At 32.2% G+C, this 72,089-nt stretch overlaps 2 protein-coding genes across 3 annotated transcripts; both read right to left on the minus strand.

The window, feature by feature from the left end:
- Window positions 1–2,923: 2,923 nt before the first annotated feature.
- LOC145312251 (uncharacterized) lies at window positions 2,924–34,940 on the minus strand. 2 transcript variants are annotated; one of them, XM_080151480.1, is made up of 8 exons: window positions 34,834–34,940; window positions 33,657–33,736; window positions 31,990–32,111; window positions 31,455–31,558; window positions 29,494–29,636; window positions 28,965–29,054; window positions 6,334–6,385; window positions 2,924–3,467 (listed from the first exon to the last, which is right to left on the minus strand). In XM_080151480.1, exons 1-8 carry the CDS (start codon window positions 34,917–34,919, stop codon window positions 3,425–3,427), a joined length of 720 nt encoding a protein of 239 aa, XP_080007606.1. In that variant the 5' UTR covers window positions 34,920–34,940; the 3' UTR covers window positions 2,924–3,424. The 2 variants fall into 2 exon arrangements, with proteins under 2 accessions (XP_080007606.1, XP_080007607.1); XM_080151481.1 differs by lacking the exons at window positions 28,965–29,054; window positions 29,494–29,636; window positions 31,455–31,558; ... (1 more) ...; window positions 33,657–33,736; window positions 34,834–34,940 and adding exons at window positions 12,546–12,635; window positions 12,929–13,071; window positions 14,889–14,992; ... (1 more) ...; window positions 17,091–17,170; window positions 18,268–18,374.
- A 7,292-nt stretch (window positions 34,941–42,232) lies between these two features.
- Window positions 42,233–51,506, minus strand: LOC145312640 (uncharacterized). Its single transcript, XM_080151900.1, has 7 exons — window positions 51,400–51,506; window positions 50,223–50,302; window positions 48,556–48,677; window positions 48,021–48,124; window positions 46,060–46,202; window positions 45,531–45,620; window positions 42,233–42,297 (listed from the first exon to the last, which is right to left on the minus strand). The coding sequence occupies exons 1-7, from the start codon at window positions 51,483–51,485 to the stop codon at window positions 42,233–42,235; spliced, it is 690 nt and encodes a 229-aa protein (XP_080008026.1). The 5' UTR covers window positions 51,486–51,506.
- Between the last annotated feature and the right edge of the window lie 20,583 nt (window positions 51,507–72,089).

Here is a 72,089-nt window from a genome sequence, read left to right on the forward strand (position 1 = left end):
CAATGATCATACCCCCCATAACCCTATCCTCTAAGCTCCTACTGGATGGAAGAGCTGACCAATAAATAACAGGAGAAATAGCAACCGAAATTGACGACAATTTTTTCCCTGTCATTTATGGAAACCTATGTATATAGTAGCTGTGCTTGTAATAAAATGAGTACTTTTGTTTGACCCAGGTATAATAAAAGGCAACCTGGAAATAAAAGAAATAATAAACAATTTATCGTGCTCAGTAAAATAACCTTCGTCACAAAATATAAAACATTAATGGTATCAATGTAATTCAGCCAAAAAGCTAAAAAATAGCCAACTTCTGGTACTTTTATTGAATTTTGATTGGTAGGTTCATTAGTATCTTTTCGTTTAAAACAGTAATTGTAATCTATATAAGGGGTAATTTGTGTAGCATCATTTATCGGCCATTGTCTTAAGATATACGTGGATATATTTCAAGGGGATAATTTTTACGTCAAATTAGGTTGCTTATACGGACCTCATTCATTAGTCAGTATGTTGTTCCAGAAGGAGGGTAGGGATTGAGTTAAGGCGGTGGGCGGAGTGTATTGTTATTATAGCCAGCTGCGAGTATCACATTATCAGAGTACATGAAAAGCTGGTGCAATATCAAAGTAATAATATATCGATGAATTGGATGAAAAAATAAAAAAATATTGTCATATTGTAAAAACATAAACCATTATGAATGGTAAGCTGAATTTGAGTTTCCGATTGTGTACATAGTTTTCTCATTCTATCTCAATATTTACTACTTGCTAAAAAAGCTTCAAACTAAAAAAAAAATTTAAATTAAAATTTTGAATGTATAAAGTATAAATCGTTTATACATTATATCGCTTTTCCCTTTGACCGGAGTAACTGAAAATAGGTTTTGCAATATTTGGATTATCTGTTGTACAACTTAGGGAAATTAGGGAAAAAAATAGGCAATAAATTTTCAGTTGATCTCATGAATGGCTTATTTTCAAATGTGAATGTGTTATCGGGGCCAAAAATATTATATCTAATGTCAACATACAAAAGTTACACATTGACAAAACATAATTTATGATAAGAACGATTTTGTCTGGTAGTAAGAAGCTGGCTGAAATTATAAATAGAAAGACAGGCAGATCACAATTTTGCAGCAAAGATAAGTTATACAATTTTAGTCACATAATTAACATTTTTGTAGTTATCATTGCATCGTTATTTTTTTTTTACAATTTCATTTTAGGTAATTTTTTTGCACTAAACAAGGGCAGTATGGTCATTTTGCTCAACTGTATCTGGCAGACTGGCAGACATACGGACATTAACTACATAGGTATCTAAAGTAGCTGCTCTACTAGAAAAGTAGGCCAATATAATGTATCGAATGTCCAGTATAAAGTTAAGTAAACCCAGAAATATAGAGATCTTTAAATGTAATAAAAAACCTGAAAACAAATAGACTAAATTTTGTAGTTAGACATAAAAAGTTACTGTTTATAACATTTAAAAAAAAAGATCATTCAAAAGGATTACATTTTTAATCCAATTGACTTTGACACACAAAAATATTCTGCTCTGAATGACGTAATCTTTAGTGGAAATGCCTTGGCTAAATACAGCATTCATTACACTCAGACTTGCAAATATTGAAAATTTAATCAATGTACATTCCATCTTTATAACTTACCATGCAGTGGAAACGCCCATAGAGACCTATAGGTAGTCGACCCACACCATAATTTTCAATTTTAGGTTTTTTTGGGAGGGGGGAGGTAGTGTGAAAGTATTTTTTTAGTAGAGATTCATTTTAGGACACACTGACAAATAAGCTTCCTATTACTTTCATATAATGTTAATTAAACTGTATCTTTATTCGTGGATTGTTAACTGGGTTAATATCACCCTTATCATAATATTCTTGGCTCTGTCATATCAAAATTTTGCGAAGAAAAAGAAAGTATCATGCATCATAATCATAAATATCGATACAAATTTTTATCACATTTTTATGGTGTATTTGTATTTGTTTGCCTTTTCTGTTTCTTAAGATAACAAGAATGACAACATCCATAAGAAGCGACGCTAAAAAATATGGAAGGCTATTTAGAAAAAAATAACTATAGAGCAGTTTCATAAAAAATATTAAACCAAAAAATCATTAACCTTCTAAGATTTACAACGTGAAAATCTGGGAATCGATCTAGCACCTCAACCAATAAGCAAATCTCAATGAAACTTTGTGGGGATATGTAATTTGTGAACTTATTTAATCAATAAAAATATCAGCTGTCCATTTCGAATAGGAGTAAAGAAAATCTAAAAAAATAAAATTTCTATTTGATAATTCCGAGCCTTCTTCCAGCGAGGGGAGAAAGTCACTAACTAAAAAAAATTATAATGTAATAAAAATGAGGGATGAGGAGAGAAGAAAACCCCTAAAAAAAGAGATGGATAATCCCTGATTTTTATGACGTCATATGCAGACTTTTTGAGCGAATTTCTCCCCTCGCCTTCTTCCATTTATAGGACAGTAAAAGTAGAAAATTGGGGAGGTAATTGTAAAATGACTCTCAAAATGTCACACTTTTTGTCTTACATATAAGGTAAACCCTTTTTTAAAAAACATTTTGGCACACAAAAAATAACAGCTCTGAACAACTTCATTAAAGTAAAAAAAAAAGAGGGGGCACGAGATATAATTAATCAACGCACGAGGGGACCCTGTCCCAACTTTGTGTTGAGCCTTTAGAATCAGCTAATAGCTTTGTAAATATTAACACAGCCGAGTCCCTACAAAAGAACAGAAAGCAATTTGCTAGCAGACGAAAAGGGTCTCTGCGACTTGGTTTGTCTTGACTATACATCCATACTTATACATCTATTAAAGCTTCGACAATGGCTACCAAGCTACCCATCAGATTAAAGAAAATATAGTTTTAAAATTTATTTGTGAATATGAAATAGTTATTTTAATATTAAATATTTTTTCTCTTGTGACTAGATAATTTTTATAAAAATATTTAAAAATAATAAATAAATAAAGTCCAAGTCAGTAATTAAATTTGAATTAAAAGATTGGTTTATGAGATTTAGCATTTAGTTGTTTTGATTAGTGACTTCGACTAATGATTATATTAGGCTTGTTTTAAAGATAAATAATAAATATTTTTCGCATCGTATTATAGACATATTTCCGTGGATATTGAAATTGAGAAAATTTAAACCAGTTTTAGTAGCCCCCGAGAGGCCGAAGGCCGGGCTAGCAAAACTGGTTTTAGTTGTATGATTTTTATTTTATTATTCGTGGGAAATTGTTTGTAATACGATGTTAAACATGAATTTTTCAGTATGACTGAGAACCGGTTCTATTCCAGCGGAAATTAATCGGTTTCGTGGCCTTACTGGAAACATTGTTTCAAAATTTTCTTGTTTATTTCTGTGCATAGAGTCTGTAGGGGGAAAAGCAACCACGCCTGAAAAAAATATAACAATTAGTAGTTATCCTACTCTACAACGCATCAGTGGCGTGCAGACACTTCCTTGCGATTTTTGACACCATTTAAACCAAAATTGAGGGAGTGTATTAGTGTATTAAAGACAACAAGAGTGGTGTATTTTTAGTATAAGGGGGGTGATACACCCTTGAGGTGTCCGTCAGCTCACTAAAAAGTCAAAATGTGTCCTTGAATTGGTAAATTGACGCCCGAAGTCTGCTAACTTTTTTTCAATCTGTATCTAGAACATAATCGTTTTTTTCCCCTGAAAATTGATTTCTCAAAATTGCCAGCAGACTTATCCCCAGTCCCTGTGTGCACACTAAGAAATGCACCAATAAACAATATAGTATAACTTTATAATAGCCTGGCCCAGTAAAAATTACAATCCTTATATAAAAGCAGCAGGATCTTTGCCTGTCTGTACCGAAAGATTCGCTAACCGATGAACCGATATGGTTCTTCTTTGCAGTGTAGCTCCTAATAGGTCATGGATAATTGATACTTTTGAGGGGCCAAAAAAAGTTGAGAGAAAGGATTTAAAAAAAAAAATTCTAACGCCAAAAAAATGAGGGACTAGGAGAGGAGGAGTTGGAAAGAAAATCCCCAAAAAATATGACGTCACATGCTGATTTTTTGAGAGACTTTCTTCGTCTTCAATTTTTTTTTCATATTTCGAGCCTGGTTAAAAATCAAATATAGTTGAAGCCCAACAAAAACAAAACAATTTCATATAAAGTTTTGATTCTTCATAACTTAAAACAAACAAATATTTACGCCTTTAACATTTTACTAGCAAAAAATGCATAAAAGTTTAAGAAAATATTTTTAGATGATCTTGCTTCTCATAGTTTTGTGTACTGTTCTATATAATTTGTATTTTATTCTGCTTGAATAGAAAAGGGAGGGAGGAGTGTCTTGACAAGGGTAAAGCTTTTTCAAAAGCCGTCATATGTAATTATAAAAATTTAGAATAGTATTTAGTACATATCTATGTATATATTATTTTGTTGTCTTGGCAAAACTTTGTATGTGTGAATTTCCCGCCTTTAAAAATTGTCCTGTCACCTGTGTCACCTGTGCTTGTCGGTCAGTATGACCAATAAGAGGGAGGCATTATTGAAGGACGTGCGTTTGCAAAGCATGCGTTTTTTCAAATTTCCCCTTTTAATTGATTTCAACGTAGCCTTCTCTGTAAGAAATATGCCTAGCACCAGAATTTGGCTTGCCTTTGATTTATCTACTGTCATCCTGAGAAATGTGTTAATTTACATGAGGTACTTTTTGTTATTTTGAATGTTTAAAGATTCTTTTGTTCAAGCACAAAAATAGTCAATTCTATCCTGTAATGATAAGCCTAAAATCAGAAAAATTTGTTCCTTTTGCATTCGTTTGATTGACTTTATTAAGCTAGAGTGATTTAATTTATACAAGATTAATTTGTTGATTATTATTATTCCTGTGAAATGTAATGAACTGATTGCTTGTTGAGACACATCGCTTCTTTTTAGATATATTCATAGCCGGGCGCCTTTATAATGTACAAATTTCTTTTGTTAATGTTACTTTATTTTGTTGATATAGTATAAATATTTAATATGTTTATTAATTCATATTTTTCTATTGCAGTTCCACTATTTTACAGTATAAACTTTTCTTAATAAAGTATCTAGAATTCAAAGAGGACTTTTAGCAGTATTGTTATAGCTTTTTTTGTTTCATGAAATAAAAAAAAATCTCAATCGGCTCTTGCTTGCATATTATCAAATGTTTTGTTGAGTTCAAAGTGAAACAAACATTGAAATCTAGCTTAACTAGTAGCTTCGCCCTAAATTGTGCGGCAGAAAAATTTCTAAAAACCATTCCAAGACCCAAATCTAAAAATTGAAAAAGACTGAAACCAACCTAGGACATAAATGAAGCTTTCTTTAAATAAAGAACTCAATCGTATCATTTTATAAAATTATCCTTCTGGCTTTTCATTTAAGGGTTTGGTATTCATACATATAAAAGTTTTGTTCATGCATTAACCCCTCTGACGAAGATGCGAATATTTGATAGGAATAACAGGCCTCTTAACAGTAACAAGCCCTTTTTACTCCACAGGGGGAGCATAGGCCGCTGACAATTTGTCAGTGTTTCTGTAACAATGTGGCTTTTTGATGGATATGGGATAGGGTTGTCAGCCCTATGGTCTATGATTGCGTTGTAAAGCATCCATTTGTCCATCAGACAACCAACCCTTTGATTGCACGACCTTTGTCTGAGAAGTCCTAACTGTGCATGGTAGATGCGCTACATGTTGAGCCACGGTCGTGGGTCAACAGGCCTCTTAGGGTACCTAAATTTGTTGTGGTCGAATTCAACCATCCCCCACAATCACATTTTGTTTTAGTTTTAAACAAAAGAAGTAAAAAAAATTACCCTCCAATACAAAAAAAATGGGTATAGTCATTTCCACGACATCCCTCCATATGGAGCGATTCTTCGTATTTTTAAAATGGCTTTTTATAGGTTATTTTGGGTTAGGTTAGGTTATATTGTGTTAGGTGATTGCCCCACAGGGTTAGGTAATTGGTCCCGCAGGGTTAGAGCCCCCCGCAGGGGCTAGAAATAGGAGAAAAGCTACTGTGAAAAATACGAAGAATCGCTCCTTATGGAGGGATGTCGTGGAAAGGACTATACCCAAAAAAATTCTTGGGGGTACATTCCCTTGAATAGAAATAATCCTTCCCAGAACCTATGAGAAGCTATCATGTAAAGGAGAACCATATCGGTTCAGTGGTTCATCCTTCAATGCGCACACAGACACACCTGATCCTGTTACTTTATTTTAAGGATTTACCTGACACTTCCAACACGTTGAATACCAAGACTTTTCAGGTTTCTGTACATTCCTAAAATAAATAAATGTATTAGTATAGATGTAAAACAAAGCCAACTACCTGGTTTCAGTGATGTGGGCCTTTTTCGTCTGCTAGAAATTGATATTTCTGACGCTATTGGCTGATATTCAGAACCCAATTGAAAGTTGGCACAGGGTCCCAAAACCGTGAACATACAGTTATTTAATCCATGCCCCCTCTATTCTTTTGCTTTAGTCCTAAAATAAAAAAATACATACTCAGCAGAAAAAAAGTATTATATAGGGGCTGCATTCTAAAGAAAATTTAAAAACTGATATAGCAGGGGCGTCCAAGCTTTTTTTTTGGGGGGGGTAATTCGTGTTTGGGGGGGGTAAAATGGCGCGCGAAGCGCGCCGAAATTTTTTTTTACCCCCCCCAAAATTTTTACCCCGGGGGTAAAATTTGATTGGGGGGGGTAATTACCCCCCCTAAAGTCTGTTGAGGGGGGTAAATACTCCCCCCAAATCTGTTGGGTGGGGTAATTACCCCCCCCAAACTAATTTACCCCGGGGGTAAAATTTTTGGGGGGGGGTAATTTAATTATGTAAAAAAAGCACCTACCTAATCTATTAAGTTAATAAGTACTATCCTATAACATAAAGTAGTAAGTAAGGTTTATTTGACTATAGCTTCAGATTTCATTACTTTTAATACTGAGTTCTCCTTTTTAGGAAAGCTTCACATAGATCCCATGATGGTTCCACACTATTATAGGTCAATCCTTTGAGTGGTTTTAGGCTATTTTTCTCCTCCCTTTTTACCCTTTGGAAAACACGAGTTCTTAGATGCTAAGGGCGCCACTACTATTCAAATATATAGTAGTATCTCATTCTTTAGAACATAAAAATACAATAATTAACTCACTAACCAATGAACCAATATGATTTTACTTTAAAGTGAAGCCTCTTATAGGTCCTGGTAAGTTTTATAACTAGTTTTTAGACACCCTGACATCCTCCCAAAAGAAATCGCCTATAGAAATTCTTTTTCATTTTTTAATGAAATATTTAATTTAGTTAGGTATCTATTTTATGGAATCTTCAGTGCTTTACAATTACATCATAGATCCCCGGGATGGTTTTAGCCCTTATAAAGGCCCAAGCAAATAAAACATGATCAAACTATTAAATTTTTTGTTATCATGGTTAAGAACGGTTTTAACTGGTTGGACAGTAAAATTTTTTTTTTAAGAACATTCAATTTGGGGGGGGTAAATACCCCCCCCAAAATTTTTTTTTATAGGAACATTTATTTTTTTGGGGGGTAATTACCCCCCCCAAAATCGTTGGGGGTGCCTACGGCACCCCCAAGGAGGGGGTAATTTTTTTTTGGGGGGGGTATTGTTCACAAAATTTTGGGGGTGCCCACGGCACCCCCAAAATCGTTTGGGGGTGCCAAATGGCCCATTACCCCCCCCCCTTGGACGCCTATGTGATATAGTATTTAATATATATAGAACAAAACTTAATTTTGATATCCTAAAAAGCATTTCAGCTAAGCAATAATTAAGCCTTTATCTTAAATATCAACAAAGAACATCATATGAAAAAAATACCTATTTATTTTCGATTTATTTCCAAAATATGGATGGGAGACGCGCACTATGTAGAAAAGCACCATAAACGAGAAGAATAAATCTGAAGCCTAATGCTATAGTAATTAGATACAGTAATCTTATTATATAAAGTAGTAAGTTCTGTAGTTAGGGATCTCACTAACCACTAAACTGATATGGTTCTCCTTTACAGTGAAGCTTCTTATAGGACAGGGGTATGTTTGAAACTATATCTCCACCCTCCAAAGAATATTCGTTTGAAATAAGAAAAAACAAATAGAATCCGTGTCTGTCCCGTTACTCATATCACAAATGCAATTTTAAATCCCTAAATTTTTGCATTCACGGGACGAGAGTATGAAAGTTAAACGGGCATTATAACTGGGTCAAAGTGTAAACTACAAATGTGTAGACGATTACACGGATCTAAAGGGATAAGACAATGACCGATAAATTGATGTACATCCCCATTGATGACACACAAAATTACCACAGCTGTACATTGAAACTATTAGTTGAAACGTTTGGACACTCAACTTAAAACATCAACCAATCAAAATTCAGTCCCCAAAGTTGTTAAGCCAACGAATCAGAAAACGTTATTGTAAAACTTTGGGGACTCGTGTAATGAACAGCCCATTGTCCCCACTCTCTCTGAGACGGTTAATATCATAGGAGAGTATGGAACTAAAATGCACAAAAAAGAGAAAATAGTTTAGAGTAATTAAATAGAGATAAAATGAAAATAGTATTAATCTTATTATATAAAGTAGTAAGATTTTTAAGTTTTCAGCGAAGGATCTTGCTATCCGCTTAACATGCATTGTTCTCCTTTACAGTTAAGCTTACTTTTGGTCTAGGAAAGGTTTTCAACTATTTTGGGTGAGGGTGTCTCCTACTTCCCTAGAAAAAATGTTGACCCCCGAATTTTTTTTACTTTTTCTTTTTAAGAATTAACTTAATTGACCTTAGATGCTTTTAGGGGCTTAGCCACTAGTATATAATAAGATAAATTAAAAATAAAATATACAAAAAAAAGGTTTTTAGATAGTAACATTAGAAAAAAATAATATTGTGTATATAAAATAAATTTAGTAGGCGTTGATCTTAATTTAAATCATGTAAAAAATCTCTAAGAGTGTAGCTGTATTGTAACAGAAACTCTATTAATTATATTTACCATGACATAACCTCTTATTTTTTTCTCAAATGTAACATAATTATAATATTATATCTATATTGTAATAAAAACTTCTATTGAAACTAGAACTCTAATATTGTACCTCTATTGTAACAGAAACTCTATAATTTTAGCTCTATAGTAATATAATCTATAACTTTGTAGTAGCTCAAGTGAAACAAAACTTATAATATTGTAATTGAAATTCTAATATTGTACCTCTATTGTAACAAGAACTCTAATATAGTAACTCTATTGTAACAGAAACTCCATTGATTAGCTCTATAGTAACATAATCTTTATAGTTTCATTAAAACTAAACTTATAATATTATTTCTATATTGTAACAATAACTCTAATATTGTAACTCTATTGTAACAAGAACTCTAATATTGTAGCTCCAATGAACCAACACTTTTAATATCGTTCCTATATTGTAACAAAAACTCTAATTTTGTACCTCTATTGTAACAGTAACCCTAATATTTTAGCTCCAATGAAGCAAAACTTATATTATTATTCCTCTATTGTAATAAAACTCAAATATTGTACCTCTATTGTAACCAGAACTCTAATATTGTAACTCTATTGTAACAGTAACTCTAATATTGTAGCTGAATTGTAACAGAAACTCTATAATTTTAGCTCTATAGTAAAGAAACTCTATTAATTTAGCTCTATAGTAAAGGAGACTCTAGTTTTTTACCTCTATTGGAACACACAGATGCTCAACTGAGCTCTCAGATACAATTTTAAATTTGGTTTTACTAACTTTATTTTCACACCTACCCAACTAATACACACACACACACACACACACACTCACAACTTATACACAAACTTTCACACACACTCACACACAACTAACACACACACACACTCACAAACAACTAACACAGACACACACACTCACACACAACTAATACAAAAACGGACAAACGAATCCATTCTATTTTATTATCATAAACTATTACAACTAGATCATACGAAGCAACTTATAGTGTCTAATGAAAAATGACGTCATACAATACAAATGACCAATAATAGGGGAAATGTGATTTACTCGATTTTTATAAAACTACAGTGTCATATTTAGAAATTTAATGACAATACCTGTCTGAAATATACCTGGATGTATTGACAGGGGAAATTTTTCGCCAATTTAGCTTGCTAATATTAAATTCATTTATTGGTCAGTTTGCTCATCCAGCAGCGGGGGAGGGGATGGGGTAAAGGGGCTGGATTGGGGGGGGGGGCGGGGGGATGGTATCGTTATTTTTATTTTTGGTGCAACGTCTAAATAATAATATATCGATTTATAATAGTGTCAAAGTAATTAGAATAGGATATCGTTAATTTTTTGTTTCTTTTAAACTTTTGAAAACAAGAGTGGGATGTTATAATTCCTTGGCTTTTTAGTGCAAGAGAGTTTTTCTTTCATTTGTTTTGTACCTTGTTAGTGCAAACTTCAGCATTTCCCTTTTGGATTAAATTGGATTAGGTAACCCACCCCACAAAACACATAAGCGTAGAGAAAGACGTTCAAGCCTTTTTTATTTTGAGAAGTGTAATATAGGGGCGCTCAAAGTTTTGAGGGGGGCTCTAAACACTCCTTCACCCCAACCCTTGAACGTATATTAAATAACCCAATAAAGCGATCACATTATAGATCACTATTTTACATTTAAGCCTGATATCAGCCTAAGTTTTTTTTATATTGGATAAAAATTGACATTCCTCATGACATATTAACGACTTGCCATTTACCAAACAAAATTGGATAGCATTTTAATGGGCTAACAAAACTGGTTTTGATCTCATAATTATTTATTTTGATATCCACGAAAAGCTGTCTATAATACGATGCGATAAATAACTATAGCAAAATCTAAAAATAAAAAATGGGACAACAATGTGATAAAGGATTATTCCCAAGTTTGCTAAAGAAAACTTATACGTCAGTTTTTCATTATTTAGTTGTGTCCTAGATATGACACCTAGCTGCACACCACAAACAGACAGATATACGTGTCAGGGAAGGAGGGAGGGAGGGGACATTGGGGCTGTTTATTACACCAGTCCTCACAGTTTTATGTTCACGTTTTCTTATTCGTTGGCTTATCAACTCTGGAGACTATTCTTGAATTTTGATTGGTTGTCTCATTAAGTTGTGTGACCAAACGTTATAACCACTAATTGTAATTTTATGTATCATTATTGTAGATATAAATTTATCGTCCATTGTCTTATCCCTTTGATCCCTGACAGACAGATGTGTGTGCAATACAGAGAGCTCAGGGATCTTAAGGGTTGACCCAATGAGCGATACATTAATGTACATTTCCAATAATGATAAACAAGAGTATCATTTCTTTAGATAAAATATATTGAAACGTCAGGACAATTCTAGTTTATAACTAACCAACGTACTATCGTACTAACTAAGTACCCTATGTTTTATTAGCCAACGTATAAATAAGATATAGTTGAATTTACAATTCAATGTCAAAAAGCCTTTTCATGAATACAACCTAATTGTTATTTTCTATTCCGATCCCTTTGTCTGAATTTATTCTTATTGCATTATTGTATACATATGCAATTTAATAAAATGTTATTGTATTTTAGTATGACGTAAAAACTATATGTAGGTTAAATAAACAAAAAAATAACATATGGTATAAGAATTTCTTTTTAAAATAAAAAATTCTAAAAAAGTGGTTAATTTGTAGATAGCTAGAATAAATGTTCTTATAACCATTGCTACAGTTCTGCTGATAGCAAGATAGAAAGTAGATTATACCTGGATAGCAATTGGTTTGATCCGCAGGATATACACATCAGATTCTGTTGATAGCAAGATAGAAAGTAGATAATAACTGGATAAGAATTAGTTTGATCAGCAGGATATACAAATCCAGTTCCGTTGATAGCAAGATAGTAAGTAGATAATACCTGGATAGCAATTTGTTTGATCCGTAGGATATACACATCAGATTCTGTTGATAGCAAGATAGAAAGTATTTCATACCTGGATAGCAATTGGTTTGATCCGTAGGATATACACATCCAATTCTGTTGATAGCAAGATAGAAAGTATTTCATACCTGGATAACAATTAGTTTGATCAGCAGGATATACAGTACATATCCGATTCTGTTGATAGCAAGATAGAAAGTAGGTCATACCTGGATAGCAATTAGTTGGATCACCAGGATATACACATCAGATTCTGTTGATAGCAAGATAGAAAGTAGATAATACCTGGAAAGCAATTAGTTTGATCCGCAGGATATACACATCAGATTCTGTTGATAGCAAGATAGAAAATAGATAATACCTGGATAGCAATTTGTTTGATCCGTAGGATATACACATCAGATTATGTTGATAGCAAGATAGAAAGTATTTTATACCTGGATAACAATTGGTTTGATCCGTAGGATATACACATCCAATAGGATTTCTGTAACCGCTGCTCCCATACAATGTCCACGCTGTACATCCTAAAATATTTAAAAATCGCATCGTTTCATAGACATATTTCCGCGGATATTAAAATGGAAAATTATAGCAGTTTGTTAGACCCGAGGAGCCGAAGCTTTTTGTTGGCTACTGAACTAAATAAACCAACCAATCAAGATTTAGTAAAAGTACCCAAAGTTTGTTAGCCAACGAATAAGAAAACAAAACTTTGGGTACTAGTGTAATTTACAGTTCAATTAAGAAGAAAAACTAGATTAATTTTAAAAATAACACGATTTTCCATGTAAAAAAAAACATTGGTCTGTATTTTTACCTGTTAAAACCATACTGTTGATATTATCTGGAAATACCATATTGTCTTTGTCATTGTAGGTATACTCCTCCCTACCACTAAAGTTTATCTGGTGGTAGAAATTGAGAGTGTCGAACTTGTATCCATCTGGGGCACCAGTATATCTAATTAAGAAAAAATTGCAAACATGGCGGTCATCAGGGATTTAAAGGAATAAGACAATGGCCAATAAGTTGGTGTACATTCCAAATGATGATACACAAAATTACCACTTCATAGCACATCCACTCGTCCTCGGGAAGGTGATAGATTCGAATCATAGCATATCACTGTGTCATAACTAAGACTTTAAAAATGATTCCTACTGATGTTATGTCATGTGTGCAACATATATTGTTAGAGTAGGGTGAATGCCTTGGCCTGACACGGGTGCAACTTTTTACCATGCACATGACTTCTAAGACTAGGGTCGTGCTATCAAAGGGTTGGTTGTCTGAAGGATGTTTGACCATAAATAACATTAAGTAAGGTTTGGTTCAAAGATATACACTAAAATAAGATCTAGAGGTTTATCCTGTCCTTAAGCGTATCTGAAAGCACTGTTATGTGTGACGTCATAAAAATACGTCTATTTTCCATCTTTTTTCCTTTTTCACTTCTCCTTTCATCCCTCCTTTTTGACGTATTTTAATGACGTCACACTAGACACTTTCCAACGCTTTGGGTATCTGAGGCTAAGGTAAAGAATACCTCAAACTGCTGGCTGTCCTGAGGAACTGTCCAGGTACAATTGTACAGTAGTTGTCTCCAAACATGTAGAAACTGTTTCAAGTAGCTGTGCCAGAACTATAATAAATAATACCTCAAACTGCTGGCTGTTCTTAGGAACTGTCCAGGAACACTTGTACAGTAGTTGTCACCAAACATGTAGAAACTGTTTCCAGTAGCTGTGCCAGAATTATAATAAATAATACCTCAAACTGCTGGCTGTCCTGAGGAACTGTGCAGGTACACTTGTACAGTAGTTGTCTCCAAACATGTAGAAACTGTTGCCAGCAGTTGTTCCAGAATTATAATAAATAATACCTCAAACTGCTGGCTGTTCTTAGGAACTGTCCAGGTACACTTGTACAATAGTTGTCACCAAACATGTAGAAACTGTGTCCAGCACTTGTGACAGAATTATAATAAATAATACCTCAAACTGATGGCTGTTCTAAGGAACTGTCCAGGTACACTTGTACAGTAGTTGTCACCAAACATGTAGAAACTGTTTCCAGTAGCTGTGCCAGAATTATAATAAAGAATACCACAAACTGCTAGATGTTCTAAGGAACTGTCAAGGTAACTTGTACCGTAGTTATCACCAAACATGTAGAAACTGTTGCCAGCACTTGTTCCAGAATTATAATAAATAATACCTCAAACTGCTGACTGTTCTTATGAACTGTCCAGGTACACTTGTACAATAGTTGTCACCAAACATGTAGAAACTATGTCCAGCACTTGTGCCAGAATTATAATAAATAATACCTCAAACTGCTGGCTGTTCTAAGAAACTGTCCAGGTACACTTGTTCAATAGTTGTCTCCAAACATGTTCAAACTATTTCCAGTAGCTGTGCCAGAATTATAATAAAGAATATCTAAAACTGCTGACTGTTCTTAGGAACTTTCCAGGTACAATTGTACAGTAGTTGTCACCAAACATGTAGAAACTGTTGCTAGCAGTTGTTCCAGAGTTATAATAAATAGTACCTCAAACTGCTGGCTGTTCTTAGGAACTGTGCAGGTACACTTGTACAGTAATTGTCACCAAACATGTAGAAACTATTTCCATCACTTGTTCCAGAATTATAATAAAGAATACCTCAAACTGCTGGCTGTTCTTAGGAACTGTCCAGGTACAATTGTACAGTAGTTGTCACCAAACATGTAGAAACTGTTTCCAGCACTTGTTCCAGAATTATAATTAATAATACCTCAAACTGCTGGCTGTTCTTAGGAACTGTCCAGGTACACTTGTACAGTAGTTGTCTCCAAACATGTAGAAACTGTTGCCAGCATTTGTGCCAGAATTATAATCCTGGTACAACAAATCTTTCAAACTTTAATTTTTTGTTATCTTTTTGTTATTGGCGGTGATCTGGGATCAGAAAAGTTAGTAGTTAGCTTAAAACTGGACCAAAGCTATATTCTCTAAAGAGCAAAGCCCAATTGGTTTAGAAATGACTTTTTGCTTACCAAAAAAGTAATATATATTTTTTTTATAGGGGGTTAGGAGTGTCCCACCCCCAAGAAAATAGCTTAATGCCACTACTATATTACAAAAAGGGTACAGCCTAATTGGTTCAGTGGTTACCAATACCTAGATCTTATATCTTTAGACAGACAGACAGACGAACATACAGACATAGTTAAACACTATGTCTGTATGTTTGTCTATTATAACTATTAGTTATACTATTTTTTTTTTAGATAATTATAATAAAAGTTTTAAAAAGATTTGTATCCTGCCTTATCAGAGTAAAGAATCCATATACCACTCTGGACACAACAACTTTGGATCCGATTATTGAAATTATAATTTCTTAGATCTGAGATGTAATCAACAGCTTTCACTGAGCTTCCAGACAGGTCTAAACATAAATGGATATAGGATATATTATACATACATACGTGGATAAATTGACAGAGAAAAATTTGTCGCCATTTTAGCTTATGTAGGAGAGGAGGGAGATGAGTAAGGGGTCTATCGTTATTTTAGCCGGAGCGAGTACTTCTTTATCAGAGTACTTGCAAATCTGGTGCAACATCTCAGTAATATTAAAATAGCTTTGCTAATGACGTATTCATATATCATGGATTTGAAAGGAGCAAACCCAGCTCCACAATATATAGTCCAAGGCAGGATGTTTAACTAAAATATTGGATAACCCCGACCCCCCTTTTGAAGGGGTCGAAGGATGGAAAGGAAAATATTCTAACGAGAAAACTCCTGGCTACTATGTTAATTGTCTAAAATAATGAAATATTCAAAATATGTTACTTTATATATCTAAACTAGCGTGTTCGGATCTAAAAACGAATTAGCCTAAAACCATAACTGGAACTGTGTGAAGCTTTCCCAAAAAGGGAACTCAATCGGTGAAGGGATATTAAGCATCAGTCAAAAAAAACATTACTACTTTATCTAATAGGATAAACGGCAGTAAATGAAATTATATTTAGATTATAAATATGAGTAACAATAGTTATTAGATGTTTTATACTCTTTTTTGTTTATACAATAAAAATAAACAAGTGTTTTAATAAAACAATTTGAGATTATCTCATTCTGATAAGTTGAAAATTATATATATTGTTTTTTTCCACAGGGATCTAAAGGGATAAGACAATGAGGGATAAAATGATATACAATGTACATCCCCAATGATGATGCACAAATTACCCCTTCCCTAGAATAAAATGAATGTTAATTTAAATGTTTAGACGCCTAACTTAATGAAGCAAACAATCAAAATTCAAAAAAATTTCCCCAAGTCGTTAAGTCAGCGAATAAAAAAACGTTTTAATTAAACTTTGAGGACTAGTGTAATAAACAGCCTAATGTCCCCTCCCTCCCAGGTTTTATTATCAATTATTTTTTATGATTAGAATCTCTGAAAGTGTCCCTCTCCCTCATTGTTTCAATATTGAATCTTATGCTTTTATTATGTACATTTTTAAATCTTTGTAATCTTGTAATTACATTAAAAAATAGATAAGAAAATAGCCCAAAAAAATCTCAAGACATTTATTTACCTGCCCTAAAAAGAATAATAAATTCGGACAAGCATTTTCCGAGATCTTTAGCTTCAAAGGAGAAAGATTGAACAAGATCTTAGCGGATATACGATAAATATACAAGCAGACATCCTATGGTATAAACATTTAATTTGCAATTAAAGAGAAGCTTTGCTCGTTATTATTATCGTTTGCCTGCGTCTCTAGCATCTAAGGGCTCTGTATTTAAAGATTTAAAATAGCTTAAAACCATCCCATAACCTAAATTAAAACTCAAAATAGCCTACAACTATCTATTTGAGGTTTCCCTAAACTGAAAGCTTAAGCTTCAGACAAAAAAAAAACTTACTACTTTATATAAAAGGACAAACCTAATTATTAAGTATTTATTAGCATACCTGCATTTTCGTAGCATGTAATAGTTTGTTTGGTAGCTACATGTCCTTTAGGCCCTCCCATCTCAGGTTTAGTTATAGCTCTAAATAATGTAATAGTTTGTTTAGTAGCTACATGTCCTTTAGGTCCTCCAATCTCAGGTTTAGTTATGGCTCTAAATAATGTAATAGTTTGTTTAGTAGCTACATGTCCTTTAGGCCCTCCCATCTCAGGTTTAGTTATGGCTCTAAATAATAGTTTGTTTGGTAGCTACATGTCCTTTAGCTCCTCCAATCTCAGGTTTAGTTATTGCTCTAAATAATGTAATAGTTTGTTTAGTAGCTACATGTCCTTTATCTCCTTCCATCTCAGGTTTAGTTATGGCTCTAAATAATAGTTTGTTTGGTAGCTACATGTCCTTTAGCTCCTCCAATCCCAGGTTTAGTTATTGCTCTAAATAATGTAATAGTTTGTTTAGTAGCTACATGTCCTTTAGCTCCTCCCATCTCAGGTTTAGTTATGGCTCTAAATAATGTAATAGTTTGTTTGGTAGCTACATGTCCTTTAGCTCCTCCCATCTCAGGTTTAGTTATGGCTCTAAATAATGTAATAGTTTTGTTAGGTAGCTACATGTCCTTTAGGTCCTCCCATCTCAGGTTTAGTTATGGCTCTAAATAATGTAATAGTTTGTTTGGTAGCTACATGTCCTTTAGGTCCTCCCATCTCAGATTTAATCATTTGTCAATTATAAACTATCAGCACTGCGCCACTAGCATTTAGGGACTTTGTATTCATAGAGGTAAATAGGTCTGATAGGAACATAGTCAAAAACTATTCCAAAACCTAAATCTGAAATTGAAATAGTCTAAAACCATCACGGGACTTATGTAAAGCTTACATAAAACAGAGAACTTAATCAGTTCACTAGTTATTGTGATCTTAAGATTCAGACAAAAAAAAACTTTACTACTTCATATCATAGATATAAATAGATAAGACAATGGCCGATAAACTGATTTACATCCCCAATGATGATAAACAAAATTAATTCTTTGTTGTTTGAACCTTTAAACACTCGCATTAATGAACAGACCAATCAAAATTCAAAGTCCCAAAAGTTGTTAATCCAAAGAACAAGAATAGTTTACATAGAACTTTGGGGACTAGTGTAATAAACACATTCTTTCCCTTCCTTTTTACCTGGAACTTAAAATCTTTTCAGTTGTTACATCTATACAAACAACACATAAAAATATAACATTCAACAAACAATTTTTAGAAATCATTTTATCTTTTGACCAAGTTAATAATCTGAAATTGAAAACATAGTATTTTTTCTACTTACTTTTAAAAGCGAAGCTTTTCTACAATTAGAGTCGATCCGTCCGTACGTCCGTCCGTAACGGATAGATTTTTACGTTAATTTAGGCATGTTAGAATTGTCCTATCGATTTCAAACTTTGCACGATGATTCATGTTGTAGTTAGGTACGATTTTGAAAGCGTCGTAGTTCTATAATCGTTACCAGAATGCCCGTACGTCCATTTTGAACATTTTGATATTTCAGTTTTTCAAAACAATTTTTTATGTGATATAATCAAACAATTTATCTGATTTTTGGAGTACTGGTTCCTATTACAATAAGGTACAATATTATAAGCGAAGCATCTCTATAATTAAGCCCTAAAAATGTCAGTATGTCCTTTAACAGTATTCTGTATTTAAGAAGTTTTGCAACAAATGTATGTATAATTTTGATATTAATTAAAGTTTGAAATCGCTATGACAATTCTAACGTCTAAATTAATGAAAAGAGCTAACCGTTCCGGACGGATAAATGTAGGGACTAACAAACCATAATTATAGAAAAGCTTCTTTTGTAAAAACACTAAACCAATAAAAATATTGAATGATTATACAGCAGCCATCGACATCTTTTGTTCCAAATAAGAAAGGTAAAACCTATGTCACTGTTAGGATCCAAAAGCGAACTAAATAAAAAAAAATTAAACGCATTTTTGACAGTGAATATGTATAATATGTATTTATTCAGTATATGTAGGTATTGAAATTACACTTGTATATGTTAAATATAGACGTATGAAAAGTAGAATAATCAAATGTATTAAATTTTCAATACTTTTACCCTTAAAAAGATTACTAAATAAGTGAAAATGTTCAATAAATCCCAGTTTCAATATAGCTTCAAAACCGGATAGTATCCACTGGATTAGACCCAGTTTTCAACCATACTGAAAAATCATTTATTGTATCACATTTTTCACGAATTTTTTTACGAACTTTAGAATGGGAAATAATTTATCGTTTGAATATCCGCGGAAAACTGTCTATAATAATGTCTATATAAATCACAGAGACAGACATACCTTTACCTATTATCTTTCAAAATAGTTAAAAACCATCCCTCAACTTAAATGAAGACACCATGTTGGAAGAAGCAATTCAGTGTAAATAGAATCTAACGACATAGACGTCCAAGGGTGGGGGTAAAGGGGTGTTAAATCCACATTTTGCCCCCTATTTAAAAAAATACATTACTTTAAAACTCTCCTTAAGAAAACGCTTGGACGTCCCTGGCTAACGAGATTTTAGTGTACAGAGAGAGACAGAAACATCCAAGCCTTTCCGTGTTTTATAAAGCTCTAAACAAACTCTAATATCTATAGGCTATAGCACAGTTTTCCCAAGTGAGTCACATTTTTATGGAAAAATGTAAAATAATATGAAAATTCTAAAAGGACACGTACGTCAAATAAAAATAGAATGATGTAACAGAACATTGTATTTTTATTTATTAAATTGTATATGTCCCTAATATTAGTAGAACTTCCACAGGTCTTTTTTCCAGAACCGTTTTTCTTGTAGAGTTTAAATGTATTGAGAATTTAGGTAACGAGATACTAGGTTTAAAATGGATATAGAATATTTTTACAGGGGAAAATTTTGTTGTCCGTTTTGGTAGTTAATATGGACCTCATTTATTGGTCAGTTCGTTCATCTAATATGAGGGGAGGGGATTGGGGTATTGTTATTTCAGCCAGCTGAGAGTGTACAATAAAATCTGGTGCAACATAAATAAGTAAGTCAGGAGTGAAATCTGTAAGTCTGTACAAAAACGATTTAAAGTGTTTTTATTGTGCTTGTGTTGGTACATCATTGTCCTTGTTGCAACTCTATGTATTTAAAAATATAAATTGTTTAATCTAACTTATCATGAAATTAACTATTTTAAGTGAATTCATTGTTATACAGAATTTATTATTAGTAACAGAAAACAAAATAATAGTACATCATAATATTTTTTATGCTTTAACCATAAAGATATACCACTGGCCTAAACTAGTATTTTTTTCTAATATTTTTTCCTGCTTGATTGACACCTCTAGGGATTTAAATACAGAAATACATTACATAGACTGAAGAGTCAAAACAAAATGCACAAAAAGTATTTTTTCTTGAAACAATGTTTGTTAGTACGTTCATGGCTAATCAGACTATCTTAGTTTTGGTTCGACTTCAAGACTTTGATCCCTGAAAATCATCAAAAATATTTTTTAGTTATAAAGGGCTTTGGATCCAAAATCGAAAATTCTAGTTTTGAAATGACTAGAGGAATACAAATTAATGTATAAGGATAATTGTATAATCTAGAAAACTACCTGGCTCAAGTTGTGGAGACCTTTTTCGTCCTCTAGTAAATTGTTTTCTGTTCTTTTGTTGGGACTCGGCTGTGCTTATATTTCCGACGCTATTAGCTGTAAAATACCCAATACAGAATTGGTACAGGCCCCCCCCCCCCTCCTGTGGACAGAGTTACATATATCTCATTCTCCCTCTATTCTTATATAGAATAAACCCTAAGCTAAACCTTTAGATACTTTTATTCCAGATATTAGGAATGTTGAACCATAAATATTTGGTTTATCTGACGGTGCATATACAAAACTAATAATATTTTTCAGAATAGTAAAATATTTTCCACAATGAATCAGAAGGAATGACAAACGAGTGTCAAAACTAAAAAAAGCAGAACATTAATTTGTTAGTCTAAACAAAATTGTAAACAAATTTGTTGCAAAATGGCGTAAATGCAGGATACCTAAAAGGACATACTCTCCTTTAAGGATTTGGTTATAGAGATGTCTTGCTTATATTATTGTACCTCGATGTCCTAGAAATATTTATTTCAAAAATCAGATGAATAGGATAATTATGTCAAAAAAAATATAAAGGGGGATAGGCCTTTAGTTAGGGACAAACATACATGAAAACGATTTTACAAAACAATTAGAAACAAAAATTTAGCTATAGTACAAATATTATGCAAATGCAAAATTGTAAAAACACCTGCCTGACTTGTTAGCTGTCTGATTGTAAGGTGCCATTGTCCTTTTTATTATCAATCCATATGGAAACCCCACTCTATATAGAAGATATTGTTTTTAGATTATCTAACTTTTAGTTTAGCTGCAGGTTATCCTTAAATAAAGGTAGCATGCCCTCTGTTGATCTATCTATGTAAATCTTACTAACCGCTGGACCGATATGGTTCTCCTTTACTGCGAATTCTTTTATAGGTCCAGGGAATATTTAAATGTATTCCGAAGAGGGTATCCCAAATCTCAAAAGAATATTGTCCCCTAACTAGAGGCCTAACTAGAGGCGGCGTAACTTCTAGTAACAAATAAGTATAGCAAGGCTTTTGAGTATTCTAGGCCAAATATAGAAGCAAGTAAAAGTGGCTCCACAGATTATGACATTATACGATAGAATAGCCAATGAGAGGCCAGTATACACCAATGGTATACTTTATGCCACTTTATGGTGGAGCCACTTTTTCTTGCTTCCAAACATAAAGAAGTTAATCCTAGGATTTTACTTTTGTTTTCTTAACTTGTCTTTTTAGTTTACATAGTTCAGAAGCGATTTATCTTGAAAGGTTGGTGGTACCCTCCCCCAAAATATAGTTATAAACCTTTCCAGGACAAATGAGATGCTACATAATAAAGGAAAACCATAGCAGTGCAGCGATTAGCGAGATCCTTGGGTGCCGACACACAGAGATCCAGTTACTTTATTATTAGGATAATTCAAAAGCAATGATGCTTTGGATTCAAAGCCGTGCTGAAAAATATAGTATTAGAAATATAAGAATTAGAGGGAGTGGAAGGGGGCTCATAGTACAATCAATGTAATCTAAATGGGATATTGTTGGTGTATGGCTGGTGCCCTCCTCCGAGAAAGAATCACCCTCTTGGGACACTGGGGATTAATTAACAAAAACCAATGCAAGATTGAGAAGGTTTTGTGAGTATTTCTACTAAAACGTAGAACAAGAAAAAATAGCAAAATATAAATGAAATGTTATGTAATTTTTATAGACAGCATTTCGTGGATATTAAAATAACAAAATATAAGATTAAATCCAGTTTTGTTAGACCCGAGGAGCAGAAGGCCAAGGACACCAAAACTGGAATTAATTTATGATTTCTACTTTAATATTCGTGGAAAATTGCCTAGTTCGATTTTGTATATGATGGCTGATTTTTAACTTGGTACACAACAATATTTTGTATTATTAAATTTTGCTTTTAGTATGAATTTGGAACATTGATTCCTAAGACAACAAAGTATAATATAATAAACGAAGCATCTCTTTAATCAAGTCCTAAAAATATAAGTGTGTCCAAAAATAGTATCCTGCATTTTATAGTTTAGCCACAAATTAACTTACAATTTTGTTTAGACTTAAACATCTATATTCTATTCATTCAGTTCTGAAAGTCTACAAGAGTTTACAGATTCGCATATATGCATAGTGTCAACCTTGTTCTTTTAAAAACCATTGCTTGACCTATATATTGCTTTAATTTGCAGTAAACTTATTAGCAAAAGTGCAAAAAGAAAATTAGCTGACTAAACAAGGTCTACACTTTTTGATCAGGCTGCAATGTAATGTTTTAACTTGTTAGATGCTCTATCAGTCTATAATTGTGCTGATTGTTATTCGAATGCATCTTTTTCCTATTTTTTCCGGTTTATATATTTGCTATGGAGATAATCTAGCAACAGATTCTCTAAACCAGGAAATGGTATAATACTGGAGGAACAATGCGGTCATATTATTGGTTGAAAAATTGTACAGATTAATAGACGTAAGAGCATATTTTTTAATATTTCGTTCGCAATCGCATTAAGTTGTTGCATATCTTAGGAAGAAGATTGTCTTAGGTAAATTATTTCGTGTACAAATTTCTTCCCTGTTTTAATATTTTCAGCTTTAATTAATTGTAAGATAATTAAATTATATTTTGCTTCATGGTTAGAACCAATCTTTTTTTTGGGAGAAATATTTTCCTAATTTTTAGCTGTTTTGTTTGTATTCAAGGGTTTTGTCAAAGAAACTTTTTTCTATACTTTTTGTATTTCTGGATATTCTTCAAGTAAGACAAATATTTTCTATATTTCTACTATTTAAAATACTCAATATAAGCATATACGTTTTTTCAATAAAGCTTTTAAATCGATAATATCCGCTGGATTAGAAACGGTTTCGAGCCAAACTTATGTATGAATTATGTCCATATATTCATTGTTTCTCTTTACATTGTTAACTAATGCTGATTTGCTATTGTTAGATGTGGATATTTCTAAAAGCAAAGCTTTTCTACAATTAGGGTAGGTCCTTCCATACTTCGCTCTGTCTGGAACAGTTAGCTCTTTTCGTTAATTTAGACATGTTAGAATTGCCCTATCGATATCAAGCTTTGCAAAATGAACACGTATTATTGAGGCAGCGTAGCAACTCTATAATAGTATTATAAAGTTCATATGTCCATTTATAACATGCCGATTTTAACTTTTTTGGCAACAACTTTTTGTATGATATATTATTATACTATAAATATCAATTTTGTGAAATGGTTTCCTGGGACAACAAAGTACAATATCATAAGCGCAGCATCTCTATAATCAAGTCCTAAAAATGAAAGTATGCCCTTAAACAGCATCCTGTATTTAATCAATTTTGCATCACATATATTTGTTTATGTATATTTTAATCTCAGCCGTGCCTTAAATCCCTGGTTAAAGAAGAGCCTTCTTGAATTTGCACAAACTACAAAATTTTTCAAAGTTGCTAAACTTGTGAAAATATTTCAAATTTTGAGGGCACAATATAAGAAATTGTTGGTCAGGACTTGACTTTGAACTCTGGAATAGTTATTTCTCGCATCGTATTATAAACGGCTTTCCGCGGATAAAGAATGTACAATTATGAGATTAAAACTAGTTTTTTTAGCCCCGAGGTGACGAAGTCACCGGCTAAAAAAACTAGTTTTAATCTTATGATTGTACATTTCTATATTCGTAGAAAGCTGGATATAATACGATGCTAGACATAGTTTTTTCGTATGGATGAGAACCGGTTCCTATTCACCGGATTCGAATAAATACGAGAAAATAATTTATCATCTATTGGCATATACTTGTATAACTAGGCTGCTGACATAAAATTCAGACCTAAAAAAAGTGCCTCGATGCCTGTTGGCAAAACACATTATTTTACTTATAATTAGGATCGATCCGTACGTACGTCCGTCTGTCCAAAACGATTAGCTCTTTAAGGTAATTTAATCAACTTATAATTGTCCTACTGATTTCAAACTTTGTATGATGATTTTTATAACAGTTAGGTACGACTTCGAAAAGCACCAACTCTATAATAGTTACCAGAAAGTCCGTACGGTACATCCATTAAAAAAAATGTTTGACAACAATTTTGTGTATGTTATTGTTATAATTATCCTATTCACCTTATTTTTAAAATACTTATTCCTTTTATAACAAGGTACATTTTTACAAGCGAAGCATCTCTATTATCAAGTCCTAAAAATGTAAATTACTTACAATTTTGTTTAGACTTATGCATGAATATTCTGCTTATTCAGTTCTGACACTCAATACGTGTTAATGTTCGTTTGCCCTTCCATTTCAGAGCTTACTTTATGGATGTTGTCATCCTTGTTTATAATGAAAGTTTAATCAATGTGCGTTGCTATTATAAATATTGGATAAATATTGAATAGTCTTATAGTTGGCTTACAAATATATCTCAATATCTCATATTTTAATATTTAGATTTATTTTGAATTCTCAACGGCTATCTAAATAATAAACAGTAGTCATTTATTTATATTCTTAAATCTTTTTTTTCATTTATTGAAATCCTTACTTAACTGTTTTTTTTTTCAAATGAACCCTTTCCAAAACGTGATCTCAAATATCCGAAATTTGGGTATAACATACCCTATTAATTCCAATTGGTCGATAGGCTAGCTGGTGTTTGAATTGTTATCGCATATTAAAATGAATTCTAAAATAATAACATATATAATTAGAATGAATAAGATTTAAGAAAAATGAATAAATTTAATAGGTAGAATACAGTAATAAATATTATCCCATGATATAAAGTAGTAATGTTTTTTTTATTCTTTCTTAACTTAATTACTCGGAAAATATTGGTCAGAATTAGTAGTGATTTTCAGAGAAGTCTCATACATCTCCTGGGGTGGTTTTAGGCTATTTTTCTGACCTCTCCACCATTCTCTAGATAGTAAGGGGCAATTCCACCAGTGTAAACTTTAATTAAACTTTATTAAATACATACATAGGTTCCTAAGGTAAATCGCTATTAAGATAATATAAATTTAGGTCATTATGATAATTTGAGCTTTTATTTTAACAGGGAATGAATGTACATAGAATAAATTTCAACACTTTAAAATAATTTGCATGGCCTTAGCTAAACAAGGATGAAAACATGCATAAAGGCAAAGTAAAAAAGTTTAGTGAAATAACCTTGAATGTGAATTTGTCGCAAAATTGCTTAGATAAAGAGTTTATCTTTTGAAAGACCTAATTTTAAATATCGAAAGAATCATTGTTCTAAAAATAAAGCCAATGTTTTAAACTGAAGGGTTAAACTGAATGTTAAAAATAGCGTTCAGACTTTTGGGTAATGCTAGAGGCCTCTAGAGGCACTTGATGGAGTGGGAGAGTTGAATTCGACTACTCCGATCTTTGATTTTAGTTTTAAAAAGAAAAGAATAAAAATGGGGGGATTTTTCTGTGGACGATTTCTCTCGGGAGTGTGGTGGTGCCTCATTTCTCTCCCAAAATAGTTATACATCTTTCCAGGACCTATAAGAAGTCACATTTTAAAGGAGAACAATATCAGTTCAGCAGTTAGTGAGATACATACAGTCACAGATTCTGTTAATTTTATAAAAGAAATATAAACAGATGGAAAGCATAATGCAATTTTTAGTAGCGAAGCTACTCTATAATTCACTATGTCCGTCCGTCCGTCTGTCCGTCCGCCCGTCTGTCCGTCCGTCCGTCCGTCCGTAATTAATGAATTGGGGGAAACGTGATTTTCTCGGCTCCTATAAAAGATAGAGAGCTGAAATTTTTTGACAACATTCCCATCATTTGGTGTTTATGGTCCGATTTTCAAAATTTTTTAAGTTAAAGATATCAAAATTAAATTTCCCATCATTTGAAGGAAACAAAAATGACGGTCAGACTGCCTTTTTGCAGGTTTTTGGCTATTTTTATATATTCCACAATTTTCCCCATATCTTTGGTGTTTATGGTCCGATTTTCGAAATTTTTTCAGTTAAAGATATGAAAATTAAATTTCCTGTTGTTTGAAGAAAACAACAATGACAGTCAGACTGCCTTTTTGCAGGTTTTTGGCTATTTTTATATTTTTCACATTTTTACCCATATCTTTGGTGTTTATGGTCCAATTTTAAAGTTTTTTTCAGTTAAAGATATTAAAATTTAATTTCTGGCGTTTTAAGAAAAGAAACAATGGCAGCCAAAGTACCTTTTAGCAAGTTTTTGGCTATTTTTATATGTTTGACATATTTCCCCATATCTTTTTTGGTCCAATTGGTATTTTTGGTCCAATTTTAAAACTATTTGCATTAACAGTTTCAAAATATTTTTTCCCATTGTTATGTGCATCTAGTATGTAATTTATCATTTACTAAGTATATTTGCGATTACTTTTATTTAATGAAATCTTCCAATTTAAGCACCGGAACCTTCCCCTTCCACCACCAAGTTATCAGCACCACCTCAACCCTGAGGATAAAGGATCTAAACCTGCCCTCACCTGATAGAATCACCCCCACACAGACTGTTGTTGTCACAAGTAATCATCAAACCTTCCCTCTTTAGTACCCAGACCTACCACTCAACCCCTCTATGCTTATCTACCTATTGTGCTGCTCCATGGGCTATCCTGCCTGCCCCAGACAGGGATAGCCATCTACCTAACCATTGCAATTATCTATGTTTTACTGTATGATTTATCCTTAACTATCTTTATTCCTAATCCATATGTATTTATATTATGGTTAACTGTATTCTTAATCCCCCCCACCCTTTCCAGGGATGGGGAATCATGATTGCCCAAACTGACTATTGTATATGTATTATAATGCTTTTATGTTATGATCATTTATTCCTATCCATGTAGTTATTGTTTGTTGTATATATCTTCAGTATCCTTCAACCCTTCAATAAAGTGACAACTGAAATAGATGTTGATTCTTGTCTAGTGAATGCTAGAGAAGCATAGCTTCTCTATAGTAAGGTGTCCACGTCTGTTCACACTGCCGTAGTCTTTATTCGAACTCTGGTGTCTGCCATTTACCCTAGGCGGATACCACATAAGCATAATATCAGCCTCAAGTTTTTTTTATATTGGATAAAAATTGACATTTATTATGACATATTAACGACATGCCATTTACATAGCAAAAATGGATTGCATTTTAATGGGCTACTAAAACTGATTTTAATCACATAATTTTCATTTTGATTTCCGCGAAAAGCTGTCTATAATACGATGCGATCAATAACTAAGACAAAATCTAAAAATAAAAATGGGACAATAATGTGATAAAGGATTATTCTCAAGTTTGATAAAGAAAACTTATACGTCAGTTTTTCATTATTTAGTTGTGTCCTAGATATGACACCTAGCTGCACACCACAGACAGACAGATATACGTGTCAGGGAGGGAGGGAGGGAGGAGACATTAGGGCCGTTTATTACACCAATCCTCACAGTTTTATGTTAACGTTTTCTTATTCGTTGGCTTATCAACTCTGGAGACTATTCTTGAATTTTGATTGGTTGTCTCATTAAGTTGTGTGTCCAAACGTTTTAACCACTAATTGTAATTTTATGTATCAATATTGTAGATATCAATTTATCGTCCATTGTCTTATCCCTTTTGATCCCTGACAGACAGATGTGTGTGCAATACAGAGAGCTCAGGTATCTTAAGGGTTGACCCAATGAGCGATACATTAATATACATTTCTAATAATGATAAACAAGACTATCATTACTTTAGATAGGATATATTGAAACGTCAGGACACTTTTAGTTTATAACTAACCAACGTACTATCGTACTAACTAAGTACCCTATGTTTTAATAGCCAACGTATAAATAAGATATACAAAACTTGGGTTGTTAGTTAAATTTACAATTCAATGTCAAAAAGCTTTTTCATGAATACAACCTAATTGTTATTTTCTATTCCGATCCCTTATCTGAATTTATTCTTATTGCATTATTGCATACATATGCAATTTAATAAAATGTTATTGTATTTTAGTATGACGTAAAAACTAAATGTAGGTTAAATAAACAAAAAAATAACATATGGTAAAAGAATTTTTTTAAATAAAAAATTCTAAAAAGTGGTTAATTTGTGGATAGCTAGAATGAATGTTTTTATAACCATTGCTACAATTCTGTTGATAGCAAGATAGAAAGTAGATTATACCTGGATAGCAATTGGTTTGATCAGCAGGATATACACATCCAATAGGATTTCTGTAACCGCTGCTACCATACAATGTCCAGGCTGTACATCCTAAAAAACACCTTACTAATTGATATACGTGTAGTTATTGACAGGGGAAAATTGTTGTCAATTTAGCTTGCTAATTTGTACCTTATTTAGTTAGTTCGTTTTCCCACAGGAGAGGAGGGAATGGGGTGGATGGGGGTATCGTTATTTTAGTCAGCCGAGAACGTCACTTTATCAGAGTGCACTAAAATCTGGTATATATGGATTGCTATAACATTACATGTTAGTATGTTCATCTTTTTACATATGGCATAAGTTTAATCAAATTAATTTCAATTAAATTTGAGAATATAGCTTCTTGATATTTAAAAGCCTTGAAAGTGTAAGAAATCATACAATTATTGTAGATTTAATTATTGGTACGTAGAATTTAAAAAAAATATATTTTTATCAATACAATTAACGATGTTCCAGGTAAAAAAACATTGATCTGTATTTTTACCTGTTAAAACCATACTGTTGACATTATCTGGAAATACCATATTGTCTTTGTCATTATAGGTATACTCTTCTCTACCACTGAAGTTTATCTGGTGGTAGAAATTGAGAGTGTCGAACTTGTATCCATCTGGGGCACCAGTATATCTAATTAAGAAAAAATTGCAAACATAGCGGTCATCAGGTATCTAAAGGAATAAGACAATGGCCAATAAGTTGGTGTACATTCAAAATGATGATACACAAAATTACCACTTCATAGCACATCCACTCGTCCTCGGGAAGGTGATAGATTCGAATCATAGTATATCACTGTGTCAAAACTAAAGACTTTAAAATTGGTTCCTACTGATGTTATGTCATGTGTGCAACATATATTGTTAGAGTAGGGTAAATGCCTTGGCCTGATATGGGTGCAACTTCTTACCATGCACATGACTTCTAAGACTAGGGTCGTGCTATCAAAGGGTTGGTTGTCTGAAGGATGTTTGACCATAAATAACATTAAGTAAGGTTTGGTTCAAAGATATACACTAAAATAAGATCTAGAGGTTTATCCTGTCCTTAAGCGTATCTGAAAGCACTGTTATGTGTGACGTCATAAAAATACGTCTATTTTCCATCTTTTTTCCTTTTTCACTTCTCCTTTCATCCCTCCTTTTTGACGTATTTTAATGACGTCACACTAGACACTTTCCAACGCTTTGGGTATCTGAGGCTAAGGTAAAGAATACCTCAAACTGCTGGCTGTCCTGAGGAACTGTCCAGGTACAATTGTACAGTAGTTGTCTCCAAACATGTAGAAACTGTTTCAAGTAGCTGTGCCAGAACTATAATAAATAATACCTCAAACTGCTGGCTGTTCTTAGGAACTGTCCAGGAACACTTGTACAGTAGTTGTCACCAAACATGTAGAAACTGTTTCCAGTAGCTGTGCCAGAATTATAATAAATAATACCTCAAACTGCTGGCTGTCCTGAGGAACTGTGCAGGTACACTTGTACAGTAGTTGTCTCCAAACATGTAGAAACTGTTGCCAGCAGTTGTTCCAGAATTATAATAAATAATACCTCAAACTGCTGGCTGTTCTTAGGAACTGTCCAGGTACACTTGTACAATAGTTGTCACCAAACATGTAGAAACTGTGTCCAGCACTTGTGACAGAATTATAATAAATAATACCTCAAACTGATGGCTGTTCTAAGGAACTGTCCAGGTACACTTGTACAGTAGTTGTCACCAAACATGTAGAAACTGTTTCCAGTAGCTGTGCCAGAATTATAATAAAGAATACCACAAACTGCTAGATGTTCTAAGGAACTGTCAAGGTAACTTGTACCGTAGTTATCACCAAACATGTAGAAACTGTTGCCAGCACTTGTTCCAGAATTATAATAAATAATACCTCAAACTGCTGACTGTTCTTATGAACTGTCCAGGTACACTTGTACAATAGTTGTCACCAAACATGTAGAAACTATGTCCAGCACTTGTGCCAGAATTATAATAAATAATACCTCAAACTGCTGGCTGTTCTAAGAAACTGTCCAGGTACACTTGTTCAATAGTTGTCTCCAAACATGTTCAAACTATTTCCAGTAGCTGTGCCAGAATTATAATAAAGAATATCTAAAACTGCTGACTGTTCTTAGGAACTTTCCAGGTACAATTGTACAGTAGTTGTCACCAAACATGTAGAAACTGTTGCTAGCAGTTGTTCCAGAGTTATAATAAATAGTACCTCAAACTGCTGGCTGTTCTTAGGAACTGTGCAGGTACACTTGTACAGTAATTGTCACCAAACATGTAGAAACTATTTCCATCACTTGTTCCAGAATTATAATAAAGAATACCTCAAACTGCTGGCTGTTCTTAGGAACTGTCCAGGTACAATTGTACAGTAGTTGTCACCAAACATGTAGAAACTGTTTCCAGCACTTGTTCCAGAATTATAATTAATAATACCTCAAACTGCTGGCTGTTCTTAGGAACTGTCCAGGTACACTTGTACAGTAGTTGTCTCCAAACATGTAGAAACTGTTGCCAGCATTTGTGCCAGAATTATAATCCTGGTACAACAAATCTTTCAAACTTTAATTTTTTGTTATCTTTTTGTTATTGGCGGTGATCTGGGATCAGAAAAGTTAGTAGTTAGCTTAAAACTGGACCAAAGCTATATTCTCTAAAGAGCAAAGCCCAATTGGTTTAGAAATGACTTTTTGCTTACCAAAAAAGTAATATATATTTTTTTTATAGGGGGTTAGGAGTGTCCCACCCCCAAGAAAATAGCTTAATGCCACTACTATATTACAAAAAGGGTACAGCCTAATTGGTTCAGTGGTTACCAATACCTAGATCTTATATCTTTAGACAGACAGACAGACGAACATACAGACATAGTTAAACACTATGTCTGTATGTTTGTCTATTATAACTATTAGTTATACTATTTTTTTTTTAGATAATTATAATAAAAGTTTTAAAAAGATTTGTATCCTGCCTTATCAGAGTAAAGAATCCATATACCACTCTGGACACAACAACTTTGGATCCGATTATTGAAATTATAATTTCTTAGATCTGAGATGTAATCAACAGCTTTCACTGAGCTTCCAGACAGGTCTAAACATAAATGGATATAGGATATATTATACATACATACGTGGATAAATTGACAGAGAAAAATTTGTCGCCATTTTAGCTTATGTAGGAGAGGAGGGAGATGAGTAAGGGGTCTATCGTTATTTTAGCCGGAGCGAGTACTTCTTTATCAGAGTACTTGCAAATCTGGTGCAACATCTCAGTAATATTAAAATAGCTTTGCTAATGACGTATTCATATATCATGGATTTGAAAGGAGCAAACCCAGCTCCACAATATATAGTCCAAGGCAGGATGTTTAACTAAAATATTGGATAACCCCGACCCCCCTTTTGAAGGGGTCGAAGGATGGAAAGGAAAATATTCTAACGAGAAAACTCCTGGCTACTATGTTAATTGTCTAAAATAATGAAATATTCAAAATATGTTACTTTATATATCTAAACTAGCGTGTTCGGATCTAAAAACGAATTAGCCTAAAACCATAACTGGAACTGTGTGAAGCTTTCCCAAAAAGGGAACTCAATCGGTGAAGGGATATTAAGCATCAGTCAAAAAAAACATTACTACTTTATCTAATAGGATAAACGGCAGTAAATGAAATTATATTTAGATTATAAATATGAGTAACAATAGTTATTAGATGTTTTATACTCTTTTTTGTTTATACAATAAAAATAAACAAGTGTTTTAATAAAACAATTTGAGATTATCTCATTCTGATAAGTTGAAAATTATATATATTGTTTTTTTCCACAGGGATCTAAAGGGATAAGACAATGAGGGATAAAATGATATACAATGTACATCCCCAATGATGATGCACAAATTACCCCTTCCCTAGAATAAAATGAATGTTAATTTAAATGTTTAGACGCCTAACTTAATGAAGCAAACAATCAAAATTCAAAAAAATTTCCCCAAGTCGTTAAGTCAGCGAATAAAAAAACGTTTTAATTAAACTTTGAGGACTAGTGTAATAAACAGCCTAATGTCCCCTCCCTCCCAGGTTTTATTATCAATTATTTTTTATGATTAGAATCTCTGAAAGTGTCCCTCTCCCTCATTGTTTCAATATTGAATCTTATGCTTTTATTATGTACATTTTTAAATCTTTGTAATCTTGTAATTACATTAAAAAATAGATAAGAAAATAGCCCAAAAAAATCTCAAGACATTTATTTACCTGCCCTAAAAAGAATAATAAATTCGGACAAGCATTTTCCGAGATCTTTAGCTTCAAAGGAGAAAGATTGAACAAGATCTTAGCGGATATACGATAAATATACAAGCAGACATCCTATGGTATAAACATTTAATTTGCAATTAAAGAGAAGCTTTGCTCGTTATTATTATCGTTTGCCTGCGTCTCTAGCATCTAAGGGCTCTGTATTTAAAGATTTAAAATAGCTTAAAACCATCCCATAACCTAAATTAAAACTCAAAATAGCCTACAACTATCTATTTGAGGTTTCCCTAAACTGAAAGCTTAAGCTTCAGACAAAAAAAAAACTTACTACTTTATATAAAAGGACAAACCTAATTATTAAGTATTTATTAGCATACCTGCATTTTCGTAGCATGTAATAGTTTGTTTGGTAGCTACATGTCCTTTAGGCCCTCCCATCTCAGGTTTAGTTATAGCTCTAAATAATGTAATAGTTTGTTTAGTAGCTACATGTCCTTTAGGTCCTCCAATCTCAGGTTTAGTTATGGCTCTAAATAATGTAATAGTTTGTTTAGTAGCTACATGTCCTTTAGGCCCTCCCATCTCAGGTTTAGTTATGGCTCTAAATAATAGTTTGTTTGGTAGCTACATGTCCTTTAGCTCCTCCAATCTCAGGTTTAGTTATTGCTCTAAATAATGTAATAGTTTGTTTAGTAGCTACATGTCCTTTATCTCCTTCCATCTCAGGTTTAGTTATGGCTCTAAATAATAGTTTGTTTGGTAGCTACATGTCCTTTAGCTCCTCCAATCCCAGGTTTAGTTATTGCTCTAAATAATGTAATAGTTTGTTTAGTAGCTACATGTCCTTTAGCTCCTCCCATCTCAGGTTTAGTTATGGCTCTAAATAATGTAATAGTTTGTTTGGTAGCTACATGTCCTTTAGCTCCTCCCATCTCAGGTTTAGTTATGGCTCTAAATAATGTAATAGTTTTGTTAGGTAGCTACATGTCCTTTAGGTCCTCCCATCTCAGGTTTAGTTATGGCTCTAAATAATGTAATAGTTTGTTTGGTAGCTACATGTCCTTTAGGTCCTCCCATCTCAGATTTAATCATTTGTCAATTATAAACTATCAGCACTGCGCCACTAGCATTTAGGGACTTTGTATTCATAGAGGTAAATAGGTCTGATAGGAACATAGTCAAAAACTATTCCAAAACCTAAATCTGAAATTGAAATAGTCTAAAACCATCACGGGACTTATGTAAAGCTTACATAAAACAGAGAACTTAATCAGTTCACTAGTTATTGTGATCTTAAGATTCAGACAAAAAAAAACTTTACTACTTCATATCATAGATATAAATAGATAAGACAATGGCCGATAAACTGATTTACATCCCCAATGATGATAAACAAAATTAATTCTTTGTTGTTTGAACCTTTAAACACTCGCATTAATGAACAGACCAATCAAAATTCAAAGTCCCAAAAGTTGTTAATCCAAAGAACAAGAATAGTTTACATAGAACTTTGGGGACTAGTGTAATAAACACATTCTTTCCCTTCCTTTTTACCTGGAACTTAAAATCTTTTCAGTTGTTACATCTATACAAACAACACATAAAAATATAACATTCAACAAACAATTTTTAGAAATCATTTTATCTTTTGACCAAGTTAATAATCTGAAATTGAAAACATAGTATTTTTTCTACTTACTTTTAAAAGCGAAGCTTTTCTACAATTAGAGTCGATCCGTCCGTACGTCCGTCCGTAACGGATAGATTTTTACGTTAATTTAGGCATGTTAGAATTGTCCTATCGATTTCAAACTTTGCACGATGATTCATGTTGTAGTTAGGTACGATTTTGAAAGCGTCGTAGTTCTATAATCGTTACCAGAATGCCCGTACGTCCATTTTGAACATTTTGATATTTCAGTTTTTCAAAACAATTTTTTATGTGATATAATCAAACAATTTATCTGATTTTTGGAGTACTGGTTCCTATTACAATAAGGTACAATATTATAAGCGAAGCATCTCTATAATTAAGCCCTAAAAATGTCAGTATGTCCTTTAACAGTATTCTGTATTTAAGAAGTTTTGCAACAAATGTATGTATAATTTTGATATTAATTAAAGTTTGAAATCGCTATGACAATTCTAACGTCTAAATTAATGAAAAGAGCTAACCGTTCCGGACGGATAAATGTAGGGACTAACAAACCATAATTATAGAAAAGCTTCTTTTGTAAAAACACTAAACCAATAAAAATATTGAATGATTATACAGCAGCCATCGACATCTTTTGTTCCAAATAAGAAAGGTAAAACCTATGTCACTGTTAGGATCCAAAAGCGAACTAAATAAAAAAAAATTAAACGCATTTTTGACAGTGAATATGTATAATATGTATTTATTCAGTATATGTAGGTATTGAAATTACACTTGTATATGTTAAATATAGACGTATGAAAAGTAGAATAATCAAATGTATTAAATTTTCAATACTTTTACCCTTAAAAAGATTACTAAATAAGTGAAAATGTTCAATAAATCCCAGTTTCAATATAGCTTCAAAACCGGATAGTATCCACTGGATTAGACCCAGTTTTCAACCATACTGAAAAATCATTTATTGTATCACATTTTTCACGAATTTTTTTACGAACTTTAGAATGGGAAATAATTTATCGTTTGAATATCCGCGGAAAACTGTCTATAATAATGTCTATATAAATCACAGAGACAGACATACCTTTACCTATTATCTTTCAAAATAGTTAAAAACCATCCCTCAACTTAAATGAAGACACCATGTTGGAAGAAGCAATTCAGTGTAAATAGAATCTAACGACATAGACGTCCAAGGGTGGGGGTAAAGGGGTGTTAAATCCACATTTTGCCCCCTATTTAAAAAAATACATTACTTTAAAACTCTCCTTAAGAAAACGCTTGGACGTCCCTGGCTAACGAGATTTTAGTGTACAGAGAGAGACAGAAACATCCAAGCCTTTCCGTGTTTTATAAAGCTCTAAACAAACTCTAATATCTATAGGCTATAGCACAGTTTTCCCAAGTGAGTCACATTTTTATGGAAAAATGTAAAATAATATGAAAATTCTAAAAGGACACGTACGTCAAATAAAAATAGAATGATGTAACAGAACATTGTATTTTTATTTATTAAATTGTATATGTCCCTAATATTAGTAGAACTTCCACAGGTCTTTTTTCCAGAACCGTTTTTCTTGTAGAGTTTAAATGTATTGAGAATTTAGGTAACGAGATACTAGGTTTAAAATGGATATAGAATATTTTTACAGGGGAAAATTTTGTTGTCCGTTTTGGTAGTTAATATGGACCTCATTTATTGGTCAGTTCGTTCATCTAATATGAGGGGAGGGGATTGGGGTATTGTTATTTCAGCCAGCTGAGAGTGTACAATAAAATCTGGTGCAACATAAATAAGTAAGTCAGGAGTGAAATCTGTAAGTCTGTACAAAAACGATTTAAAGTGTTTTTATTGTGCTTGTGTTGGTACATCATTGTCCTTGTTGCAACTCTATGTATTTAAAAATATAAATTGTTTAATCTAACTTATCATGAAATTAACTATTTTAAGTGAATTCATTGTTATACAGAATTTATTATTAGTAACAGAAAACAAAATAATAGTACATCATAATATTTTTTATGCTTTAACCATAAAGATATACCACTGGCCTAAACTAGTATTTTTTTCTAATATTTTTTCCTGCTTGATTGACACCTCTAGGGATTTAAATACAGAAATACATTACATAGACTGAAGAGTCAAAACAAAATGCACAAAAAGTATTTTTTCTTGAAACAATGTTTGTTAGTACGTTCATGGCTAATCAGACTATCTTAGTTTTGGTTCGACTTCAAGACTTTGATCCCTGAAAATCATCAAAAATATTTTTTAGTTATAAAGGGCTTTGGATCCAAAATCGAAAATTCTAGTTTTGAAATGACTAGAGGAATACAAATTAATGTATAAGGATAATTGTATAATCTAGAAAACTACCTGGCTCAAGTTGTGGAGACCTTTTTCGTCCTCTAGTAAATTGTTTTCTGTTCTTTTGTTGGGACTCGGCTGTGCTTATATTTCCGACGCTATTAGCTGTAAAATACCCAATACAGAATTGGTACAGGCCCCCCCCCCCCTCCTGTGGACAGAGTTACATATATCTCATTCTCCCTCTATTCTTATATAGAATAAACCCTAAGCTAAACCTTTAGATACTTTTATTCCAGATATTAGGAATGTTGAACCATAAATATTTGGTTTATCTGACGGTGCATATACAAAACTAATAATATTTTTCAGAATAGTAAAATATTTTCCACAATGAATCAGAAGGAATGACAAACGAGTGTCAAAACTAAAAAAAGCAGAACATTAATTTGTTAGTCTAAACAAAATTGTAAACAAATTTGTTGCAAAATGGCGTAAATGCAGGATACCTAAAAGGACATACTCTCCTTTAAGGATTTGGTTATAGAGATGTCTTGCTTATATTATTGTACCTCGATGTCCTAGAAATATTTATTTCAAAAATCAGATGAATAGGATAATTATGTCAAAAAAAATATAAAGGGGGATAGGCCTTTAGTTAGGGACAAACATACATGAAAACGATTTTACAAAACAATTAGAAACAAAAATTTAGCTATAGTACAAATATTATGCAAATGCAAAATTGTAAAAACACCTGCCTGACTTGTTAGCTGTCTGATTGTAAGGTGCCATTGTCCTTTTTATTATCAATCCATATGGAAACCCCACTCTATATAGAAGATATTGTTTTTAGATTATCTAACTTTTAGTTTAGCTGCAGGTTATCCTTAAATAAAGGTAGCATGCCCTCTGTTGATCTATCTATGTAAATCTTACTAACCGCTGGACCGATATGGTTCTCCTTTACTGCGAATTCTTTTATAGGTCCAGGGAATATTTAAATGTATTCCGAAGAGGGTATCCCAAATCTCAAAAGAATATTGTCCCCTAACTAGAGGCCTAACTAGAGGCGGCGTAACTTCTAGTAACAAATAAGTATAGCAAGGCTTTTGAGTATTCTAGGCCAAATATAGAAGCAAGTAAAAGTGGCTCCACAGATTATGACATTATACGATAGAATAGCCAATGAGAGGCCAGTATACACCAATGGTATACTTTATGCCACTTTATGGTGGAGCCACTTTTTCTTGCTTCCAAACATAAAGAAGTTAATCCTAGGATTTTACTTTTGTTTTCTTAACTTGTCTTTTTAGTTTACATAGTTCAGAAGCGATTTATCTTGAAAGGTTGGTGGTACCCTCCCCCAAAATATAGTTATAAACCTTTCCAGGACAAATGAGATGCTACATAATAAAGGAAAACCATAGCAGTGCAGCGATTAGCGAGATCCTTGGGTGCCGACACACAGAGATCCAGTTACTTTATTATTAGGATAATTCAAAAGCAATGATGCTTTGGATTCAAAGCCGTGCTGAAAAATATAGTATTAGAAATATAAGAATTAGAGGGAGTGGAAGGGGGCTCATAGTACAATCAATGTAATCTAAATGGGATATTGTTGGTGTATGGCTGGTGCCCTCCTCCGAGAAAGAATCACCCTCTTGGGACACTGGGGATTAATTAACAAAAACCAATGCAAGATTGAGAAGGTTTTGTGAGTATTTCTACTAAAACGTAGAACAAGAAAAAATAGCAAAATATAAATGAAATGTTATGTAATTTTTATAGACAGCATTTCGTGGATATTAAAATAACAAAATATAAGATTAAATCCAGTTTTGTTAGACCCGAGGAGCAGAAGGCCAAGGACACCAAAACTGGAATTAATTTATGATTTCTACTTTAATATTCGTGGAAAATTGCCTAGTTCGATTTTGTATATGATGGCTGATTTTTAACTTGGTACACAACAATATTTTGTATTATTAAATTTTGCTTTTAGTATGAATTTGGAACATTGATTCCTAAGACAACAAAGTATAATATAATAAACGAAGCATCTCTTTAATCAAGTCCTAAAAATATAAGTGTGTCCAAAAATAGTATCCTGCATTTTATAGTTTAGCCACAAATTAACTTACAATTTTGTTTAGACTTAAACATCTATATTCTATTCATTCAGTTCTGAAAGTCTACAAGAGTTTACAGATTCGCATATATGCATAGTGTCAACCTTGTTCTTTTAAAAACCATTGCTTGACCTATATATTGCTTTAATTTGCAGTAAACTTATTAGCAAAAGTGCAAAAAGAAAATTAGCTGACTAAACAAGGTCTACACTTTTTGATCAGGCTGCAATGTAATGTTTTAACTTGTTAGATGCTCTATCAGTCTATAATTGTGCTGATTGTTATTCGAATGCATCTTTTTCCTATTTTTTCCGGTTTATATATTTGCTATGGAGATAATCTAGCAACAGATTCTCTAAACCAGGAAATGGTATAATACTGGAGGAACAATGCGGTCATATTATTGGTTGAAAAATTGTACAGATTAATAGACGTAAGAGCATATTTTTTAATATTTCGTTCGCAATCGCATTAAGTTGTTGCATATCTTAGGAAGAAGATTGTCTTAGGTAAATTATTTCGTGTACAAATTTCTTCCCTGTTTTAATATTTTCAGCTTTAATTAATTGTAAGATAATTAAATTATATTTTGCTTCATGGTTAGAACCAATCTTTTTTTTGGGAGAAATATTTTCCTAATTTTTAGCTGTTTTGTTTGTATTCAAGGGTTTTGTCAAAGAAACTTTTTTCTATACTTTTTGTATTTCTGGATATTCTTCAAGTAAGACAAATATTTTCTATATTTCTACTATTTAAAATACTCAATATAAGCATATACGTTTTTTCAATAAAGCTTTTAAATCGATAATATCCGCTGGATTAGAAACGGTTTCGAGCCAAACTTATGTATGAATTATGTCCATATATTCATTGTTTCTCTTTACATTGTTAACTAATGCTGATTTGCTATTGTTAGATGTGGATATTTCTAAAAGCAAAGCTTTTCTACAATTAGGGTAGGTCCTTCCATACTTCGCTCTGTCTGGAACAGTTAGCTCTTTTCGTTAATTTAGACATGTTAGAATTGCCCTATCGATATCAAGCTTTGCAAAATGAACACGTATTATTGAGGCAGCGTAGCAACTCTATAATAGTATTATAAAGTTCATATGTCCATTTATAACATGCCGATTTTAACTTTTTTGGCAACAACTTTTTGTATGATATATTATTATACTATAAATATCAATTTTGTGAAATGGTTTCCTGGGACAACAAAGTACAATATCATAAGCGCAGCATCTCTATAATCAAGTCCTAAAAATGAAAGTATGCCCTTAAACAGCATCCTGTATTTAATCAATTTTGCATCACATATATTTGTTTATGTATATTTTAATCTCAGCCGTGCCTTAAATCCCTGGTTAAAGAAGAGCCTTCTTGAATTTGCACAAACTACAAAATTTTTCAAAGTTGCTAAACTTGTGAAAATATTTCAAATTTTGAGGGCACAATATAAGAAATTGTTGGTCAGGACTTGACTTTGAACTCTGGAATAGTTATTTCTCGCATCGTATTATAAACGGCTTTCCGCGGATAAAGAATGTACAATTATGAGATTAAAACTAGTTTTTTTAGCCCCGAGGTGACGAAGTCACCGGCTAAAAAAACTAGTTTTAATCTTATGATTGTACATTTCTATATTCGTAGAAAGCTGGATATAATACGATGCTAGACATAGTTTTTTCGTATGGATGAGAACCGGTTCCTATTCACCGGATTCGAATAAATACGAGAAAATAATTTATCATCTATTGGCATATACTTGTATAACTAGGCTGCTGACATAAAATTCAGACCTAAAAAAAGTGCCTCGATGCCTGTTGGCAAAACACATTATTTTACTTATAATTAGGATCGATCCGTACGTACGTCCGTCTGTCCAAAACGATTAGCTCTTTAAGGTAATTTAATCAACTTATAATTGTCCTACTGATTTCAAACTTTGTATGATGATTTTTATAACAGTTAGGTACGACTTCGAAAAGCACCAACTCTATAATAGTTACCAGAAAGTCCGTACGGTACATCCATTAAAAAAAATGTTTGACAACAATTTTGTGTATGTTATTGTTATAATTATCCTATTCACCTTATTTTTAAAATACTTATTCCTTTTATAACAAGGTACATTTTTACAAGCGAAGCATCTCTATTATCAAGTCCTAAAAATGTAAATTACTTACAATTTTGTTTAGACTTATGCATGAATATTCTGCTTATTCAGTTCTGACACTCAATACGTGTTAATGTTCGTTTGCCCTTCCATTTCAGAGCTTACTTTATGGATGTTGTCATCCTTGTTTATAATGAAAGTTTAATCAATGTGCGTTGCTATTATAAATATTGGATAAATATTGAATAGTCTTATAGTTGGCTTACAAATATATCTCAATATCTCATATTTTAATATTTAGATTTATTTTGAATTCTCAACGGCTATCTAAATAATAAACAGTAGTCATTTATTTATATTCTTAAATCTTTTTTTTCATTTATTGAAATCCTTACTTAACTGTTTTTTTTTTCAAATGAACCCTTTCCAAAACGTGATCTCAAATATCCGAAATTTGGGTATAACATACCCTATTAATTCCAATTGGTCGATAGGCTAGCTGGTGTTTGAATTGTTATCGCATATTAAAATGAATTCTAAAATAATAACATATATAATTAGAATGAATAAGATTTAAGAAAAATGAATAAATTTAATAGGTAGAATACAGTAATAAATATTATCCCATGATATAAAGTAGTAATGTTTTTTTTATTCTTTCTTAACTTAATTACTCGGAAAATATTGGTCAGAATTAGTAGTGATTTTCAGAGAAGTCTCATACATCTCCTGGGGTGGTTTTAGGCTATTTTTCTGACCTCTCCACCATTCTCTAGATAGTAAGGGGCAATTCCACCAGTGTAAACTTTAATTAAACTTTATTAAATACATACATAGGTTCCTAAGGTAAATCGCTATTAAGATAATATAAATTTAGGTCATTATGATAATTTGAGCTTTTATTTTAACAGGGAATGAATGTACATAGAATAAATTTCAACACTTTAAAATAATTTGCATGGCCTTAGCTAAACAAGGATGAAAACATGCATAAAGGCAAAGTAAAAAAGTTTAGTGAAATAACCTTGAATGTGAATTTGTCGCAAAATTGCTTAGATAAAGAGTTTATCTTTTGAAAGACCTAATTTTAAATATCGAAAGAATCATTGTTCTAAAAATAAAGCCAATGTTTTAAACTGAAGGGTTAAACTGAATGTTAAAAATAGCGTTCAGACTTTTGGGTAATGCTAGAGGCCTCTAGAGGCACTTGATGGAGTGGGAGAGTTGAATTCGACTACTCCGATCTTTGATTTTAGTTTTAAAAAGAAAAGAATAAAAATGGGGGGATTTTTCTGTGGACGATTTCTCTCGGGAGTGTGGTGGTGCCTCATTTCTCTCCCAAAATAGTTATACATCTTTCCAGGACCTATAAGAAGTCACATTTTAAAGGAGAACAATATCAGTTCAGCAGTTAGTGAGATACATACAGTCACAGATTCTGTTAATTTTATAAAAGAAATATAAACAGATGGAAAGCATAATGCAATTTTTAGTAGCGAAGCTACTCTATAATTCACTATGTCCGTCCGTCCGTCTGTCCGTCCGCCCGTCTGTCCGTCCGTCCGTCCGTCCGTAATTAATGAATTGGGGGAAACGTGATTTTCTCGGCTCCTATAAAAGATAGAGAGCTGAAATTTTTTGACAACATTCCCATCATTTGGTGTTTATGGTCCGATTTTCAAAATTTTTTAAGTTAAAGATATCAAAATTAAATTTCCCATCATTTGAAGGAAACAAAAATGACGGTCAGACTGCCTTTTTGCAGGTTTTTGGCTATTTTTATATATTCCACAATTTTCCCCATATCTTTGGTGTTTATGGTCCGATTTTCGAAATTTTTTCAGTTAAAGATATGAAAATTAAATTTCCTGTTGTTTGAAGAAAACAACAATGACAGTCAGACTGCCTTTTTGCAGGTTTTTGGCTATTTTTATATTTTTCACATTTTTACCCATATCTTTGGTGTTTATGGTCCAATTTTAAATTTTTTTTCAGTTAAAGATATTAAAATTTAATTTCTGGCGTTTTAAGAAAAGAAACAATGGCAGCCAAAGTACCTTTTAGCAAGTTTTTGGCTATTTTTATATGTTTGACATATTTCCCCATATCTTTTTTGGTCCAATTGGTATTTTTGGTCCAATTTTAAAACTATTTGCATTAACAGTTTCAAAATATTTTTTCCCATTGTTATGTGCATCTAGTATGTAATTTATCATTTACTAAGTATATTTGCGATTACTTTTATTTAATGAAATCTTCCAATTTAAGCACCGGAACCTTCCCCTTCCACCACCAAGTTATCAGCACCACCTCAACCCTGAGGATAAAGGATCTAAACCTGCCCTCACCTGATAGAATCACCCCCACACAGACTGTTGTTGTCACAAGTAATCATCAAACCTTCCCTCTTTAGTACCCAGACCTACCACTCAACCCCTCTATGCTTATCTACCTATTGTGCTGCTCCATGGGCTATCCTGCCTGCCCCAGACAGGGATAGCCATCTACCTAACCATTGCAATTATCTATGTTTTACTGTATGATTTATCCTTAACTATCTTTATTCCTAATCCATATGTATTTATATTATGGTTAACTGTATTCTTAATCCCCCCCACCCTTTCCAGGGATGGGGAATCATGATTGCCCAAACTGACTATTGTATATGTATTATAATGCTTTTATGTTATGATCATTTATTCCTATCCATGTAGTTATTGTTTGTTGTATATATCTTCAGTATCCTTCAACCCTTCAATAAAGTGACAACTGAAATAGATGTTGATTCTTGTCTAGTGAATGCTAGAGAAGCATAGCTTCTCTATAGTAAGGTGTCCACGTCTGTTCACACTGCCGTAGTCTTTATTCGAACTCTGGTGTCTGCCATTTACCCTAGGCGGATACCACATAAGCATAATATCAGCCTCAAGTTTTTTTTATATTGGATAAAAATTGACATTTATTATGACATATTAACGACATGCCATTTACATAGCAAAAATGGATTGCATTTTAATGGGCTACTAAAACTGATTTTAATCACATAATTTTCATTTTGATTTCCGCGAAAAGCTGTCTATAATACGATGCGATCAATAACTAAGACAAAATCTAAAAATAAAAATGGGACAATAATGTGATAAAGGATTATTCTCAAGTTTGATAAAGAAAACTTATACGTCAGTTTTTCATTATTTAGTTGTGTCCTAGATATGACACCTAGCTGCACACCACAGACAGACAGATATACGTGTCAGGGAGGGAGGGAGGGAGGAGACATTAGGGCCGTTTATTACACCAATCCTCACAGTTTTATGTTAACGTTTTCTTATTCGTTGGCTTATCAACTCTGGAGACTATTCTTGAATTTTGATTGGTTGTCTCATTAAGTTGTGTGTCCAAACGTTTTAACCACTAATTGTAATTTTATGTATCAATATTGTAGATATCAATTTATCGTCCATTGTCTTATCCCTTTTGATCCCTGACAGACAGATGTGTGTGCAATACAGAGAGCTCAGGTATCTTAAGGGTTGACCCAATGAGCGATACATTAATATACATTTCTAATAATGATAAACAAGACTATCATTACTTTAGATAGGATATATTGAAACGTCAGGACACTTTTAGTTTATAACTAACCAACGTACTATCGTACTAACTAAGTACCCTATGTTTTAATAGCCAACGTATAAATAAGATATACAAAACTTGGGTTGTTAGTTAAATTTACAATTCAATGTCAAAAAGCTTTTTCATGAATACAACCTAATTGTTATTTTCTATTCCGATCCCTTATCTGAATTTATTCTTATTGCATTATTGCATACATATGCAATTTAATAAAATGTTATTGTATTTTAGTATGACGTAAAAACTAAATGTAGGTTAAATAAACAAAAAAATAACATATGGTAAAAGAATTTTTTTAAATAAAAAATTCTAAAAAGTGGTTAATTTGTGGATAGCTAGAATGAATGTTTTTATAACCATTGCTACAATTCTGTTGATAGCAAGATAGAAAGTAGATTATACCTGGATAGCAATTGGTTTGATCAGCAGGATATACACATCCAATAGGATTTCTGTAACCGCTGCTACCATACAATGTCCAGGCTGTACATCCTAAAAAACACCTTACTAATTGATATACGTGTAGTTATTGACAGGGGAAAATTGTTGTCAATTTAGCTTGCTAATTTGTACCTTATTTAGTTAGTTCGTTTTCCCACAGGAGAGGAGGGAATGGGGTGGATGGGGGTATCGTTATTTTAGTCAGCCGAGAACGTCACTTTATCAGAGTGCACTAAAATCTGGTATATATGGATTGCTATAACATTACATGTTAGTATGTTCATCTTTTTACATATGGCATAAGTTTAATCAAATTAATTTCAATTAAATTTGAGAATATAGCTTCTTGATATTTAAAAGCCTTGAAAGTGTAAGAAATCATACAATTATTGTAGATTTAATTATTGGTACGTAGAATTTAAAAAAAATATATTTTTATCAATACAATTAACGATGTTCCAGGTAAAAAAACATTGATCTGTATTTTTACCTGTTAAAACCATACTGTTGACATTATCTGGAAATACCATATTGTCTTTGTCATTATAGGTATACTCTTCTCTACCACTGAAGTTTATCTGGTGGTAGAAATTGAGAGTGTCGAACTTGTATCCATCTGGGGCACCAGTATATCTAATTAAGAAAAAATTGCAAACATAGCGGTCATCAGGTATCTAAAGGAATAAGACAATGGCCAATAAGTTGGTGTACATTCAAAATGATGATACACAAAATTACCACTTCATAGCACATCCACTCGTCCTCGGGAAGGTGATAGATTCGAATCATAGTATATCACTGTGTCAAAACTAAAGACTTTAAAATTGGTTCCTACTGATGTTATGTCATGTGTGCAACATATATTGTTAGAGTAGGGTAAATGCCTTGGCCTGATATGGGTGCAACTTCTTACCATGCACATGACTTCTAAGACTAGGGTCGTGCTATCAAAGGGTTGGTTGTCTGAAGGATGTTTGACCATAAATAACATTAAGTAAGGTTTGGTTCAAAGATATACACTAAAATAAGATCTAGAGGTTTATCCTGTCCTTAAGCGTATCTGAAAGCACTGTTATGTGTGACGTCATAAAAATACGTCTATTTTCCATCTTTTTTCCTTTTTCACTTCTCCTTTCATCCCTCCTTTTTGACGTATTTTAATGACGTCACACTAGACACTTTCCAACGCTTTGGGTATCTGAGGCTAAGGTAAAGAATACCTCAAACTGCTGGCTGTCCTGAGGAACTGTCCAGGTACAATTGTACAGTAGTTGTCTCCAAACATGTAGAAACTGTTTCAAGTAGCTGTGCCAGAACTATAATAAATAATACCTCAAACTGCTGGCTGTTCTTAGGAACTGTCCAGGAACACTTGTACAGTAGTTGTCACCAAACATGTAGAAACTGTTTCCAGTAGCTGTGCCAGAATTATAATAAATAATACCTCAAACTGCTGGCTGTCCTGAGGAACTGTGCAGGTACACTTGTACAGTAGTTGTCTCCAAACATGTAGAAACTGTTGCCAGCAGTTGTTCCAGAATTATAATAAATAATACCTCAAACTGCTGGCTGTTCTTAGGAACTGTCCAGGTACACTTGTACAATAGTTGTCACCAAACATGTAGAAACTGTGTCCAGCACTTGTGACAGAATTATAATAAATAATACCTCAAACTGATGGCTGTTCTAAGGAACTGTCCAGGTACACTTGTACAGTAGTTGTCACCAAACATGTAGAAACTGTTTCCAGTAGCTGTGCCAGAATTATAATAAAGAATACCACAAACTGCTAGATGTTCTAAGGAACTGTCAAGGTAACTTGTACCGTAGTTATCACCAAACATGTAGAAACTGTTGCCAGCACTTGTTCCAGAATTATAATAAATAATACCTCAAACTGCTGACTGTTCTTATGAACTGTCCAGGTACACTTGTACAATAGTTGTCACCAAACATGTAGAAACTATGTCCAGCACTTGTGCCAGAATTATAATAAATAATACCTCAAACTGCTGGCTGTTCTAAGAAACTGTCCAGGTACACTTGTTCAATAGTTGTCTCCAAACATGTTCAAACTATTTCCAGTAGCTGTGCCAGAATTATAATAAAGAATATCTAAAACTGCTGACTGTTCTTAGGAACTTTCCAGGTACAATTGTACAGTAGTTGTCACCAAACATGTAGAAACTGTTGCTAGCAGTTGTTCCAGAGTTATAATAAATAGTACCTCAAACTGCTGGCTGTTCTTAGGAACTGTGCAGGTACACTTGTACAGTAATTGTCACCAAACATGTAGAAACTATTTCCATCACTTGTTCCAGAATTATAATAAAGAATACCTCAAACTGCTGGCTGTTCTTAGGAACTGTCCAGGTACAATTGTACAGTAGTTGTCACCAAACATGTAGAAACTGTTTCCAGCACTTGTTCCAGAATTATAATTAATAATACCTCAAACTGCTGGCTGTTCTTAGGAACTGTCCAGGTACACTTGTACAGTAGTTGTCTCCAAACATGTAGAAACTGTTGCCAGCATTTGTGCCAGAATTATAATCCTGGTACAACAAATCTTTCAAACTTTAATTTTTTGTTATCTTTTTGTTATTGGCGGTGATCTGGGATCAGAAAAGTTAGTAGTTAGCTTAAAACTGGACCAAAGCTATATTCTCTAAAGAGCAAAGCCCAATTGGTTTAGAAATGACTTTTTGCTTACCAAAAAAGTAATATATATTTTTTTTATAGGGGGTTAGGAGTGTCCCACCCCCAAGAAAATAGCTTAATGCCACTACTATATTACAAAAAGGGTACAGCCTAATTGGTTCAGTGGTTACCAATACCTAGATCTTATATCTTTAGACAGACAGACAGACGAACATACAGACATAGTTAAACACTATGTCTGTATGTTTGTCTATTATAACTATTAGTTATACTATTTTTTTTTTAGATAATTATAATAAAAGTTTTAAAAAGATTTGTATCCTGCCTTATCAGAGTAAAGAATCCATATACCACTCTGGACACAACAACTTTGGATCCGATTATTGAAATTATAATTTCTTAGATCTGAGATGTAATCAACAGCTTTCACTGAGCTTCCAGACAGGTCTAAACATAAATGGATATAGGATATATTATACATACATACGTGGATAAATTGACAGAGAAAAATTTGTCGCCATTTTAGCTTATGTAGGAGAGGAGGGAGATGAGTAAGGGGTCTATCGTTATTTTAGCCGGAGCGAGTACTTCTTTATCAGAGTACTTGCAAATCTGGTGCAACATCTCAGTAATATTAAAATAGCTTTGCTAATGACGTATTCATATATCATGGATTTGAAAGGAGCAAACCCAGCTCCACAATATATAGTCCAAGGCAGGATGTTTAACTAAAATATTGGATAACCCCGACCCCCCTTTTGAAGGGGTCGAAGGATGGAAAGGAAAATATTCTAACGAGAAAACTCCTGGCTACTATGTTAATTGTCTAAAATAATGAAATATTCAAAATATGTTACTTTATATATCTAAACTAGCGTGTTCGGATCTAAAAACGAATTAGCCTAAAACCATAACTGGAACTGTGTGAAGCTTTCCCAAAAAGGGAACTCAATCGGTGAAGGGATATTAAGCATCAGTCAAAAAAAACATTACTACTTTATCTAATAGGATAAACGGCAGTAAATGAAATTATATTTAGATTATAAATATGAGTAACAATAGTTATTAGATGTTTTATACTCTTTTTTGTTTATACAATAAAAATAAACAAGTGTTTTAATAAAACAATTTGAGATTATCTCATTCTGATAAGTTGAAAATTATATATATTGTTTTTTTCCACAGGGATCTAAAGGGATAAGACAATGAGGGATAAAATGATATACAATGTACATCCCCAATGATGATGCACAAATTACCCCTTCCCTAGAATAAAATGAATGTTAATTTAAATGTTTAGACGCCTAACTTAATGAAGCAAACAATCAAAATTCAAAAAAATTTCCCCAAGTCGTTAAGTCAGCGAATAAAAAAACGTTTTAATTAAACTTTGAGGACTAGTGTAATAAACAGCCTAATGTCCCCTCCCTCCCAGGTTTTATTATCAATTATTTTTTATGATTAGAATCTCTGAAAGTGTCCCTCTCCCTCATTGTTTCAATATTGAATCTTATGCTTTTATTATGTACATTTTTAAATCTTTGTAATCTTGTAATTACATTAAAAAATAGATAAGAAAATAGCCCAAAAAAATCTCAAGACATTTATTTACCTGCCCTAAAAAGAATAATAAATTCGGACAAGCATTTTCCGAGATCTTTAGCTTCAAAGGAGAAAGATTGAACAAGATCTTAGCGGATATACGATAAATATACAAGCAGACATCCTATGGTATAAACATTTAATTTGCAATTAAAGAGAAGCTTTGCTCGTTATTATTATCGTTTGCCTGCGTCTCTAGCATCTAAGGGCTCTGTATTTAAAGATTTAAAATAGCTTAAAACCATCCCATAACCTAAATTAAAACTCAAAATAGCCTACAACTATCTATTTGAGGTTTCCCTAAACTGAAAGCTTAAGCTTCAGACAAAAAAAAAACTTACTACTTTATATAAAAGGACAAACCTAATTATTAAGTATTTATTAGCATACCTGCATTTTCGTAGCATGTAATAGTTTGTTTGGTAGCTACATGTCCTTTAGGCCCTCCCATCTCAGGTTTAGTTATAGCTCTAAATAATGTAATAGTTTGTTTAGTAGCTACATGTCCTTTAGGTCCTCCAATCTCAGGTTTAGTTATGGCTCTAAATAATGTAATAGTTTGTTTAGTAGCTACATGTCCTTTAGGCCCTCCCATCTCAGGTTTAGTTATGGCTCTAAATAATAGTTTGTTTGGTAGCTACATGTCCTTTAGCTCCTCCAATCTCAGGTTTAGTTATTGCTCTAAATAATGTAATAGTTTGTTTAGTAGCTACATGTCCTTTATCTCCTTCCATCTCAGGTTTAGTTATGGCTCTAAATAATAGTTTGTTTGGTAGCTACATGTCCTTTAGCTCCTCCAATCCCAGGTTTAGTTATTGCTCTAAATAATGTAATAGTTTGTTTAGTAGCTACATGTCCTTTAGCTCCTCCCATCTCAGGTTTAGTTATGGCTCTAAATAATGTAATAGTTTGTTTGGTAGCTACATGTCCTTTAGCTCCTCCCATCTCAGGTTTAGTTATGGCTCTAAATAATGTAATAGTTTTGTTAGGTAGCTACATGTCCTTTAGGTCCTCCCATCTCAGGTTTAGTTATGGCTCTAAATAATGTAATAGTTTGTTTGGTAGCTACATGTCCTTTAGGTCCTCCCATCTCAGATTTAATCATTTGTCAATTATAAACTATCAGCACTGCGCCACTAGCATTTAGGGACTTTGTATTCATAGAGGTAAATAGGTCTGATAGGAACATAGTCAAAAACTATTCCAAAACCTAAATCTGAAATTGAAATAGTCTAAAACCATCACGGGACTTATGTAAAGCTTACATAAAACAGAGAACTTAATCAGTTCACTAGTTATTGTGATCTTAAGATTCAGACAAAAAAAAACTTTACTACTTCATATCATAGATATAAATAGATAAGACAATGGCCGATAAACTGATTTACATCCCCAATGATGATAAACAAAATTAATTCTTTGTTGTTTGAACCTTTAAACACTCGCATTAATGAACAGACCAATCAAAATTCAAAGTCCCAAAAGTTGTTAATCCAAAGAACAAGAATAGTTTACATAGAACTTTGGGGACTAGTGTAATAAACACATTCTTTCCCTTCCTTTTTACCTGGAACTTAAAATCTTTTCAGTTGTTACATCTATACAAACAACACATAAAAATATAACATTCAACAAACAATTTTTAGAAATCATTTTATCTTTTGACCAAGTTAATAATCTGAAATTGAAAACATAGTATTTTTTCTACTTACTTTTAAAAGCGAAGCTTTTCTACAATTAGAGTCGATCCGTCCGTACGTCCGTCCGTAACGGATAGATTTTTACGTTAATTTAGGCATGTTAGAATTGTCCTATCGATTTCAAACTTTGCACGATGATTCATGCTGTAGTTAGGTACGATTTTGAAAGCGTCGTAGTTCTATAATCGTTACCAGAATGCCCGTACGTCCATTTTGAACATTTTGATATTTCAGTTTTTCAAAACAATTTTTTATGTGATATAATCAAACAATTTATCTGATTTTTGGAGTACTGGTTCCTATTACAATAAGGTACAATATTATAAGCGAAGCATCTCTATAATTAAGCCCTAAAAATGTCAGTATGTCCTTTAACAGTATTCTGTATTTAAGAAGTTTTGCAACAAATGTATGTATAATTTTGATATTAATTAAAGTTTGAAATCGCTATGACAATTCTAACGTCTAAATTAATGAAAAGAGCTAACCGTTCCGGACGGATAAATGTAGGGACTAACAAACCATAATTATAGAAAAGCTTCTTTTGTAAAAACACTAAACCAATAAAAATATTGAATGATTATACAGCAGCCATCGACATCTTTTGTTCCAAATAAGAAAGGTAAAACCTATGTCACTGTTAGGATCCAAAAGCGAACTAAATAAAAAAAAATTAAACGCATTTTTGACAGTGAATATGTATAATATGTATTTATTCAGTATATGTAGGTATTGAAATTACACTTGTATATGTTAAATATAGACGTATGAAAAGTAGAATAATCAAATGTATTAAATTTTCAATACTTTTACCCTTAAAAAGATTACTAAATAAGTGAAAATGTTCAATAAATCCCAGTTTCAATATAGCTTCAAAACCGGATAGTATCCACTGGATTAGACCCAGTTTTCAACCATACTGAAAAATCATTTATTGTATCACATTTTTCACGAATTTTTTTACGAACTTTAGAATGGGAAATAATTTATCGTTTGAATATCCGCGGAAAACTGTCTATAATAATGTCTATATAAATCACAGAGACAGACATACCTTTACCTATTATCTTTCAAAATAGTTAAAAACCATCCCTCAACTTAAATGAAGACACCATGTTGGAAGAAGCAATTCAGTGTAAATAGAATCTAACGACATAGACGTCCAAGGGTGGGGGTAAAGGGGTGTTAAATCCACATTTTGCCCCCTATTTAAAAAAATACATTACTTTAAAACTCTCCTTAAGAAAACGCTTGGACGTCCCTGGCTAACGAGATTTTAGTGTACAGAGAGAGACAGAAACATCCAAGCCTTTCCGTGTTTTATAAAGCTCTAAACAAACTCTAATATCTATAGGCTATAGCACAGTTTTCCCAAGTGAGTCACATTTTTATGGAAAAATGTAAAATAATATGAAAATTCTAAAAGGACACGTACGTCAAATAAAAATAGAATGATGTAACAGAACATTGTATTTTTATTTATTAAATTGTATATGTCCCTAATATTAGTAGAACTTCCACAGGTCTTTTTTCCAGAACCGTTTTTCTTGTAGAGTTTAAATGTATTGAGAATTTAGGTAACGAGATACTAGGTTTAAAATGGATATAGAATATTTTTACAGGGGAAAATTTTGTTGTCCGTTTTGGTAGTTAATATGGACCTCATTTATTGGTCAGTTCGTTCATCTAATATGAGGGGAGGGGATTGGGGTATTGTTATTTCAGCCAGCTGAGAGTGTACAATAAAATCTGGTGCAACATAAATAAGTAAGTCAGGAGTGAAATCTGTAAGTCTGTACAAAAACGATTTAAAGTGTTTTTATTGTGCTTGTGTTGGTACATCATTGTCCTTGTTGCAACTCTATGTATTTAAAAATATAAATTGTTTAATCTAACTTATCATGAAATTAACTATTTTAAGTGAATTCATTGTTATACAGAATTTATTATTAGTAACAGAAAACAAAATAATAGTACATCATAATATTTTTTATGCTTTAACCATAAAGATATACCACTGGCCTAAACTAGTATTTTTTTCTAATATTTTTTCCTGCTTGATTGACACCTCTAGGGATTTAAATACAGAAATACATTACATAGACTGAAGAGTCAAAACAAAATGCACAAAAAGTATTTTTTCTTGAAACAATGTTTGTTAGTACGTTCATGGCTAATCAGACTATCTTAGTTTTGGTTCGACTTCAAGACTTTGATCCCTGAAAATCATCAAAAATATTTTTTAGTTATAAAGGGCTTTGGATCCAAAATCGAAAATTCTAGTTTTGAAATGACTAGAGGAATACAAATTAATGTATAAGGATAATTGTATAATCTAGAAAACTACCTGGCTCAAGTTGTGGAGACCTTTTTCGTCCTCTAGTAAATTGTTTTCTGTTCTTTTGTTGGGACTCGGCTGTGCTTATATTTCCGACGCTATTAGCTGTAAAATACCCAATACAGAATTGGTACAGGCCCCCCCCCCCTCCTGTGGACAGAGTTACATATATCTCATTCTCCCTCTATTCTTATATAGAATAAACCCTAAGCTAAACCTTTAGATACTTTTATTCCAGATATTAGGAATGTTGAACCATAAATATTTGGTTTATCTGACGGTGCATATACAAAACTAATAATATTTTTCAGAATAGTAAAATATTTTCCACAATGAATCAGAAGGAATGACAAACGAGTGTCAAAACTAAAAAAAGCAGAACATTAATTTGTTAGTCTAAACAAAATTGTAAACAAATTTGTTGCAAAATGGCGTAAATGCAGGATACCTAAAAGGACATACTCTCCTTTAAGGATTTGGTTATAGAGATGTCTTGCTTATATTATTGTACCTCGATGTCCTAGAAATATTTATTTCAAAAATCAGATGAATAGGATAATTATGTCAAAAAAAATATAAAGGGGGATAGGCCTTTAGTTAGGGACAAACATACATGAAAACGATTTTACAAAACAATTAGAAACAAAAATTTAGCTATAGTACAAATATTATGCAAATGCAAAATTGTAAAAACACCTGCCTGACTTGTTAGCTGTCTGATTGTAAGGTGCCATTGTCCTTTTTATTATCAATCCATATGGAAACCCCACTCTATATAGAAGATATTGTTTTTAGATTATCTAACTTTTAGTTTAGCTGCAGGTTATCCTTAAATAAAGGTAGCATGCCCTCTGTTGATCTATCTATGTAAATCTTACTAACCGCTGGACCGATATGGTTCTCCTTTACTGCGAATTCTTTTATAGGTCCAGGGAATATTTAAATGTATTCCGAAGAGGGTATCCCAAATCTCAAAAGAATATTGTCCCCTAACTAGAGGCCTAACTAGAGGCGGCGTAACTTCTAGTAACAAATAAGTATAGCAAGGCTTTTGAGTATTCTAGGCCAAATATAGAAGCAAGTAAAAGTGGCTCCACAGATTATGACATTATACGATAGAATAGCCAATGAGAGGCCAGTATACACCAATGGTATACTTTATGCCACTTTATGGTGGAGCCACTTTTTCTTGCTTCCAAACATAAAGAAGTTAATCCTAGGATTTTACTTTTGTTTTCTTAACTTGTCTTTTTAGTTTACATAGTTCAGAAGCGATTTATCTTGAAAGGTTGGTGGTACCCTCCCCCAAAATATAGTTATAAACCTTTCCAGGACAAATGAGATGCTACATAATAAAGGAAAACCATAGCAGTGCAGCGATTAGCGAGATCCTTGGGTGCCGACACACAGAGATCCAGTTACTTTATTATTAGGATAATTCAAAAGCAATGATGCTTTGGATTCAAAGCCGTGCTGAAAAATATAGTATTAGAAATATAAGAATTAGAGGGAGTGGAAGGGGGCTCATAGTACAATCAATGTAATCTAAATGGGATATTGTTGGTGTATGGCTGGTGCCCTCCTCCGAGAAAGAATCACCCTCTTGGGACACTGGGGATTAATTAACAAAAACCAATGCAAGATTGAGAAGGTTTTGTGAGTATTTCTACTAAAACGTAGAACAAGAAAAAATAGCAAAATATAAATGAAATGTTATGTAATTTTTATAGACAGCATTTCGTGGATATTAAAATAACAAAATATAAGATTAAATCCAGTTTTGTTAGACCCGAGGAGCAGAAGGCCAAGGACACCAAAACTGGAATTAATTTATGATTTCTACTTTAATATTCGTGGAAAATTGCCTAGTTCGATTTTGTATATGATGGCTGATTTTTAACTTGGTACACAACAATATTTTGTATTATTAAATTTTGCTTTTAGTATGAATTTGGAACATTGATTCCTAAGACAACAAAGTATAATATAATAAACGAAGCATCTCTTTAATCAAGTCCTAAAAATATAAGTGTGTCCAAAAATAGTATCCTGCATTTTATAGTTTAGCCACAAATTAACTTACAATTTTGTTTAGACTTAAACATCTATATTCTATTCATTCAGTTCTGAAAGTCTACAAGAGTTTACAGATTCGCATATATGCATAGTGTCAACCTTGTTCTTTTAAAAACCATTGCTTGACCTATATATTGCTTTAATTTGCAGTAAACTTATTAGCAAAAGTGCAAAAAGAAAATTAGCTGACTAAACAAGGTCTACACTTTTTGATCAGGCTGCAATGTAATGTTTTAACTTGTTAGATGCTCTATCAGTCTATAATTGTGCTGATTGTTATTCGAATGCATCTTTTTCCTATTTTTTCCGGTTTATATATTTGCTATGGAGATAATCTAGCAACAGATTCTCTAAACCAGGAAATGGTATAATACTGGAGGAACAATGCGGTCATATTATTGGTTGAAAAATTGTACAGATTAATAGACGTAAGAGCATATTTTTTAATATTTCGTTCGCAATCGCATTAAGTTGTTGCATATCTTAGGAAGAAGATTGTCTTAGGTAAATTATTTCGTGTACAAATTTCTTCCCTGTTTTAATATTTTCAGCTTTAATTAATTGTAAGATAATTAAATTATATTTTGCTTCATGGTTAGAACCAATCTTTTTTTTGGGAGAAATATTTTCCTAATTTTTAGCTGTTTTGTTTGTATTCAAGGGTTTTGTCAAAGAAACTTTTTTCTATACTTTTTGTATTTCTGGATATTCTTCAAGTAAGACAAATATTTTCTATATTTCTACTATTTAAAATACTCAATATAAGCATATACGTTTTTTCAATAAAGCTTTTAAATCGATAATATCCGCTGGATTAGAAACGGTTTCGAGCCAAACTTATGTATGAATTATGTCCATATATTCATTGTTTCTCTTTACATTGTTAACTAATGCTGATTTGCTATTGTTAGATGTGGATATTTCTAAAAGCAAAGCTTTTCTACAATTAGGGTAGGTCCTTCCATACTTCGCTCTGTCTGGAACAGTTAGCTCTTTTCGTTAATTTAGACATGTTAGAATTGCCCTATCGATATCAAGCTTTGCAAAATGAACACGTATTATTGAGGCAGCGTAGCAACTCTATAATAGTATTATAAAGTTCATATGTCCATTTATAACATGCCGATTTTAACTTTTTTGGCAACAACTTTTTGTATGATATATTATTATACTATAAATATCAATTTTGTGAAATGGTTTCCTGGGACAACAAAGTACAATATCATAAGCGCAGCATCTCTATAATCAAGTCCTAAAAATGAAAGTATGCCCTTAAACAGCATCCTGTATTTAATCAATTTTGCATCACATATATTTGTTTATGTATATTTTAATCTCAGCCGTGCCTTAAATCCCTGGTTAAAGAAGAGCCTTCTTGAATTTGCACAAACTACAAAATTTTTCAAAGTTGCTAAACTTGTGAAAATATTTCAAATTTTGAGGGCACAATATAAGAAATTGTTGGTCAGGACTTGACTTTGAACTCTGGAATAGTTATTTCTTTCATCGTATTATAAACGACTTTCTGCGGATATAGAATGCACAATTAAAAGATTAAAACCAGTTTTTAGCCCCGTGGTACCGAAGGCACGGGCTAAAAAAACTGGTTTTAATCTTATGATTGTACATTTTTATATACGTAGAAAGCTGGATATAATACGATGCTAGACATAGTTTTTTTCGTATGGATGAGAACCGGTTCCTATCCACCGGATTCGAATGAATACGAGAAAATATATTATCATCTATTGGCATTTACTTGTATATCTAGTTTGCTAACATAAAATGCAGACCTAAAAAAAGTGCCTCGATGCCTGTTAGCAAAAAACATTATTTTACTTATAATTAGGATCAATCCTTACTTACGTCCGTCAGTCCATAACGGTTAGCTCTTTAGGTTAATTTAAACAACTTATAATTGTCCTACTGATTCCAAACTTTGTATGATGATTTTTCTAACAGTTAGGTACGACTTCGAGAAGCAGCAACTCTATAATAGTTACCAGAAAGTCCGTACGGTACATCCATTTAAAACATGCTGATTTTAAAAAATTTTGACAACAATTTTGTGTATGTTATTAAATTATGTATGTCATTAAATTACTTACAACTTTGTTTAGACTTTAGATGAATATTCTGCTTATTCAGTTCTGACACTCAATATGTTTTAATGTTCTTTTGTCCTTCCATTTCAGAGCTTACCTTTATGGATGTTGTCAGGGGCATCCAAGATTTTTTATTTGGGGGGGGGGGAGGGGGTAATCACCCCTTTACCCCCCACCTTGGACGTCTATGGATGTTGTCATCCTTGTTTTTAATGAAAGTTTTTTAATGTGCGTTGCTATTACAAATATTGGATAAATATTGAATAGTCTTATAGTTGGGTTACAAATATATCTCAAATCTCATATTTTAATATTTAGATTTATTTTGAATTCTCAACGGCTATCTATATAATAAACAGTAGTCATTTATTTATATTCTTAAATCTTTTTTTTCATTAATTGAAATCCTTACTGAACTGTTTTTTTTCTTCGAATGAACCCTTTTCAAAACGTGATCTCAAATATCCGAAAGAAGTTGTATCAACTTTTTTGCTTTTTATTTAAGATAGCTAGCCGGTCCTTTCAGTAAGTATTAGATGTAAAATTTTTCATAGAATTCAGATATGCAATCGGTTTTTTTTGTAGACCTCTTATTTTTTAAGTAATTTAAGTTTTTTAAAAAAATAATTAAGTCGGTTTTAAGGTACTAAAACGCAACAAAATAAAAGAAGAAAATAGCCAGTATAAACAAAAATAGTAAGATCTTTAATTTGACACCTTACTTTTAAAATTCTGTTAAGTAATTGTTGAAAAAATCTATTTTTTTAACCTCGGTTTAATCAAAACATTAAACCTAAATATTTTCTCATACAGACATAAAAAATATGGGTTCATATATACCATTAGAATGAGAAAAATAATATGAATCCATTGTAAGCAAATTTGAAAAAGTTTAGAAAAATTGTAATAAAAAATAGAAAAAATAAAAAGTTATTTTAAGAATTGTAACTACTAAACTAGCCAATCACAAATCGCAAAAATTGACGAATCGGGAAGCTTAATCTATAAAATTAACCTATAGAATTGCCAGAAAAAAAGGAGAACGTTCATACAATATATACAATAGATACTACAATAAATATAGTGATATTAAAGAACATGTAAAGAATGAAAAATTATGAACAAATATGCATCAGTCTGTTTATAAACTTCAAAACAATGCAGTTAAAAATACATTATTGTTTCTTGTGTTTAAAAAATATCTGCTACATTGCATTGTCTTTTGTTTAGGTTTGGTTCAGGTTTGGTTCAAGCTAACCCTTTAAAGCCGAAAATTATGATACTTAAAATAAACTTATTTTTTTTATTATAGTTTTATAAAACTTTTTCAATTTTGCTTAGAATAGATTCGTAATATTTTTCTGATTCTAAAGGTATATATGAACCCATGTTTTTTATGTCTGTTTGAGAAAATATTTAGGTCTAAAGTTTTGATTAAACCGAGGTTAAAAAAATAGATTTTTTCAATAATTACTCAACAGAATTTTAAAAGTAAGGTGTCAAATTAAAGATCTTACTATTTTTGTTCATACTGGCCATTTTCTTCTTTTATTTTGTTGCGTTTTAGTACCTTAAAACCGACTTAATTATTTTTTTTAAAAACTTAAATTACTTAAAAAATAAGAGGTCTACAAAAAAACCGATTGCATATCTGAATTCTATGAAAAATTTTACATCTACTACTTACTGAAAGGACCGGCTAGCTATCTTAAATAAAAAGCAAAAAAGTTGATACAACTTCTTTAGGTATAACACACCCTATTAGTTCCAATGGGTAGGTTGGCTGGTGTTTGAACTGGTATCGCATATAAAAATAAAATTCTAAAATAATAATATATAAAATTAGAATGGATAAGTTTAAAGAAAAGGGAATAAGTTTAATAGGTAGAATACAGTAATAAATATTATCCCATGATATATGGTAGTAATGTTGTTTTCTTTTTTCCAGAACTTAATATCTCGCAAAATATTGGTCAGAATTATTAGTGGTTTTCAGAGAAGTCTCATACATCTACTGGGGTGGTTTTAGGCTGTTTTCCTGACCTCTCCCCCATCCTCTAGATAGTAAGGAGCAAATCCACTAGTGTAAACTTTAATTAAACTTTATTAAAGACATACATAGGTTCTTAGAACGCTATTAAGATAATATAAATTTAGGTTTGTATAATAATTTGAGCTTTTATTTTAACAGGGATTGAATGTACATAGAATATATTTCAACACTTTAAAATAATTTGCATGGCCTTAGCTAAACAAGGATGAAAACATGCATAAAAGCAAAGTTGAAAAATTTATAGAAACAAAACTAAAAGTAAATCTGTTACAAAATTGAACATAAATATAGAGCTTACTTTATATTAACGTACTTTCATTTTGCCACTTGGTTATAGAGACCCACCGCTAAAAATTTGTGCGTCGTTGTCCTAAAGAATCAGCATTCAAAAATAATGTTGTCAACTTTTTATATTAAGACGCAAAACTAAATGTTAAAAATGAACCTCCAGACTTTCAGATAATCTTTATAGAACTGTTTAATACTAGTGGTCTAGAGGGGCACTTGAGATTGGGGAAAGGGGGGTTATTTTTTTTCTACGGGCGATTTCTATCGGTATGGTGTTGGTAGCCTCTCCCAAAATACTTTTAAACATTTTAAGGATCTCAGAAGTCACATTGTACTGAGAACCATATCGGTTAGTAAGATCATTCGGTAGAGACAGACATATCCTGTTACTTTTATATGTACAACTAGCGGCTTGGCCCCTTAGAGGCCTCTAGGGGCACTTGCAGAGGGTAGAGTCGAATTTGATAACCCAATTTATTATTTTAGATTTTTAAAAATAAGTTTTAAAAAAAAATGTGTGGGTGAAATTTTTTTTTGGTTGGAGGTATTTTTCAATTTTTGGGGGGTTGGAGGTGTCCCACCTCCCAAGAAAATAATTATAAACCTTCCCGGGACCTATGAGAAGCTACCCTGTTAAGGAGAACCCGATCAGTTCAGCTGTTAGCGAGATCCTTCAGTACAAACAAACAATCACACAGACTGGCAAACATCCTGTTACTTTTATATAATGATTATGAACTGAACTAAAGCATGATACAAATAATTCCATTTCTATTACATATAAAAAAAAACGATGAAATCAGTCTGTTTCGAACGGATGGACCAACCATAAAATTTTAAAAGATTTGCCTTGGAAAAAAAATGTGCCAAAACTTTAGGAAATTGCATTTCTGTTATTGCAAGAGAAATTCATGATTGAAACATTTGGTGGAAGCCAAGTTTTTAATAGAATTCAAGATTACATACAAATAGACAACTTTATTTTTATTCAGTCATTTATGGATGCTAACTGCTAATAAACACCACCAGATACAAGACAATTGCAGTTCGGGTTTATATATTTATATTTGCCATTTTTAATTAGATTTAGATGTTATCAAGTCACTTCATGCCATGTATAATCAGCTTAAGAAAAATTATATTTTTCCATAAGTATCCAGATTTAACCAGCGAATAAATCAGTTGGAATTTTTAGAGTTTCTTTGATTTAAACTGCTTTTCCTCTATATGCCTATTTGTTATTGCTACCCTTCTGATAAATATGATTATCCATGTCATTTCAAACTTAAAATCTTTACCACTGTTTACATAAACAACACATGAAATATTAAATATTTTATAGTAAAACAACGTTTTTTACTTCAATTTTATTTATCTTTAACTTCAAGTTTCATGCTTTCGCAATCTTCAGAAAGATACTAATGATTTTTATAACATAATTGGATGATTTTTTCAATAAATTTTAGGAGATTTTTCAACACATTTAATTTTACATAAAAAATACTAATTTTGAACAGCTACATTCTTTAGTTTCTTAAGAAGGTGATATTTTCTGTGGATACACTTAGAGAAGATTTCATGCCGTTTATTGAGAATAGATTCTTTCTCTGAATATAAGATTGCAACTTTTTCCATAAGACAAAGTTGACATTTATTAGAACCAGGATCAAAGGGTGGCTGCATAGAAAGGATACTCCACTTGATGTTATATTGTAACTCGTCATTTTTTAATTGCCAAATATAACCAGATAGTTTTGTAGAATTTTGAAGGTGAAGATTATTGAAGGTAGAGTTGTGGTTGTTGTATTTTAATTTGAATTTTGTTGAGGCCATTCCAATATACTTTTTGGTAGATTGGTCTGTTTGAACATCAGCTTGGTAGACTAAAGAATCCGTTAAGCATTTTCCGTCAAGTGGACAAGTTGTGCCTCTCCTACAGTTACAACCAGCTTCAGTTGTATGCTTTGTCTGTCCAAGAACTTTCTTATTATGGCTTGTGATTACGCTGGCCATATTAGGCATACAACTGTAGGAGATTTTGATGGTGTTTCGGTTGAAATACTTTTTAAAGACTCTGTTGTTTGAAAAGTGTTTGTCTACTAGGCGTAAGAACTCCTTTCCAATATTTGTGGACACAGCTGTATTGTAAGGAATATTACACCATATAACTTTTCTTGTTCTGGTGCGGTTTTGTTGACTATTTTGTTGCCTATCATTATGAAAAATTAACTTGTGTTTATAACCTGATGTTTCTAGGGCTTCTTGGTAGATATGTTTGTCAGAATCGAACAGATGGTTGTTACTTGACAGGTTACTAAGTCTCTTCTCTACCATACAGGGAAGATCTCGTTTAATGTTAGGTGGATGGCACGATCTAATGTTGATATAATTTGGTTTGTTGTTGTCTTTTCTGAAAGGTTTGTATTCTTCAGTTTCTAGGTTTAAGTTAACGGCTAAAAAGTTTGTAGTTTTGATGTTCATATTAACTGTTATTTTCAAGCTTTCATTTGAAAAGATTTTTATTACTTCTTTTCTTATTCTATCCATTTGTGGTCCAGAAGCTGATAAAACCGCCAATCCATCATCTCTGTACAGTCCAACATGGTTCTGAGGAATGATTGTTTCTAACTTATTTAGTAAATATAGGCCTACTAGATCAGATACTTCTGCAGAGTCATACCCGCCCATAAGAACATCAAAATTTTCTCCATTTTTCTTTATCCATGGATCTCCATCAAAGAATAGAAATGTTTTTCTTGAATGGAAGATAATGTGCTTGTCTTGTTCTGTAATGTTGACATATGTAGAAGCGAAATCAAATGATTTCCTTAGAAGAGTATCAGTAATACTTGGATAGAAACTTTCTATATCAAGTTGAAAGAACTTTAGGGAGCTTTTATTTTGCAGATTGTCGAACCAAGATAGTGTGTCTTGAGTGCTTCTCCATTGCATTGGTTTGAATTTGTGCTTGCTCTTACAGTTTTATTTATGTTATCCAAAATGTTTTTAGATATTATACCAATTTTTGTTTTGGCTGGATTTATTAATCTGCATTCAACTCGACCAGGAAACGAATCTTTATGGTCCTTAACTGTTATATAACATGGAGGTTTAGCTAATACCTCAATCCTGTCAGCTACATTCAGCTCTGTCGCTATTTCCGCTGCTTCAACATTGACATTGTTAATATTATTAGTATTAGATTTCTTATAATCTTTGGTGACATTGTTTCTTAAAGTTTGGTTATAATTTGTGACAGGAATCTCGTACAAATTTGAAGTTTTGTCTGCATTGACTATGACATCTTTGCTATTTTTAATTATTTTACAATCATCTCTTAACTTTTTTTGAAAATTGTCAGTTACTGGTTTAAATGTTACATTTTCTACTAAACTTATTAAATCATCTTCAAAGTCGCGTAGCTGTTCAAATTTTGTGTAGTTGGTTGGGGCACTATTGTCAGATTTGAATCCAAATGTTTGTTTATCATCTCTTGCCTCTGGATGGTTGATGAAGAACCAGGACCACCTAAGTTTGTTGGTGAACTTTTGTACCTGGTTGACAAGTTGTTTCTTGTATTGAAGTCTTGAAGGAATTGGTATGTTCTTTAATGAGTATGGGATCTCAAATTTCTTCATTGTTTGATTAAGTTACCTCAGTGAACAGAGTGCTCTACTGTTTCCAGGAGACAGAATAAACGTTGGTTTCCAAGGTAGCCAAGAGTGCTCTACATAGAGTATTATATGGAGCTTAACATTTTATAGTAAAACAACGTTTTTTACTTCAATTTTATTTATCTTTAACTTCAAGTTTCATGCTTTCGCAATCTTCAGAAAGATACTAATGATTTTTATAACATAATTGGATGATTTTTTCAATAAATTTTAGGAGATTTTTCAACACATTTAATTTTACATAAAAAAAAAATATTAAATATGTACATAGTATATTGTATTATACACAGCTCTCCGCAGATATCAAAATAAAAAATAAGATATAATAAACAAATCAAATTACAAACAAACTGGTATTTATTTAATTATTTTTACTTTACATTTTTCATTAAGGCTGAAACCCGAATATTAATCGGTGTCTAAGCCATACTGTAAATTAGATTATTGGAATTATAATTTTGTGTAAAGTGAATATAAAATTATAAAATAGTAATGACACAAACTTTATATTACAATGCATTTTAGGGATAAAGGAATTGATTAGTTATTTATTGTATCGTATTATAGACAGCTTTCTGTGCATAATAAAATAAAAAAAGTATAAGACTAAATCTCTAATAGTTAGCCACGAGGGGCTGAGAGCCCGGGCAGACAAAACTGGTGGTTTAAATTTTATTATTTTTATTTTAATTTTCGTGTAAAATTACCTGTAGTACGATGCTATACATGATTTTTTAGCCTGGTTCAGAATTGGTTCTAATCCAGCGGATATTAATCGGTTTGGAAGCCATTCTGTAAATAATGTTTACCTGTCCCTTGCCAGCTGTATTACCTGGCAGAGGTAGGAAATTGAATTCTTGATGGAACTGTATCCAAGTTTTGATTAATTAGTAAACTTGTCAAATTATTTCTCAACCTGTTTTCTCACAGAGTATCAAACACAAGTACAAATTCATTTCCAGCCTTTTTTGCGTATTCTTTACACTTAAAAAAAGGTAATTTGTGCAATAAATGTATAATAAATGTGCAATAAAAGTATAGAAGTATGATCATGACAACTTCCTGGCCCAAGTGGTGAAGACCTATTCATATCTGCTCCCTCTATTCTTTTACTTTAATGTTTGATAAAATTCAAATTCTTACCATTTCTCACTTCACCATTGTCACCAGAGACAGAACTTCATGCATCAAAATTGGAAGATAATTAATTTATCGTTTATTACCTGTTTATGAAGGGATGGAATTAGGGATTCAAAGATTTAAGGGGGTATGGTAATGCATTTTTTAAATGGCATCAGTCCATAAATCTTTCTTAAAACGTCTTTCCTTATATAGTATATATCTTAAATGAAAAAAAAATACATAAACTTTTAAGACTAAGATCCTTAAAAAAGAATTTAATTTAAATAAAAGTCCCAGAAAAATTACTTATTTAGTTAAAATAAGGAGGTCATAAAAAAGACCATAGACGTAAAATGGGATAAAGGGGTGTTTAACCCCCTCAAACATTAAAACCCATCATTTCGCCCCCTCAAAATAAAACGCTTGAACGTTCCTGGAAAAGACGCACAGTTTAAACACTATTGTGGACAAGTCGCTTAAAAAAATAACATTCAAGGTCATGCACCCATTCTACAAAATTAATTATATAAATAGCAGTAAAAACATGAAAATGTAGTCTAAACACATTCTTTAATTCAAAGAAATGTGCAAAAACCTAAGCACCGCTGCAATCAAATCATTAATTAAACTAAAACATGATAAAACAAATGCATTAAGCCTGAAAAATTATGCTCAACCAAAGAATACAAAAATATATTATTTTTCATTCATGTGTTTTATTTTCAAAGGATAAAATTTAAAATTCAACATACACACATTTAAAATGTACAGAAATGATTAAATATACATGTACATTATAAGTACCATTAGATTGAGTCAGGTTCAAATACAGAAACCAGTGGTTAAAATAAAGAAAGCTATTTGCCTTTAGAGTTAAAACTTTAAGAACCATTGCTCCTGCAAAAAAAAACTTTTCCTGGAACAAAAACGGATAACTACACAGCCTTGAGTTTGAAACGTTTTAATTAAATTAACCATTTTAATTTAAATGATTTTCATTTCAGGGAAAAATAATACATATTTTAAAAAATTATATTATTTATTTTTATTTGTGTACTATTTTCTGCAAATGAACATATCAAAATCCATAGGTTCCTAAATATACACAAACAAATCTATTTTTTTTTTCATTTTAAGACAAAATGTGTGTTTCTTTTTATTAAAACTAAATTCTTATGTAAGAATACTTCGAATTTAACTATATGATGCAGTATAAGTATAGATGTATAAGCCAGAACACTACCTGGTTCAAATTTTGGGAACCTTTTTTATTGGCTAGAAAATGGATTTCTGGTTTTTGAGCGACTTGGCTCTGTTTATATTTCTGTTGCTATTGGCTAATATTCAAAGATCAAATTGAATATTGACCCCGTTATAATTGCAGTTATTTAACTCCTGTCCCCTCTCTTCTTTTACTTTAACATTTAGACAACTTGTTGTGGTAGAATTTGGATTAATTTTACCATTTTGTGACATTATTTACAGTGACTAAATATAGGACACCTGACACTATTAAAATCAACGTCCTATAAACTAACAGAATTATATATTAAACGGCTTCGCTCCTGAGGAATATAGACCTTCAAGAAGCTTCACTGTAAAAATGATGAGATCTTAAGCTACAGATATCCTGTCACTTTAATCCTGTTATATAAAGTAATAAGCTTTTTTCTGTCTGTAGCGAAGGATCTTGCTACCTAACGAACAGATATGGTTCTCCTTTACAGTGAATCTTCTTAAAGGTCCTAAGGTGGTTTTAGACTATTTTTTGCCCATCTATATCCTTTGCGCAGCCACTAGTATTTTATAATGTACTAGCGGCTTCGCCCCTAGCCTTTAGGGGCTTTGTCCCAACCAAGAGGTAATTAAAAAAAAATGTAGTACATGTGTTGGGTATTCATCTTCATCATTTGCATCACCAAAAAAAAATTAAAAAAAAATTGAGGATCTTCATCTTCATCATAGACATCATCAAAAAAGAAATTAAGGGGGATTTTTTTTATTTTTGGGGGGGTTGGGGAACCAAACAAAGCAAAATTCAATAAAAGTCCCAAAAGTTATTGAGCCACCGTTTAAGAAAACTTCATTATAAAACTTTGGGGACTAGAGTGATAAACAGCCCAATGCCCCAGCCCACCCTGGCTTCTCCCCTTAATATTTTATACCTAAATAATTACCTCGCAAGAATAGAGAGAAAAATGCATTATCCTTTCAAATTGATATAGGACACTAAACTTCAATACAAGTCCCCAAAGTTGTTGAAAATAAAAGTAATGTTATTACAAAACTTTGGGGACTAGTGGAATAAACAGCCCACTGTCCCCTCCATCCATCGTAGAAATAACTCATATAACTAAAGTGTTGTTAGAAGTGGAGCTACTCCATAGCTGGACCATTTCTTCTACAAATCAAACCTATGGTTTTAAAACATCATAAAATTTATTTTAAAGCTCGTTATGGTAGTAAATTTTTTTGTAAAACGACCTTTTTTCTTTTAAGGGAGGTTTTTACATAATTATATCAATTTACATGTGATACTGTAAAAGTACAAGATGGTATAAAGAAGAGAATAATTAATATCCTCTTTGCAACCACTAACAAACATTCATCTAACAAAATATTTTTCATTAATGCAGCTACTCTATTATGAACTAGCGGCTAAGCCTCTAGGGGCAATGGTAGGAGTGGGAAAAGTCGACCTCATCCAATTTTAAATTTCAGTTTCAAAAGAGTTAAAAAATATTTTTTTGGGGGGGAGGGGGTGAAGACACTCTCTCCAAAAATAGTTTGAAACCTTACCAGGACCTATAAGAAGCTTCACTATAAAGGAGAGCAATATCGGTTCAGCGGTTAGCGAGATCCTTCGGGACAGACAAAAAACGCTTACTACTTTATATAATTGGATAGTTAAATAAAGAAATATAAGTCTTTCAATGTAATATTAAGATGTAGATTAAGATTTAATTCATCATTACATAAGTTAATACTTTGAAACATAACAAAGAACATTTAAAGTAAACTGTAAAAGTCATATATTTTACAGCATAGCATCGAAACCGATTAATATCCGCTGGAATAGAACTGATTCTCAGTCATACTGAAAATCATCAGTCCGAGCTCTCGCCCCCTCAGGTCTAACAAAACTGGTTCAAGGACCAAATCGTATACATTTTCATAAACCTTTCAAAGACTGCATGAAAAATAAGTGAATAATTATAAATGTATATTCCAGACAAGTACCTTGCCTAAGTCAAGGAGACCCTAATGCTAGCAGACAAACAATAATTTCAGAGTAGCTACACTTGCTAAAAATATATATTTTATTACCTAGACAAAATTGTGCCCCAAATATTTGGTGTATAAAAACTAATCATATTTCTTATCCACGTTGTTACTCTCACAGGAAAAAGAAAATATTTTCACAATATTTCGTGGATTTTTGGGTCCTTTGTAAATCCTCCTTTTTTAGCATTTACAAATCTTGAACAGGGACTATTGTGGACAAAGGGATAAGACATTGGTAGATGAATTGATCCCCAATTATGGAAAACAAAATTGACACTACTGTAAATTACAATTATAATTTGAAACTTTTGGAAACTCAACTTAAATATTCAAAGAATTAAAAATTAATTAATAGTCCCCAAAGCTAACAAATAAAATTTTTTTATTATAAAACTTTTGGGGACTAGTGTAATAAACAGCCCAATGTCCCCTTCCTCCCTTGCCAATTGAGTGTTTCTCCCCTTAGTGTTAAGGTCTAAATGACGGACGGACAATCAAAGTGAGTTATAGAGTATTTTCGCTACTTAGAAAATGGGATAAAATATGGTCTCAATTGAACCAAATGGAAATTTATAAAAATATTATTATCGATGACATAAAAAGAATTGGCAATACTTAAGTTTTAACATATGACATAACATTTTTTATATATTTTCTATAGTCTAACACAAATTATTGAATTATCAGTTTCCAATCGTGTGAGAGAGAGAGAGAGAGAGAGAGAGAGAGAGAATAAGAGGAAGAGGGGAGTAGAAGAAAGAGAAAGAAAAGATCAAAGTTGAATAAACAGATTTGTAGAATATTTAGTTATAAATAGATAGGAAATAATTAAGTAGGACACTTGCCATCATTGTTTTAATTCTCAAAATTTTAAAAAAATTGAGATAAGCTCATGATAAGCTACTGATTCCTTGGCACCTATGAGCTGCAGTTCAATGTCATCATCTTATAATTTTTCGTTTTATTATTCAAGGAAAGCTGTCTATAATACGATGCAATAATTAACTATTGAGTAATGTGAAATTTTTTCAAATGTTTTGCGAAAGTCAAAGTAACTACAATTGTTTTACAGCAAGTAGCCATTTGAATATTGAATTCTACGGTAATATCAATGATTAATTACTTTTACAATGGGTTTTTATTTGCTATTTCTATAAAGTTTACATGCTATTGCATTTGTTTAAAAATACAATGCAATACATAACTTTTAACCGAAATGTAGGGGTACAGCGGAAAGTGTCATGTGAGAAGTGGGAAAGGAATCCCCTAAAAAAAAGTTTGATAATAGAATATTTTTATGAAGTCACACCGCTGTCCCTATTGTAGACAATTGTCAGCTATCTGGTAACAGGAAAAGTACCATAGGACCAGAAGGAGATTACCGAGATCTTAAGCTTCAGATGGATTGTTATCGTTCTACTTAGACATTTGTCCGTGGATATGAAATGATAATTTTTGTTTGGTTTTGAGATCTCAATGGACATGCAAAGTCTTATTTATATTTTGCATCTGCTTATCCTTGTAAAAAGAAAATATTTTTGTCTTTTCAAGATAAATTGAAATGTCTAAATGGCATCTAAAGAATTAATTTACATAAGATTAGGAAAGTTTGAAAAATTAGCCTATTATTACTTTTCATCCTTTTATCTTAATTTTCAGGAATATATGGAGATGTAAACTAACAGGAAAGAAAATTTCGAAATGAGAATAACATAACCAGTTTTGTTAGCATGTAGGGTCCGAAGGCCCGGTCTAACAGAACCTGTTTTTAATTTTAGTATTCGTGGGATATTGTCTGAAATGCGGTGCTAAACATGAATTTTAATCCAATGGATATCAATCGGTTTCTAGCCATACTATAAATAAATTTCATTTAGAGGTTAATTAAATTGAGCAATTAACAAAGAACCCATTACACTCAACTTATAAGCAAGGGTGCGAGTATTATTGGTCAAAATTTAAGCATAATGTTATTAAAATGCTCTAATCAGCTGCTAATTTGTAAGACAAAAAAGGGATTGCCTTGCCAAAACATGACAATATTGGATTTTTCAACCTTTGATTTTTCAATTTAATTTAAACGAAACTTCTAATTCCAATCAAATTCAATTAGAGTCCTCAAATTTGTTAAGCCTACTGATAAGAAAACGTCGTCATAAAACTTTAGACCCTAGTCCCCTCACTGAGGCAGATATCATATGCCACGGAAAAATACTTTTTTTTTTGCAATTTTCTAGTTCGTACAACGCTGGCAAAATTACTTATTCACAAGGAAACACAACTTTTCTTTCTTCTTCAATCTTATAACCAACTCAGGGATATAAAGGGATAAGACAATAGCCGATAAATTGATGTGAACCCCCACTTATGATAGACAAAATTACCTCAAATATTACAATTAGTGGTTGAAACGTTTGGTCACTCAACTTAATGAACAAAACACTCCAAACGTGTGCTAACGAATAAGAACACGTTAATATAAAATTTTGGGGACTAGTGTAATAAACAGCCCATATTGTCTCCTCCCTCCCTGTAACAAACCATTGCTGGCCAAAATTCAATATTTCGTGCAAAAATTACATTCGTCTGTTATTCCCCTTAGAAGTAATGTCAATATACTAACTATATTTTTTTGTATTCAATCTCTGTTTTAGATACTAGCGGATACGCCCCTAGAAGCATCTAGGGGCACTTTACTTAAAGTAGGAGGAGGAAAAGTCGACCTCATCCCATTTAAAATTTGAGTTTCAAAAAGACAAAAAAAAATATTTTTGGGGGGTAGGTGAGTGAAGACACCCTCCACCAAAATAGTTAAAAACCTTTCCAGGATCTATAAGAAGCTTTACTGTAAAGGAGAACAAAATCGGTTCAGCAGTTAGCCAGATCCTTCAGTACAGACAAAAAACGCTTACTACTTTATATAAATGGATCATATTTATTGGTAACATTTTTCTTCAAAATTAAATGTAAAGCGTGTTCTATCAAGCTTATAATTCCTAAATATGAAAGATTAAACCAAGTTTATCTTCTTTAGATTTAAAAAAAAATAATCTGGCACTATTACAACTAGATAAACACCATGTCATTAATATTAGAGTAAAACAATAGAGGGAGAAAGGGCTAAATAACTGTATCTACCCATTGCAATCGTCTTGTGCAACCTTCCTATTGTGTCATTGAAAATCAACCAATGGTATCGCTTATATTAACACAGTTTAGTAGCAGAAAATTATTTAGAAGCAGACGAAAGAGGTCTTTGAAAAATGAAGGGAGGTAGTTGTCTGTATATACATCTATACTATAGATAATAGATATGTGTCCTTAACTTCCAGTTCATTAGTTTTATTCGCCCTTTTACTACGGTAAATTATAGCTAGTAATTTTACATAATATTAGCACTAAATTTGATTTTGAACGCATGCTACTATCTAATATCAAGGGGTTATGACCTCACTAACCACTTAAACGATATGGTTCTCCTTTACAGAGAAGCTTCACATAGGTCCAGGATGAGGGGAGGATACTTAAACCCTATAAAGATAAATTGACCTCGAAAAAATGACCTTTGCGAATAATGGTTTTTCTTAATTACTTTCTCTTTTTAAAAAACTATAAA

The sequence above is a fragment of the Acartia tonsa genome, chromosome 2 (assembly GCF_053477335.1).
Source record: "Acartia tonsa isolate MP-2025a chromosome 2, ASM5347733v1, whole genome shotgun sequence".
Classification (NCBI taxonomy): Eukaryota; Metazoa; Arthropoda; class Copepoda; order Calanoida; family Acartiidae; genus Acartia; species Acartia tonsa.

Bases quoted from the DNA above. Each gene is read 5' to 3' on its own strand.
- LOC145312251 (XM_080151480.1), bottom strand. From the start codon at position 34,919: ATGATTTCTAAAAATTGTTTGTTGAATGTTATATTTTTATGTGTTGTT. The intron at 33,737-34,833 runs GTAAAAAGGAAG...TACATTATTTAG, and splicing joins GAAAAGATTTTAAGTTCCAG to AGCTATAACTAAACCTGAGA. The intron at 32,112-33,656 runs GTATGCTAATAA...ATTTATGTTTAG, and splicing joins TACATGCTACGAAAATGCAG to ACCTGTCTGGAAGCTCAGTG.
- LOC145312640 (XM_080151900.1), bottom strand. From the start codon at position 51,485: ATGATTTCTAAAAATTGTTTGTTGAATGTTATATTTTTATGTGTTGTT. The intron at 48,125-48,555 runs GCAGGATACAAA...TTGTTGTACCAG, and splicing joins GGATTCTTTACTCTGATAAG to GATTATAATTCTGGCACAAA. The intron at 42,298-45,530 runs GTATAATCTACT...GTTTAATTAAAG, and splicing joins TCAAACCAATTGCTATCCAG to TTTACACTGGTGGAATTGCC.